The sequence below is a fragment of the Eucyclogobius newberryi genome, unplaced genomic scaffold, assembly GCF_026437365.1.
Source record: "Eucyclogobius newberryi isolate DKJ021-1_F unplaced genomic scaffold, fEucNew1.0.hap1 SCAF_6, whole genome shotgun sequence".
In the NCBI taxonomy this organism is placed as follows: domain Eukaryota; kingdom Metazoa; phylum Chordata; class Actinopteri; order Gobiiformes; family Gobiidae; genus Eucyclogobius; species Eucyclogobius newberryi.
Window position 1 is genome coordinate 15613223 of NW_027316278.1, and position 72089 is coordinate 15685311.

The following is a 72089-nucleotide window of genomic DNA, read 5'->3' on the forward strand; positions in this document are numbered from 1 at the left end:
AGAGCAAGCCACTCTATCAGTAAATGCTAATCTGCTAATTAACAAGCTAATTAGGCAATTACAGCTTTGCAGAAGGATGCCTAAATGAAATATGACAACACAGTCACTTTCTACAGCACCTGTGGGTCTTTTCAGATGTTACAACGAGAGGCATGATGACAGAGTGTCGCCTACTCGCTCCTAGGTGCTTATTCTTATGCCTTGCTTGGCTCATTTGTAAAAATATTGTCATTTGATTTATTCTAATGAACAACGCACATGGAAATAACTTGTCACATTATAAGCAATATTTTTTTCATTTCTTTGACTGCATTATTTCCGTGTCGTAATAGGTTGCATTCACGTGAAATCGCAACATTCTTGAATCTCTATGGTTTAAAATTGAGTTGGAGCAGGTCAGAACGTTATGGTAGAATTTGCTGTTTAACTGTCAGATTTGTTTTACGGTTGATGTTTCTGTTATTACTGGGCCAATCTACATGAAACAAAAACTGTCTAAAGGTTCAATGCTTTCTCTGTCAGCAAAAAATAAACCAAAGTAAAATTATTTTGTCACAATAGCTCCAGACTTTATGAGATTATTATGACAAATGTGTAATGCAAATCTCTAACTAACATTTGTGGATCATAAATTTGGATATTTTTTTTTTTTTTTTTTAAAGTTAATCTCCTATAAAGTTACGTCGGCCTCTGCCTTCCATCTGAAATCATGACAGGTAAAATCCTCTTTGTAAAGTCATTATTTTATTTAAAAAACTTTTTACTGTTTTTACTGTTTGAAAATTTTAGCTGATAGAAGACAGATTTATTGTAATGATAGGGATGTTTATTTGATTTTTTTTTTTTTTTTTATAACTCTTCTTCAGCTGGTCAAATGCATGTCTGTAACAAAAATAATCCTAACCCTTTACACAACAGGAAATTAATGATTAATCAAAATGAAGAATCTCACGCAAAACAAATTTTCCTCCTCTTCTTTAGTAATGTAAACTCCAGGCCCGGCGTATAACCAGATGTGGCGTATGGAAATGAATTATGTTGACACATGACTGAAAACAACAGTGAACGGGCCCGCCATGCCACACAATGAAGAATCATGCAGTGAAACAGAGGAGAGGAGCCCGTGCGGCACCTTTTGAGCCCCTTTTGACAGGAGTGTAGTGAGACTTGACAGCTCAGTATTTCCATGATAAATGCAGTAGTCCTGGGACTCCCATTCACTAAACTCACAACTGCGTCGCTCCTGTACTTCAAGGTCAAAGGAACGAGTACGGCCATGCAGCCCACCAAAGACCAGACTCCACTGTCAGACAGCCAAGCGCAGAATCAATAGGACTTCCGGATTTGTAAGTCTTTGCAATCAAACATTACTGTGTGAGGTGAATGAGCAAATGAACTACCTTATATGAAAGAAGAACCAAAACATGTCACTTTAATTATGTAAAACTATTTAAGAATTCAAAGTGTAGACTAATCTGCAGGATACGATGCTCATAAACATTTTAATTAGGTCATCTTAGGTCATCTGCATAATAATAATAAAAGTATATTTGTATGTGCAGTCATTCAGATAATTAAATAATAAAAGAGATTACTGTGGAACTCATTATACTATATGTGACATTGCATTGATGTCCACTTTCACATTAGGGTACTGTATGTGTTATAATTCCTAGTGCGTGTGACCTAATGACTTCCTAAGCCAAACGAGTCCCCAGAGAGATAGCGTCTACTATCTCAAGAGTTTTAATTATAACAGATAGCACCTAAATGGCATTGATAAACAGCAGTGTGATCTAAGATATCGTCCCTAATGAAGTTTACTGTTCACACTCCATCTTGCAAATAGCACAAGTGCAGGAAATACAACTGAGACATGGGACTGCTGCACTACCACATCTGGAAGTAAAGTTTTCTACATAAACACACATTGTTACGATACGTAATTGTATGAGAACATTTGTTTATTTATTTCAGTGTTTGACTCTCAGCTAAAACATAAAAAATAGCCTTTATGCTAAAATTGAAAAAAGAGCAAAATGAAAACAAATAAAACAACAACAAATAAAAACTAACCACAAGTTTAACACTAAGTATTCATAGGTTTCAGGTCATTCTTTCCTGATTTGAAGGATTTGACATGGCAAAGGTTCTCCATTGTCATAGCAATAGCACAATTCAAATGATAATATTATATAGGGCAAAGGTCCTCACTCAATCTTTAAAGCAGGCAGTAAAAACAGGCAGGAATTGACCTAAAACCCAGGAATATTTTAAAACTACTATATACGCCTTCTATGTAAACCATTGACAATATTTTTTAAAAACATAACATAACATAACACTGACAAAAAAGCAAAGCTAGAAAACTTTAAACCATCTTGCAGCTGCAAAAGTTGAAGATGATGAATCATTTACAACTGTGCAACACGCATGCTTGTAGCCACTCTCAGGACAACACTGAAAAGCGAAGATTTTGTTAATTTCTATTTACTTATGCCTCCGTGTAACTCTGACATCCTCGCATCCCGGCTCAACAACTAGTCTGCTACCATAGCAACTGCGGAGGAGCACAGAGCAGCGCCGCCTGCGTGCACTCTGCGTGTCACTCGGGGCAACGGCCAATGAGAAGTTGCCTTCCTTTTGTGCGGAGCCGCGTGAAGATGGAGGGATGGAGTAGGCGGGCCGCAGCCTCGTGCGTCTCCGCTCATAGGTCACCGGTGTCGTCAGTCTCCATCACGGCGCGCTGTGATTGGTGGAGGAGCCCGAGTTAGGGAATAATATAAACATGTCTTCGAGTTTGGCCGTTCCGAAGCGGGGCTTACGAGGGGACTATGCGGCTGGAACATCAAACTGTGTAAAAACTCTCATTATGTATTTGCCTGTGTTGTAGCAGGATACATCTTTATTAGCCGGTAGAACTAAGTAGCTGCAAGTGCACACGCGCGCGCGGAGAGACACGGGAGACACGGGACCGCGGGAGGAACGGAAACGAGCGCGAGAGGGACATCGTTCTAATCACCATCCGAAGCACTCGCGCTTAACATTTGGTTTTTTGGTGTTCAGGCGAGAAGTGACAAGAATATAGACCCCTCCTCTACAGGGCGGAGCGTGCGTCCTCGCAATTTGTATTCTTTATTTATTTCTTTTTTATTTTTTTTTCTCCCGTATTTTCTCCCAAGCTCTGTTCCCCGGCTCTGACACGTCTGCACTGACTGAGTGAGTGGCATTGGCACACTGTCAATCGCTCACTAGCGCTGCCATCAAACAACATAAAACACACACAAGGCTCAGGCTGCAGCTCATAAATTTGAGCAGGGCGAGAGATTTTTCCTGCGCGTCGCCTTTGCACCGCGCCGCAGCCTAATTATTAATTTCTTGTAGGGTATTTTTTTTTCTAAGCATTTTAAAAAAACCTCCAACTTTTTCTAATTTTATTTTAATTTTTAAAGCTACTCGCGCTTTGCAGAGTGCGTGTTTTTTTCTATTTTTTGTTGTTGTTGCAGGATTCATTTTGCAGTTGAACACCTGCTAAGACTATTTGCATTTACTTAACACAGTGGATATTTTTGTTGCCGCTGCCCAAAAAAACCACGAGGATTTTGGATTTTTCTTCTTTTTTTTTGTAATGTCAGAGGAGAACACGAAAGGGAATCCCGTGCAAAAGAAGAGCGTGAATAAATGAGCGATCATCAAGGAGCGTTTGTGTCTATATCAGCCGTCAACGCGCCGCGAAAAGACAGATTGGCACCGGGATACGACACGATGGACACCCACCTCATTCAGCTTTGACACTTTACTTTGAATCAAGACGCTTTTGTCTCCTTTTCCTTGCAATCCAACCACTCATTTTGGCACTTTGGACCGTGCGTAAAATTTGGACAAAATCTACATTTTTTGAAGTCGCGTCCGCAGCATCCGTCCCCCGCTTCTCCGCCTCTCCATCTCAGTCTGCGTATGTTGTTGTAGCCCGCTTCGTATATGAGTTTTTCAATTTGTGTGGCTCAGTGCACGGACTCTTTAGCGGCGAATATGGACGATCAAGCCCGGATCATGCAGTCGATCGGCGGCGTGAGTCTCGCCGGCCACTCGGTACAAGGTGGCATGGCATTGCCTCCACATGGACACGACGGGACGGACGGCGACGGCAGGAAGCAAGACATCGGCGACATCCTCCATCAGATCATGACCATAACCGATCAGAGTCTGGACGAGGCGCAAGCAAAGTTGGTTGATTTAAATATGTTTTATAAGTTGGCAGCGTTAACAGAGGCGCTTAACTTAACTCCCCAGTGCACCATAACAATAGACCGTTAATGTGCTGCTAATGTGTTAACGCGGTGGAACCTCTCACCAACTTGTCATTAAGGGGATTATGTAGCCTGTTATGTTTTATTTTCCTGTTGAAAGTCAGTGCGCACAAGTTTTTTCTTTTGTTTTTTTACAAGCACAAAGTATGGAGGAAATTATTAGCAGGAGTTTGCTGCACAGATACTGCTAATTTTCTGAATAATTCTAAAACAGTCTTAAGTAATTGTGTAAATGTACTTTAGCAGTGAACTTATTTCACTATTTGATTTTGTCTTATACTGAAACAGGAAACATGGACTGAACTGTCACAGAATGAAACCAGCACTCTTCAGCGTTCTCTGTGAAATCAAAGAAAAAACAGGTAAGACTCTTCAATGTAAACACATCTCTTATAGCTTTAAGTGAGGATGTCATAAGTGTGTGGATTCTACCTGCAGTCCTGCACTGGCAGCAGTCATCAGGGGTTACAAGGGGACCTCTGCCCAAACCAATCAATCAACTGTTTTTAACGCCACATCGTGTTGTTAGAGCACGCATCTTCTCCATCATTGCAAAATCACATGCTTGTGTTTATGAATGAAGAAAGGAAGTATCACAAACATAGATTAGATTAAACATTAAAGAGTTGTCATATTTATAATAGCGGCAGTTAAATGACCAAATGTATCTTAATGTTAATTCTAGTGTAGTGCAGTTCTTTTTGTTATCAAAGTATTTCTGGTTATATTTTAGAAGGATGCTGCATTATGGGTCAGGTCTGATTTCCTCCTTGTGCATACTTCAAAACGTGTGTGTACCACTTCATACTGTGCACAATAATATTCTGCATTTTGTATATTTTTTATTTAAAATATAGTCTATACAAAACTTATTTTATTTATGAAATCATATATTATTTTTATTATATGAATATACATTTTAATCCATCAAAACCATGCAAGTGTAAATCTGAAACTTTCAGTAGTAAATGATAAATTGTAATATTGTTTTATCTAAACATGACACTTTGTAGAATAGTTCAATATTGAGAATATTTGTGTAAATATAATGTATAAAATGGCTCTTTGTGCAGTAAACACCACAGTATAATTTGCAGAGGACGCTGGTCTGTCAGATTTGTGACCTTTTGTGCGTTTTATGAGTAAAGGGTTTAAAGGAGATCATAAAAGTTTATGAACTTCCCTAACGCACAGGTGCGGCGTCGGAGGGGCACAGGGTCTGCTGCTCCACTGTCTGTGTGACTGCAGATGAAACGATGCATAGAAGTATATTTAATGTGGAACCTGGCTGTTTTTATTTGTGCAGAAAATTGAGCATCAAAATCACTTTTACCCCCGATACATTTTGAACGTACTATAATATAACATATATAACGTATATAATATATACACAGCCACACAGGCGAGGCATGGCGTCCATAATAAAACATTTAATTTTCAATTATTGTTATATTGTCATATTTATCTGTAGCTTGTTGACTCACTCTGTAAATTGAATTAATTAAATTAAGTCATTTTTACCACATTGTAGAAAAGTTTAGCAATAACTTGTTGCCTTATGATGTAAAAGCAAAAAGAAAAAGACTTTGCAAAAATGTTCAACTAAACTAAACAACATATTATCTAGATTTAATATAATCTTACTTTTGGACTTGATGGTTCTGGGGTCATTGTAGAAGTTAAGAAGTGATCCTGTGGCCAAGTGTCGAGCCTGTTCTTGTAATTGCGTTGTGGTGCAAAGGTGTGTGTCCGAGATAAGTCCGTAGCAAGTTGTGATTGTGTGCGTTTGTGTATTTGTGTGTGTGCGTGGTTAACCTGTACTTGAGAGTCACTGCCTCCCCCTCTCAGCCGCTGACAGGGCTCAGCTGGTCCGGTGGCCTTGTTGACCGCGCTTTCCCCCAGCACACAGCCAGCCTTTCACTGCCTCAGCGTAGCATCATTCCCCGCGCTTCCTTCAACCTTTTAATGTCCCTTTTCATGTCTTCCACACACTGGAACTGCTTGTCTTTTTTCTGCTTTGGGATCCACCCATTTTCTCCAAATGACTTTTAATAATGAAATTGAACACGGTCCAAGAATCATGAGTGTAATTACCTCATGCATGTATCATATTATCAATGTGCGCAGATGAAAAGGCGTCATTATGTTCAAAGCCTTACACCATTTTGACGATGTTGAGATAGCACTGTTGCTTTTGTCCGTTGTTGAAAGTGCCACGTTATTAACACTTGGAGGACTTTTGAAGCTGTTAAGAAGTTTCTGGCACTCTTCAGACTGCTATTGTAGAGGCTCGGCATATTTCTGCATTGCTAATGCCCTAGAAGTATTAATTCACTTTGATATGCTAATTAGAGAGCATTATGCAAGAAATGAGATTAAGTGGCAGCATGAAGTCATTTGCCTGTCACTAAATTGAGTGTTTTTAGCAGGAGGTTTTTTCAACCCCAAATTTCCTTGCATTTTAATAAGACAAATGTGAGATTTGGTTGACAAGTGCTGGTCTTTGTCCTTGTGTGTTTCTCTCTCCTTTTAAAAAATCAACATTGTTTCATTATTTTTTCCCCGTTAGAAAAGTCGCCGAGATACACCTTTCGCCTTCATGCGAGGAGACAATGGATGCATTGAGTAGAAATGGTGTGCGATTCAGATGAGTTGTGCAGCTCTCCCTGCCCTGTGTGCTGAGTTTGTCTTCTCCTGCTGGCTACTCCCTTCTTGTCTGTGGAATAGCAGCAGCAGCAGCAGTGGGAGCGGCAAGAATAACAAAGGTGAAAGATTACCTCCATATGGTATTTCTGACCAGGAAAAGAGAGGTTCTGTGGCAAGACTCCTCTTTGATGTGAGCTTTAATCAATAGAAAGAGATTACAGAAAACTATTACAGGCTAAATCACGCAGTGCTACGGAGAAGCTTAGCTCGTCTCCGCTGCTCTCCCAGCTGCGTGGCGCTCCTTTTGGCTGCGTATTGACTTGTTGTTTTCATGACCTTTGGCTCGGCAGGTTCACAAGCGGGGGGGATGTCTGCGGAGGTAGAGACGTGTCTGCTCCGACTGTTTGAAGCAGTGGATTATGGGAAAACTCCTCTTATTACACAAATCAGTCGTTTTACAGATATTCTCGATGTGTTTAAAATACTTTGTAACGCGCCCGCATGTATGGCCAGTCTAATATTGAGCTGAGGACAGTGTGGTAACTAAATACAATGGTGGATGGGCTGTAATTAACCACATGCAAGGCTGACTAAAAGCATTACCTGCCGTAAATAGAGTTAGGACTGAGTAGGTAAGCATTTCTGAAATCTTCTGGGAGCATTCATTTCAATGTTCTCTGACATTCTTAATGAGTCTTCGGACTACTAATGACTTATTAGAGGTAAACGAATCAAATTATACTATTACTATTAACTATATAACTATTACTTTTTGTGTGTTAAACCAAGGCCACATATGCGTCTATATTTGGTCCTGCATTTATGTAAAGCTACAGTAACAAGCAGACAGAGCACAAAGCCACTGAGCTGCAGAGACAATTGACTTTCCTGGCTTTTTGTCTGCGAGACCCCAGTGATGCGGCTGCACAGACTAGATAGTGTTGTGGCGAATGGCGCGCACACAGCTGGGGTCCTGACTGTCGCTCTGGCTCTGATTCCTCCTCTAAAGCGCGGAGCGGGACCGTGGAGCGTGTGCCTTTTATCCGAGCACTTCCCCAATACCCATCAGCCCACATGAAATGACGGGACGGAGCCAGACAAAGACGAGCACAAAGAATCAACTCAACGCTTTTCTATTGGAGATAGATACTTCAGCTCCACTGCTGCTCCTCAAATCTGCTTTGTGTCCCGGCATGCGCTGACGTCCCCTTCATCTGCTCGCGTCTCTCTCCCTTCTGCCCCGCTCCGAGCCATTTCCGCGGGCTCCTGTGCGATCAACAGCTCATAATTGTTTCTTGCACATACGTTATGCAAATGAGGCTTTATGGCAACTGGCAATAACAATTAGCATCCTCCAACAATATTTTAGTAGGTTAATTGCGAAATTTCTGAATTGTACATCTGAGTTGTTAATTAGGCATGACAGAGGTGGTGAAATAGTTATCTCCAGGCAGTGGCAGCCAGCGAAAGCCTGCTTGGGATGCAAAAAGGAACGATTGATTGCAATGAGTGTGCAGCACAAGGAGCAGGGGGCTGCTGGAGACTGGTTGTTTAGACTGGGGCTGAATAAAAGTGTGGATAACAAGACCACTTCAAACTGTCTGCTACTTTGTATTTTAGAGTTAAGCTGATATGCTCTTTTATTGCTACTAAAGTTAATATCAGTGCATTTGCCTTTTACCTTTGATCACTACTCTCTGACAGAATATTTGTATCCGTTCAAATTAGGAAAAAATGAAATAACGAAGGAAAAGCACTGAAAGTAAAGTCTAAAAAAAGGTCAAAGTAATGATGCCATTTTTTTTTTTTTTTTTTTGCCATTGCACGTATTAATTAAGCTTGGGGTATGACACTCTGGCGTTTATTTATTTTCTCCTCTCTGGTGGAGTCTCTGGTGGAGTCACTGGTGGAGTCTCTGGTGTCACTGCGTTCATTACTGTGTCAGAGTATATGTAAAGCCATAGAGGCTGCTGTTATTAGTGTAAAAAGGGTTGAGAGTGAAAGACTGGTGCAAAAGCAAGTCCCCTCTCCCAGTAATGACGCAGCTATTTATAGGCCCCTATTTCATTAGCTCTAGTGTTTCAGGGAAGACTTTTTCTCATGGGACAATAGACAGCATGATGTTCATTTATTCTGTACACATTACGTACGGATAGATAACTGACCTATAGCCATCAAAACAGGTATTCTGTTTGCCAGTGGCGCTTCCTGAATAAGATGCACTCCTACAGGTGATATTGTCTGTAAAGGACATTATCAGTTTTCAGTAAATATTCAGGGGTATAAAATTAACATAGACCTTTTGACTCTAAACAATAGCTGTGCCATAATATTGTCTCCTTAAACAGAGCGCACGGAAATCTGCACTGTTTCTTCCTCATTTACAAGCCTTGAAAATGAAGTCCCTCTCCCCCATTGTTCCATATGCCATTGTTCCACATGTTTCATACATTACAATGATATATTGAAGGCAGAAATGGGAAAAAGACTGCAATGCAATGAAATTTTAATCAGCGTCTTCTGCTGCTTTAATAAGGCAAATAATTCTTATTGGCTGCTGCTGTGTTAAGATTTCTAATATTTAATTCATAACAAACCTTGCATTATTCTGCTTTTGCCCTAAGACAAGCTTCTCTCTCTGCCGCTGTTCCAGAAGTCAACCAGGGAACCGCACACTGAGCACTTTTCTTGATCTGTTATGGTGAGATGCATTTTTTATTGATGCCGTCCTTGTATGTATTTTTTATTATAATTTTAGTGGAGGACGTGAATAGATTGTTTGCTGAGGTGGATCGAAACGAAGATGTACTTATTAACTCTAGCTGAAGTTGAAAGTGGTTTTGTGAATAATTATTTAAGTACATGTAATTGAATACTTTGATTGACGGTACTTACTTTGATTTATGTTTTATTACTGATACAATTTGTTTGACCAAACTTTCCAAATTGTAACTCTTCGCGTACCGTCTGTGTGATAAGGTCAGTAACCCGCGCTAAGCATACCTTATATATTCCTAAATTGTTGTAGTTTATTTTAGAAGTCGTGGAAAGATGGCGAGGGGCCAGTGGTGAGGTGCTGTCTCATGTTACAGTGAACCATTGGACTTTGTTTTTGTCTCTCTCGCTGAAACGGCTTAATTGGTGTCAGAGCCCCAGGGAGAAAGGCCTGAAACGCAGCCATGCCGCTCCTGTCTTCCCTCAAAAACCAGGAGGAACGGCCGGCGTCTGCTGGTGAATGAGCACTAAGCTGTGGCATAACAATACCCAATGATGTTTGGGATGACAGAAATTAATATGCGCTTGCTCCCAGAAAGCTATGATTAATGATGCTGAGCAGGGGAATGCTGTCCCTCCTTTTACTGCTCTTTGATGGGGAGTGAAAAGCAAAAAAGCTGGTTCTCCTCTCTTTAGAAAGTGGAGGTCATCCAGAGTACATTACTGCTATTCTTCTCTTGGTTTTTCCTCCAGCACGTGTCAGGAGCGGACTGAGAGCTCGTAATGAATTTTGGAATGATTCACTAACACGGCGAGCGCTGGTCTATTGTCCGGTGGCGCGTAGCCCAGAGACACATTTGAGTATGTTTTAGTGAAAAAAAAAAACATTGTGCATTTTAAGTGTTGCATTCGCTCTCATTCTTCTCATGAAACGTGATATTTTCACATTGATCACGAGCCAAATTCGAACAAAATGGTGGTGTGCTGTTGCCATGATAGTGATCTGTATGTGTTGTGTCCTAGGAGGAGACGCATGAATATTTAATTGTGTCTGCTGGAGAGATCCCCAGACCCTTCTGTTCATTTCTTACTTTCTCTCTAATGCGTTTCCACACTTGCAGGTACTTCCTCTCTCAAGTAATGGAGAATTAAAGCGTGCATTAAAATCCTACGAGTAGCAATGTAAGGGATTTTCCTTATAAGGACATTTGTCTTGGCAACAACGCCAAATTTAAATGGCGAGTTTTGACAGGGGACATTCTGCTGACACAGTGCACCTCGCCTCACGTTTGCTCCTCAAATAAGCATTTCCTCTGTCAGGGTGATTGATATGTATTAGGCGTGCACTTTTTACATCACAGGGGCTCGGGAAGATGATGCGAGTGCACGGATATGAGTTTTAAACACTGAATACGTCCTCCCTCGATCCTCTCTCTCCTATATTGATCTATTTGTGTTGCTGGAGTGGCAGGTGCTATACGGAGACTGTGTCAGCTTTGATTGTTTGTGTCAGTGATCCAGGCCGACGCCGAGCTCTCTCACTGTTCATCACCGCTCCTGCTTTCTTCTGATGAATGGCAGCGAGCCGCACACGTCCGCTAAAACTCACCATGAATCAGCGATGGCCCCTTCGCTTTGTTTATATGTGTTTGTACCTGTTTGTATGTGTCGAGACCAGTTAAGGACAGGCTTTTCTCTCCGAAGTGTTTGGAAAAAGTAGTTGTGCAGAATTCAGTTATAATTCGTTGTCCTGATAAAATGTTCCCAAAAAGTTGGTACTGCAGCTCAGTCCGTGCAATGTATTCACACATTTTAAAATCTATTGTATTTATTGTTCAAATTTGTAGTCATTTGCAACCTTTTTCATTTCACATTTTAACTTACAGTGCCATTTCATTACGTGTTCTTTATATTGAAATGACAGAATAGCTATAAACACAAGTTGGACCAAATATTGAAGGCCAGTTGTATTGAAATAGTGCAGGGGCTTTCTTGTACTATAATATATTAGGCTGTGTTTGTGTGTTCTCTTGTATGGCTTCAAAGGTGAGCTGACTCGGAGCTCTGTATGCGGATCACGACGTCCTTCTCGCGGGTGTCGAACGGGAGCGTGGCGTGGCACAGTTTTATTGTTTATTTATTTAATGACTGAGCGTCTTCTATCTCTCCAGCCCTGATTAGGATCCATGCTTGATGAAGGGAGCGATATGGGAATGTACTCTGCCCCTAGGCGTCCGCCGCACATACAACCTCACTACTTATTATTGTAACTTAAAAATCTTTAGACAGGTCAACAGAGATTTGTAAATTATTGAGTGAAATTAAAAAAGGTGCTTACGATTGCAACACATTTCAAACAAGTTGAGACAGAAATAACAAATGGCAGGAAAACTATCGACAACCGCTACAGTTCATTACTTTTTCTGACTTTTATGTTTTGCATTTGTTAAATATAACTGTTTACTATCTCATTTTCACACAATATATCCTAACTTATTGATGAATAGAGCTGTCCAGATTATTCAATTAATTTATTCAGGTCAGAATATAATTGTAAGAACTAAAAACGAATAATTCTGACTATTTTAGATGCTAAATTTGTCATTTCAATTCACTCTGTACTCAACGTACAGTGCACACAATCACAATCCTTTTGCTTTTGCATTCAGCTTGTCACACACTATCGGAACAGTATACTAACAATTTCATTTTTGTTTTGTTGCCTGTCAATAACCGTGAATAATCTTTATATCGTAACCAAACAATCTGCTGTCGTGACATCCCATATTGCTGAACAAAGTAAACCACCGCCCTTTCCAGTCGTACTGCGGATACAAATGCTCTGATTAAAAGTGGGAGTGTGGCGTGATGGAGATGGAGCGCTGTGGATGTGTGTTAACGTGGGAAAGCCAAACAGAGTGTGTCCCTGTGCCAGCGCCGGCCTGTCAGCATCGGGGGGCTGCAGTTGTAAAAATCCTGACCTTCCTCTCTGCCAGCACATCTCCCTCTCTCTCCTCCTCTCCCTCTCCCGGAGCCAGAGCCAGAACCCCGTACATCCAGAGCCCGCTGTGGGAGGGAACACAAACACACCACCGAGAAGGACAGGCAGTGGAAAAAACGCCGTAATTGCGAGGGAGGTAGTTGTAGTACTTGGATGGGGTGTGGGGTTGGTTGAAGTAATGAAATACTTCTTGGAGCTATCATGACTGAGGAGCGGGAGAAAGAAAAGGAGGGAAAAAATTCTTCTCTTTGGCTTGTAACATTTCCACGAGCCATCATCAGTAATGCCGCCGCAGCCTCACAAACCAGAAATTATTTCTTCAGGCGTTCCTGTCAAGTGTTATTCAAATAACACCGGGCTCACATTTGAATAACAGCCGACATTTTGAATTAATTAATCAGACAAGATAGTCTGGGCCTTTTCTCATTAGTCTACAGGTCAGGCTGGAGAAGATATATGCGCCAGTGATGATATACTTGTCTTTAATAGTGATTTATGGAGATTTTGGATTGTACTCGATTTGTCAAAGGCTCCGCCAGCTGAAAAATAGGACAGTGCATATTTCATTACCTAATCTTTGATACACTCTGTGATGCTAAAAGATACAGCAGTGTTGTCGAGATGCAGAGGCTCCACTACTGAGCACGAACATTTAATCTCCTCTCATAGACCTCTTCCCATTTCACTTTTCCTACGCAATTAAGCCGGGGCTGTAAATTATAAGTGTGTCGTAGTTTAATTATCATGGTGTAAAAATAGAGTTCCTGTCTTTGAGAGGATTCCATTAACTCACTCAATATCCCATGTCACGGAGGAGACGGCACGCTTTGATTTGTTATTTACACACACTTACATTGGAGTGTACTTGTAAAAGGGATATTTTATTTTTAGGCGTTTGGTCATGCAGGTGTAAATAGGAGTCGGTGTAAACATTATCACGCTGTCACCTTTCCTCATTACAAACTCACACACTTTATTTGAATACATTAATTAATTATCCAAAACAGGCAGCTCACATATGTTTTTGCACCATTGTGAGTCGATGCAGATTCCGTGTGTCTTCTGTCAGAAAGCTGTTGCCATTCTGGTGAGCAGCCCACACAAAATGCACCAACACCGCTGTGACAAAACATTCAAATAAATTGCTGTCAGTGCTGCCGAAACACCAAGTGCAGCGATTTTTATCTGACATGTGGAAGACCCAGACATGCAGTCCTGACAAGTAACGCCGCGCGGCACCTGTGAGAGACGCGCGATAAAAATCAGGATCCGCCTGATCCCCGGCATAACAATACCTATCATTATTTGATATTATTACTCTTCTTTAAGAGAGAGCTCAAGATGAGGAGATAGTGTGCTGCGAGTGTGGAGGCTTTTAAAAAGGGCTGGATAATAAATGACCTGCTTTTGCATAGCCAGACTTTATTTATATATTTAATGATTATTCAGCCGCTCGCCATATCAACAAGTATGGGATTATATATGTACGCAATATGAAATGTTTGACTTATTCACAAACCTCACAGCTTACAGAATGAAATATCCCTGTTCACACAATTTAAATAAAATATGAAGTTGTATTTCAGTATATTAAGTTGAAGTGCAATTATTGTTTAGTTGTTGATGCGAATAGTTTATGCAAGTACCACTTTTTCATGTAATAATATATTCCAAGTTATACTTTTTTTTTTAGATGGTTCATCATTGTAATCACAAAAATAGATAAATCTTGAAATATATATATTTTTTCCATGTCCAGCCTGTGTAACTAAATTGCCTATCGTGCAGTTCTCTTGATGAATGGACCTTCCCATTATCATTATATGAATTTATATTTTATTTGAGCAAATATTCAAAGTAAAATGGACCAATCATAGGCACTTTATTTTCAAAGCTGCGTTCAAAAAACAACTAAGTGACTCCTATTTCACTTATTTTCATTCCAAAACATAATTGACTGAAAAATCCATTTAAGTGGTAAAAATGGCTTTTTAGAAAGACAAAAGGCTCGGATTGGGACACATCATCCATTCTGTGGCGCATTGTTTTTTCCTCCCTTATAGGTTACTAATGAGGAATCGGCCCTCATTATGATTTTAAGGATGAGAGAGGAAAGCTTTTAATTAATGATATGTAAATGGTTCTGAATTGATTATGTTAGAATATCAAGAGAGATGGGTAGAAGCTGTGGTGTAATATATTTTAATTAAGAATTAATTAAAAATGATGGCAATTTTAGAACCTCGCACAAAATGGAAGAATTTATTCTCTGTCACCAGTGAATCAACCTTAGACTAAGTAAACAGGTTGAATTTGTATGTATTTAGATTGTCAAAAAGAATTATCTTGGAAATAAAAAAAAATATAGAGACATGTTGTTGGTAGGCCACAAGCTGGGTACTGTGGGGTTAATGGTGATGTATCTCATTCTTAATTCATGAGTTGTTCCTGGCCTGTGTTAGGTGGATCAATAAGCTGTGTTTCCTTTTTGAATCCTGTGTCTACAATTAGATTTGTAACATAAAACACAATTATGACCAAGACATGAATGCTCCTTTTTATCACTTGTGGCAACTCTGCACATTCTCTCCAAAAATATGAGTTTGTTTATGAGTTAAAAAGATTTGTGTGAATAAAATGAGTTGTGACGAGACATGGACCCTAGTTAACCTTTTAATTGCTATCTGTTTTCTTTCATTTGTTCTTCAAGGCCAGAGGAAAGCCGGAGATGTTGGCTGCATTAACCGCGTGTGCTGCTATTAAAGCTGGAGAGGTCTTTGTTTTGTGCTAACGGTGGCATGCATGCTCGGTGCTAAACTCGACGATCAATGGCAGAGCGGCTGCTATCACACAGTCGGAGCAGGCATAGCTCAGGGGGGAGGGAGCCGGGGGTCCCTGGTGGTTCATTTTGATTGGAGCGCAGAGTTTTGTGTTGAAAGGCGAGGGAGAGACAGGCTGTTGGAAGTAAATCCCTGCGGATCAGTTAGAGCTTTGCTACCAAAACACCTTGATATTCCTGGGAACATTTGCTTAGGAAGAGAATGAATTTAAATAAATGTGCAACGAAAGCGTGCCATGATCTAAAGCGCTTCTGAAGGTTTGTGTGTTCACAGAAAGCACTGCATATCTAAGGCTGGGAATTAATTTACAGTACACACTTTGAGTTAAGGAAAATTGCTGCAGCATAAAACTGGAAAATCAATGTGGCTGTATTTTGTCAATAACTGGCTGCATATATCCTTGGATCGTTTTCTTTAGCAATGTGTTGTAGAAGAAACAGGGTAAGAGATTACACTAAAGAGTGTGGAGACAGGGCAGTCTAAGAGCTGTACAGGAGAGTTTTATATGCAAAGCAATGTGTTACAGCAGGGAGGATGTGCTGCTTAGATTGAGGGAGTGTTGAATGGGTTATTAGCCCAAGCCCCCCTCTCATACCAGGTCAATTCTAAAGGCCTGGGCTCACAATACAGTGTGCGACCTAGACACATACACAGGACACTCGGGGACAGGGATGTGTGCATGCATGCATATATATATAGTCAATGCACACCGATGGCTGGCAGTGGAGCGTCTTTTTGACACCTGCAACTAGTTGCAATACATCACTGTCAGGATCGCTTTCTCCACCTATCCGCATTTGCACGTTAGTTATCCATGGAGGCCTTCGTCAAAAAGTTGAGCAGACTTGACGTGAGCTCCCTCATGGGAACAGGAAAGGTGAAGTTGTGCTGGGAGGTGCTATGGCGGGTGTCACCACTGGCATCGTGCTCTACAACCAACAGCATCCTTAATGACAACTGAAGATAAATCATGCTTTAATATACAAATGTCATCTTTATTATGAATCCAGTAATGTAAATATGATGACTCTTAATTGTTGAACATTGCCATAGCGCCTCACATTGAGCATTGTCTTTAGATGTGAATGTGTTGTTGTAAGACTGTAATCACATGTTAATATTACTGTACGCCTGAACATAAACTAATCTATGACCCTTCCTGTGCGAGCTAACTACTAGCTGAGTGGACTTTGCCGGTGGCTGTGCTCCTGGTTAGCAGCGGCAGTACTATGGTGGTGTCCAGAGAGGAGCGAGGTGGAGGCAGGGTGGGGGTGGAGGGGTCAGCGTCTAAGCGGCTGATGGGAGCCAGAACATGAAACAATGCCGAGGGAACGTCTGGTGGGTTCGCTGCACAGAATTACAAGCGAGGGAGCAGGCCTGCTGAGGCAATTACAGCTTAATGGGGTCATTTGGAAGGCAATTGCCAGGGGTTAATGTAGTATGGAGAGATGAGGTGAGATTGAAGTGAAATTTTTGGCTAGAAAATGTGTTCAAATGAAAAGGGAGCAAGCAGAAGAGTTGCACTGTGATGCGGTGGGAGGTTGATTAGGGGAGCTGGAATGTGGGCTTTGGCTGCCACACGGACACAAGCGAAGCAGTACTTTGGACAGTACTGAGGCCAAACCAAAAATCTAAGCAGGAGGATTCCCCCCCCCTCTTTTCTCTATACCCATTTATTTTGGAACCTTTTTCTGAATTCCACAGACAAAATACAAAAAGACCTAAAATTTAGGTCTGAATTTACCCAGTAACACTTTCTTCCTCCTTAAATATTACAGAGGAAAGGGTATCGAAGAAACTGGAAGGCACCTCTGAGCATAGGGATCAAAAGGCTCATTATGTGCTGTTACGTTAGCCAGTTCATTACCTTAATTGCCCAACATAATCCTGTGATGGTGGGGGGTACTGTAGCTTTGGGAAAGAGCAGTTGCCAGGACCTGAGAGTGCAGGTCTCATCTCCCTGATCTGTAGCACACAGACTGATCGGGCCAACGCTAAACTTTGATCAAAGCCACATTTATTTCAGGTCAGCCGTGTGAGCTCCCCTGGCAGTTGTCCTGTGCGGCCAAGCGGACCGCCCGAGCTGCCATATGAAAAGATAGTAGTAGTGACCGCGCTGGATCAGTGGACAACAGTAGCGTCATCATTGGACTTTCTACGTCTTCAGCATTTTTACACGATTCTGCAGGAGAGCCTATGTGCTCAGAGCAGACTCACTGTGTTGCAGAAGTTCGCCCCTCCTCTCCTCTCCCCTCCACACAGGATTTTGGCCAGCAGCCGGCCACTTCAGCGAGGCACATTTTCCCAGGCTCCCTAAAGGCTATTTTAGCAGGATTCCCATTAGGTCTTTAGTCATTACCAATGTTCCAAATCATTTACAGAAGAATCTATTTACTTTATGTGGTAATGGATTCATTTGACAGGACTTGGTTGAAAGAAACTTGGTGTTTAACGTCTTCCCAATAGAATCTGAATATGTGTTAGCAAGATTAATTTCTAGTGATTTTAAACCAGCCCAACTTCATGTTCTACTCTGTTATTGCTCAGTGCGGGCGGAGTACAGCAGTGTGTCAGAGCTGCAGGAAAATCAAGTGTGATGCAAGCATGTTGTCATTTTGGAGTGACAAATAGACAGTGGCAGAGCGTTAGAGCGAGGGGAGAGAGCAGAATGGTGTCGCTGACAAACTGCTCCGACCTTTGGGTCCTTTGGCCTCTAGAGTGTCAGCTGCCAGTGTTTACCTCAGGTCAGCAGCAGTGTGAACAGGCTGGCCCCCCGTGGAGAGACGCTGCGCACCCATCCAAATCTCAACACAACAACACCTTATATAAATACGTGTTTGCGTTTATGTCCGCAGGTGAGCAGTAAATAATTATAACTATTCGCCTTTTGTTAACTTCCGCGTTGTATTGCTCGTGTTCCTGCCAGGTTGCGCTGAAGGATGGTTCAAATGGCGGGGGCATCATTAAAGTTGGGGTACTTGATTTTCTTGAGTAGCTATTTAAATCTGTCTAACTAATTCTTGGCTCTCACAAACCCTTTGGCACATTCATTTTAAGCATGTGCACAGTATTGGAACTGCTTTTTTCAGACATTGAAGTGCAACTGGGGTGGACCACTTAAGCTAATCAGAAGGCTGCGTTCAACTCTTACTTGACAAGAAAGAAAATACTTTATTATTACATATAGACAGTGTGCAGCGGACTCAGTTTGTCACAAAGTCTTGCTTTTACAGTATGCTACATTTACATTTACAACATCAGGTACCCCAGCTTTTAGAAGGCCATAAAGCCTCAGCTCTGGCAATGTGCAGTTTTCTTTTTTAAGGTATAGGAACTTTATATTTACCATATTTGTATACATTTATATTTGTGAATGTATGTAATGCACATGTCTTAAATTGTGGTTCATAAATATATGCAATGCAGTGTTGTATTGGGAGCCTGGTGCCTTCTCATTCCCCTATTTCATGTCACCAAAGCATCCCATCAAAGCCCTGCATCCTTCCTGATGTAAGGTAGAAAAAAAATCAATGGCGCAATCTTTTCTTTTTGCCTCCTCCAATCCGTAATTGAAATGGAAAATCAAATGAACGGCAAGCAGATAATTGTTTTATCAATATTCCCTGCTTGCCCTACAAGGGTCAGTGCAGAATGATCATGAGTCGGGGATATGACGAGGACAAAATGTGAAATTGAACAGCTCGGAGGCAATAAATCAGCCCTGACAACTAAGAGTGACCAGCATGTAGCGGCAGCAGGCAGCTCTCCCTTCACACCGCGTCCTAAAGCTGTCCACACTAAATAGGGAATATTCATCTCGTTATTGTTGCACTTAATATTGCTATCAAATATTTTTCAAAGAGTCCAGACGGGAAGTCAAGGTCATGGGGGCTATTATTGTTGTCATTGTTAGTCTGGGATATTGAGACTATGATAGAGGGCACAGTTTCTGGGCCAAGGAAACACAAGCAAGGCTTTTAACCATTTACAAGGGATTTTTCTTACCTTGATTACATACAGTTTAATATTACTTTAACGTTATTATAATACACCAGTTTTATAGTGACACTACACAACAAGAACAAAAAGCATACTTATGTTTTAAAGTTCATTTAATTTAATCCACATTTCATTTCATGGATGTGTTGTTGCTTTGCCTGGAATATTCCACAGTACAAACATATCCATCTAGCATTTATTTCATCACATTCTCAAAAATACCTTAAAAAAAGCATTGTAACTTGTGAGTGGGCTTGCCTCTCCGCAGAGCTAACCTGTAACCAGGCCTGGTAGCATCAACGGCTTGTGTCAAAGGAGAAACGGTGGGTAAGTTTAATGCCATACTGCGGTGCATTCCAGGCAAAGCTATAACATATCCATGGAGACGACACGGTGCGCCTTTAATTGAACCCAGTATTTCTTGTGATACCTGCAAATGGAACTGTTCCTTGACAATCAACAATCCAAACCACGTGGCGTCCCTCTCCATCTGCCTCATCTGGTCACAGATCATTGACAAAAATATGAAATTGATTTGGTTGAAGGGTGTTAAGGAGCCGACAGGAGAATGTCACAAACAATGAATGGTCAAAGCTTTGAGGAAAATCAATGACAGAGGTTGGAGCCGGTCTACAGTGATACTTGGCTGTGTTACACCGGCCCCGGAAAAAGAGCTGTCTCCAGGTGTTTCCGCTGTGTGACAATGCAGAGTTTAACACAAGTGAAATAGAAAAAATAAATACATTCAAGCGATAATTGTTAGAGTTTAGGGATGCCAAGATTATTTGGTTACTACATAATTATTATTCAAGTCACAGTGTAATCTTAAGAACAAAAAAATTGTAATTATGAAAGCAAAAATCAAGACATATCTATACAAACTACCCCTAGCCCTCTATACTCTAAGTTAACCTAGGCATAAATTGCTTCTTTTAAAAGCCACATACACCTGTACTTTATCATTCAGGAAGTTTGATTTCTTAAAGCTTCTTACTGGATTAATGTGGATCTATTCTACAATGGTCAAATGAAAGAAAATGAAGGATTTCAATGTTGTTCGGCCATGGTCTCTCAATAGCCGTGAGTAAATGTTGAATTGTGTTATTTCTTCTCACAATAATGTCAACACTAACATTTGATATCGTGACTATACTAGATGAGTTGGATGAGTAAGTGTTATTATTGAAGCAAATCTGTGCAAATAGATTAAATACATTTTGATCCCTCAACATTTGTCATTCACGGACACTAATCTGGCTTGATCTGTAATCAGTAAAATGAAAACACACAATTGGCAGTGTCTTTCAAGTGGACAACACAATGAAATCCCCTCTACTTTGTTGGGATTGCAGTTGTAGGCTTTGCACCATATGCTACTTTCCTCTTTAGCTGGGATTATGCCATCATTATTGCTGATAAAAGCTGTTTACTGCCTTGGCTCTAAATCGATGCTTGGGGCGCTCTGAAACTGGCATTCCCTCTCCAGAAGAGTTCACTCCATGCCAGCTGCTCAGGATTCAACCCCTTTGTTTAAGATTAGCCTCTGTTTTATTTCTGCTCCTCAGCTTTACTGCAGAGCTGCTCCACTACATCCCTCCCATTTCAACACATGTTCACAATTATTTTACGGTAACGTTTGCTTTACCTACTGTAAATGTTAAATATAAATGTTGTGCAATGTTACTCAGAAATGATATGACTTATTATTAGTCAGTGCAATCCTTCTTTTTTTTAAACAAATAGTACTAAAATAAAAATAAGGAATCTGCTATTTCTTATTGTAGTGATTATAGATAACTTCCTGGTTGGACATGAGCATCAGATGTGACAGATATAGAGCTAATTCCACAACCGCAACAAATAAACAAGGGCCAAAACCCATATATATATTGCACATATAGAACAGTTATGATTTGACAAATAAGAACTTCTGATAACACCTTTATTTTGTTAAATATTGTTTAAACTGTTAGAAAATTGTGCCAGTTATGTGTAAATTGTCTCTACATTTTCAATGGAATGTCGCTTATTGATGGCATAGACAGAGGGATTCTGTTTTACTCAGCTCTACTTGAGAACCTGTTCATATGCTCTTGAATTGCATTGCCTTTTGCATTGTTGTACTACTTGATCCCTTGTGCACATAAAATGGGTGCTGGTCAGGCCACAACCTTCATTCGGTGAGGCTGTGAATTCGGAGCGTTCTCCTATACCTTTCTACCAATCAATAGTATAATCACTCAGTGCGGATCGGGCTCGACAGCTGTGTTAAGATAACAACTGGTTCTCATGACTATAGAGGCCCCTGTGACCTTGTGTGCCTCAAATTAATAATGTAAAATCAACAGCAGACAAGCACCCCTCGGTTCCCATGCAGACAGTGATGAACAACCCTTTTGCCTCGACATCAAAAGCCACTCAGACTAAAGTCATGTTTCAAGGCATACTCCATAATGTGTTCTTTTTTTTGTTGTTGCTTGGGCTCCATGTCTCTTAAATAATGTCTCTCACTCTTCCACTACAGCTCCCCAGTACCCAGGGAAATCAGACTGATCAATATTTCCCATTTTAGAGGAGCACCAGCAAACATTTGCTCCAGATTTACTGTAGCTTTCCACTAGACTTTAATCAAGCCATAATTTAGACCCAAACAAAGAGTGAACACTTATTTTGTCAAGATTTGGTCCTGGGATGCATTTACTACTTCCCAGGGAGAGATCTAATTTTGACCTATCTATTTGTCTGTCTATCTTCTCATCTATATCACAAATGGTGTGTGTGTCGGCGTTCATGCAAGTGCGCACATGCATTCATAATGACTTCACAGGGCATAAATCAGAACATGCTATCTCAGTGCTTCTTTATATTGGTCAAGGGCCATTGAGCAAAACAGCTTAATGCACCCGTAACCATTTCGGTGGTGGCGGGAAGTGAGAGGAGTGCTGACGCAGGGACGCGCAGACCTCTACAGTGGGCTCCTTCACCTATGTCATGTTTTTGTGATACGCTAAAGGATTATTAGATGGATAGACTCAGAATGGCGCCTGCGTTTTGGTAATATCTGAAATGTAGTTTATGCTTGTTTCAGCACACATTTGATCTCATCCCTCACTTCCAATATACCAAAGTTACACAAGTTCAGAGTGTGGTGCACTGCTGAACATAAAAGCAGTGAAACAGTGTATTTTCCAGACAATATATACAACACTAAATACTGGACTAAAGCCGAGCGCTGCTGTGAATGTGCCATTTGAAGCGCGTGATAAGTGGGTGACCAGTGTGAGCTGCTGCTGCTCTTGACTGCTCCCGGTGGCAGGTGGTGACAGAGCATGTGCGGTCCCCATCACAGGTGTGTGCAATTAGCCTGACAGCCAGTCCACAATCGCCGTGAAATAAGAGCCTCACTGTTTATGTGTTTGGGGGCCCGGTCGAGTGCATGCGAAAACTAGTTAACAGTAATATAAACCACTGAGACGTGGCTGCATCAGTGACAATCACGGAGATGTACGTAGTGAGATCCAACTTGCGTCTGGCTGTGTGTCATTGACGCAGCCTTCTGTGATGGCTATGGAAGAGAAGAGAGGGTAATGTATTGGAAAATATCCCTTTCAGCACCTCGGCATTACTTGTCATAGGTCAGGCTTAAAATGTAGCTTGATACAGTTATTAACTCTAATCCGGGCATAAACACAAATCCTCAAGCACCAGCCCAATTAATAATTTGCATAATTAACATGCATTTTAAATAGCGGCTGCACTTGTCGTTGCCAAAGCGAGGCGGAGGGTAATTAGGGCTAACGGAGCAGCGCCTAGGGCCTTTACCCGCGGACGTGCTGCACTGTTTCCAGCCGAGGGATTGACAACTGCAAGACAGCCTCTCTCAGCTTAGAGCGAAAACCCCTTTGACAGAATTAATAGTTGACAAACTGCTCCTAAAGCCCTGGCATTGTTTCTGTCAGTTGTTTGGTTTGATGTCACTGTTAGACATTATAAATCAATAGTGTCAAGATTTACTAATGTTTAGAGCCAGCCATGCTTTATTATTTCATGTGACTGTCATGAACAAACAATATTTATCATTGCTGTCTATAAATTACAGCAGACAGACTGTTGGTTTACCCAAACCTACTCTGCTCTTATAGCCGCCATTCCGACGTCCAAATACATATTCAGGGTAATTTATTTTCCCAGCCGTAGGCCCACATTAAACCTATGCTTTCGTGCTGTCCTTGGAGACTTATTGTGACTTGATTGCTCCATCTTGGCAGACATACTATCACATCAAACAAACGGATCAAAGCTAGCATCTATGTTGAAAATGGATCATATTTTTTCAGCTATGAGTCAATTTGTTTCAGATGGTTGAAAACGTGGATAAAGCTCCTTTGACATGTTTGAAGACAGCTAGATGTAATCTAAGCAGATGGGGTTCAAAAGGCAGTGATCTTGTGCTGTTCCTAAGTCTGGCTAAATGTGCTGCCTTTGCAAGAGCATCAAATCACATGTATTTGAATGTAGCTGTGACAAGAAAGATGGGTTTTCTATGATGACCCAAGAATTGAATTGAAGAATTGGATTGAAACAAATCCATTGAACATATATTGTTGCTGTCCTCACACAGTACCAGCTTTCATCGTAACCAAATGGTCTTTACCTTTGCTTTAGTGCCACACTCATCAAAAACAATTAAAACCATAGCTTTTAATGAGATGATTGATTGTTCAGCTTCTGCAGCGCTTTGTCAACACGAGCAGCACAATAGCAGCCAGTGATTGATGCTATCTTGTAACATTACTTACATTAACACATTGTTGTGTCTTGTTTACATTGTCCATCATAATGAATACATAGTGTAACAATGAGATATTATTGACCAATTGGCTCTGCTTGCATATTTATGTGCACTGATGGTGGGAATGTCTGTTTTGGATAAATAATTAAAAAGGCTCACTGCAAGCCAAATTCAGTTTTAAATAAATTGTCTTGAATGTCTTTTCTAAGGCTGTTGCAGATTTAGAGAAAAGAAAGAGCAAGCAAGCTGAGGCAGTCTTATTGATCATCGGTGCCATCGACTATAAGGTCCACTTTCAGCAGGGAGGTCATTAGTTACTCCTGTGTGCTAATTCCTCCCTGGGTTGAGGCGTATCCGTTAGAATGCTAATTCACTACTATGATCTGACAGCTGGGGTAAAGAAAGGGGCACGCAGGCTGCAGCAGAGGCTTCAAGAGCAGAGGGAGGAGGGGCAGGGCGTCATGACGGCCCACGCTTGTGTTTGGGTAAAGGGGAGCTTTTCAGCACATGGAGGAGAGAGGGGAGCAGGACTGACCCCATGCTGTCTTTACCCCCCAGGAGTAATGATGTAAAAGAAAGATGACATTTGGTGTCCACATTTAACTTGCATTTGCAGTCCACTTGAGAGGTCCAGTATGCGTGACCTACCTTGATTAAGCCTGAGGCTGCCTGGACTGTAGCCTTTAGACTGAGACAAAAAGTGGACGCTCACAGGAGAAAGCCGAGCCTGTATAATTGGGCCAAGTAGAGCTGCGGGAGGCAGCCAGTCTGCACGCTGCCTTTTGTATATTCATGACCCCCTGACTTGATTGATGGAAGGATAGCATTTGGTGACACTGTCATTTGCAAGTTGAAAAGGTAGTGCAGTGGCTGGAGCGGCGCTGTGGCTGTGTCTTAGAAGGGCCATGGAGAGGAGCCTCATTTCTATGCTGATGATATCCAGCCCCTCTCATTTTCTTTGTCTCCTGGAGAAGGACATCTGCTGACAACACAGAGTTTAAAAAGAACCAAGTTGGAAATGAAAGAAAAGCCAAAAGAACATGCTTGTGTATTTGAATTGAAAGCAGCTTTAATCTCTACTACACGTTCTGGTTTTATTTAATTGTATGGTGCATCCCTGAGAGTGAGAGTAGAGGAAGCAGATGGAAGGGTTTGGACTTGGACGTTTTACTTTAATTGTCATCGCTGAACATTAAGTGGAGTCTGTCCTAAGTTTGACACATCACAATGATATGGTATTTTTAAAACGTTATAGAAAGATTTTTTGTTGATTAGGTTATAGATTGCTTCAAGAATAGTGGCGGTGTGGTTTGCAGGTTGTCTACATACACCTGATGAAACACTCTAAATATGTATGTATATAACACTTTCAAAACTGTTGAGAGATATCTCGACTTGTCCAAATATTTTTTAGCTCAACATGCAACGAAGAAAAGCTTTGATAGAAATACCCCCTATTACTTTCCCACAACACGTGTATCAATTTATAGCTGTGGTGTGATGCGTGTGCCTGCAACTCCCATCTTTGTATTTACACCAATTAGCACATAAAGTCTAATTACCGAGATCAAGGCAGCCGGCAGTCCATAAATGTGATGTGACATGCAGAACCGACTTAGCTAACAGAGGAGAGAAGGTGACAATAGATAGGGAAGTATCAATTAGGCATCAATAGCACGATGATACATGGACGCTCAGGGAGGTGGTGTGATGCGAGTGGGAGGTGAGTGGGAGGTGAGTGGGAGGGCAGGGCAGAAAAGCTAACTTTCCAAGGCTCAGGGTCTGGTGACAGGCAACATAGTAACACTTATAGATGATATCACTAGTAAGAAATGCCACATACTTGTGCGAAACTGTATCCAAAATCAAAACAAAAGCCCTTATTATTTCTTAACAGCAAATGGAAAAGTTATTTACTTATTACTTCAAAATTCTGCATCAAAAATAGCATTTAAGAAATGCACTAGAAAATACTTCATGGACTATATCAACCAACCAAACCGTCCATATCTCAACTTCTAGAGATGGACTACTTTCAATATCTCCAAAATCTCTCCAGCAACAAATATGCCAAAGCTAAAAGTATTGTGTTTACATGGTGAATAATATCTCCTGTTATTACTTGTTGTAAATGATGACTTAATCCTCAAATGTTGTTTTTTGGAACCATTTGACTTCATTAAGTATTACTGTCTGTTTTATGTTTTTCTCGCTCCTTATAATTGTATGTGAATGTACATATGCATTTATTTAGATTAAAAACAACAACAACAAAACACTGTATAGTCAATATAAAGTTATGTCTTCCACAGCTAATGCTATTTGCAGATATTTCTACATATATTACTACTTACTTCTACTACTACTAGTACATTTGCTTCTTCTGAAAAAAGTATTTGAAATTAACAGATCATAAATGAAGTATATGTCTGGTACCTACCACAGTTTTTCTGTTCAAAAAGGACGACATATAATTTCAAATGCTTAATAAAATTGGACAAAGATAAAGAGACTAATATCCTACTTTAACTGGGTTGTAATACTTCAAAAGACACTCTCTTTTGGAAAATATGGCACCGCTAGCATTGCCCATACTTGGACCTTAGATTAATCCCAGTAAATTGGACTTGATCAAAGACCGTAGCAGTAAAAAACTATGGCTGTGCACGTTAATCTGAGAAACACATAAAACAGAACTGGCTCAGCTCTATAAATTAAAGTGTGGTGCAGTAATGCTGATGAGAGGAATTCTGCCAGCGCTTGGCCCCAGCTTCTGTGTATGAGGCTTGTTATCCGCCCGTCTTCATGTGGGATGCTGTTTCCCTGTGATGTGGGGATTGTCGGGATTACACAGGACTTCTTATTGATGGATTTACAAAGAGGATGTTTATAAAGAATGTGGAGAAAGCACATTAACATAAATGTGTAAATCAGACACATGGTTTAAGTGGATTTGCTTTATCCACGTTTAACCTTTAACTCGGCTGTATTTTGCTGAACAAAGGTGCATTCAAAAAGTAGTTGTAGTAAAATTGTATAAAGTAGTGGTGTTTGGTTAAATTTAACTCCATGAAACACAATATTAGGTTGTAAGGTGTAAGGTAAGGGGAAAAAATCTCCAACACACAATATATCTGTAAAACTAAACCAACGTAAAAGGGGAAAAAAGTGATGTATACATTCCTTGTAAAGTATCTAAGTAAAGTGTGTAAAAGTATCCACCATTAACTTGCGGAACATTTCAGATACACTGCCAAAGATTTAAGGCCTAATAAAAGTGTCGGCTGGTTAAATACTGTTTGCATGCAACCTCATGGAAGGCAAGTCATACTCAGCGGATTTACATTACAGTCATTATTATGATTTTATGACGAGCAAGCTTGAACCATTTCCCTAAAAGCCTGGGAATCGTCAGCGATCGTCTGCAAATGTAAATGTTTGCTTATTCTGCAGTCGCACAGTCAGTCGGACCACTTCTGCAAAGAGATAAAAGCTTTGGCTAACTGGAGGCAAGGGTTTGTCCATATGACACTACAGTGAGTCGCTTTGCTGTTTTTTGCGACTCAGTGCTCATTTGTAATAGGATTTGTAATTTAGTCTCATTTTATTAGACGAGAAAGTATGCAATTTTAGTCATCTTCAATTTGTTTTAGTTCACAAAAATATGACGGCTATGATTATATATTTTGGTTCGACGAAATTGACTCTAGATTTAATTTCATAGTGTATTTACATCCCTCATTTTGTTATTTTGACACATGACATTGTGATTGGTTAAAACCACCTGTCACTCACTCAGAGCATGATGAAGGCTGGTCAATAGGGTGTGTGCGCGTGCGTGTGTTTGTGTGCGTGTGTGTGATTGATTGTCAGATCACTATTTAGTTTTATACCATTATTTTGAAGACATCAAATTAGTAGTCTTGCCTTATTTGAGCTGCAAAAAGTGCTGCGAATGGAACCAACCGTGAGTGCCAGAGACAAATAAGGCCTGAATTGATTCCTCCATCACCTGGATAGGGCTGTTGGTTTTGGGTTAGACTTATGGTTGTTTTCCTAAGTGTGGCGTGGAGATTTGCTGGAGGGCTGGGTGATCGATTCAGCCGCCTGGAGCATCCTAGTGTGTTTATACATGGCTTGTATGGCAGCTTTCATAAGACATTTACCCCATGATTTGCGATGAGCTTATGTGTGAATAATTAATGGCAATTAATCCTTAATTACAGTAATTAGGCAAGTCACAGGAAATTAGGCTGCAGCTGGAGAAGCCCGTGCTGCCTAGGAAAAAAGGGAGACTCGGGCTGAGAGGAACGTGCTATTTAGCGACAGTGGAGCTACAGTGATTGTTGCTAGAGCCGGTTGCCAGCAAAGATAAGGATGTGGTGAGGCACAGATGCTGCTGGCCATAGAGATTGGTTACAATGGTCTGGTAGCACTAAATAAAGCTTACCCAATAAAAGATATAAGGCAGCCTAGAAGTGTGGCAATACTGCTCCAATTTACAGGCTAAAAGGTGCTAACCCACTCTCAACAGGTCGTGACTGATGAGCTAATTGCATAATGCTTTGTTTTTCCTCCTTTTATAAAACTGGATTTTCCTTATTGCTGCCCCTCAGGGTGAGCACTTAAGCCACCCCTTTACTGTTAACTTTATAAGTCTCTAAAACACAGTGTAAGAAATATCCATTTGTACCTCTAATAAAACAATTAGGCTCCTTCGAATTATTAAAGGATGCTACACAGGGCACACTTGTTGGTTGCAGATTTTATTGTTTGGGTAATAGCCACGAAGAGATTAGGTAAAGAGCGCGCTGTAGAGAATAAAAAATGTCTCTTGGTGTCTGGTTGGGAGCTCATTTGTGCTTTTCCATGCTTGCCTTGATGAATTTCCGTTTCTTTCTGCTCCTGTTGCTTTCAATTACATTCTTATTCACAATCCTAATTGATATGCCAGTCTCAGCAGATGAACCATGGGCTTTTTACAGTCAATTTTTCTATTCTTAGATCAACGTTTCTTCATGTAGCCCTACATTTAATCCTAAAATAGTGAATACTGTGGTCCATTTATTTCAGTAGAAAAAAATAATATGTAAATTGTATGGCTTTAAATCACAAATATTTCCACTATTTTGATTCGAATGCATTTACATCTTACGACAGACTAATGATACTAATAATAGTCATAACAATTAAGTCATATTTGAAGCCTGAAATCCCTTATTTCCGACCGTCTTATTGTTCTTGCAGAAGATTTTTAAATTCCTATTGCCATTAATTTTCCACTTTTGCCGATACAAATAACAAAGAAGATCCCACAAAACCCACCTCCTTCATGCCCTCTTTTTTCCTTCCACTCGCAGAAGGACTTTTAAGCTAACAGGGAATGTAAGTGAGTTGAGGAGGCATCCAACTGTGATATTACATTAACCCATAGAGCCTGGCCATGTCTGTCAGTGACTGCCGAATAAAGAGAACATGCTCCGCTCTACTCTTTAGCCTTCGCAAGTGCTATTAGAAATAATGAGGATTTATAGTAAGATAAAAGACACTTTCTTTGCTGCTGAATGCGGAGTGCCTACTCATATTCCACGGCTAAAAGCTAAATAAGGATCATTGGCGATGCACACACAACTAGTAATATGATTGTGTGGATATTAAGTTACTCATGCTTTTCATCAGCGCTCGTGCAGGGGCATGTCGCATTGCTTTACTGTAGAACTGAACAATAAAAGGAAACCGTACTGTATGCATTATATATTTTTGAAACATTTGTTCAATTTAGAACAAAAAAATCTTAATAAAGTTACATCAAATGGGTCCAAATTTCATCTCACATCTCGGAAAATGGGAAATGAATTACCTCTTCGTGAAGCAACTCTCTGATTGTGCAGACTAAGAACACTTTCCAGTACTTTTAAACAGGATGAGAAGAAGCTGCAATACATCATTCACCCCTACATTACTTGCGTATCCTATATAGCAGCCCTTGGTTTCTCCTTCAGTCCAGGAGCAGGAAGCCGTGTGCACTGTGGTAACACTACCTGAGCACCCGCAGCTTTCTCAGTAGTGCGCGAGGATGCTGCTGCACAATGACAAGGTCAGCATGTTCTGCAGGCCTCGCACATACATTGCTCACTATAAGTAATATAAATGAGGGAGCGTTAGCTGTAAACTTGCAGCATGTCGTCTGTAAGCTAAAGGCTAAGAAGGCACAAGCAATGCCTCCTAATTTCTATCCGAGCACGTCCCACTATTGGGAGTGATGAAATATTTTGTTTGCTAGACTTTTTTGTTTTGTTAAAATGCAAGTCTCCCTGATGTTTTCCTGACAGGATTTCAAGCATTAGCACAAATCCTCAAACTCTGTGAATTGGTCTCCTGCCATAAGTGAGAGCGGCATGGATTTTTGCGTTGTTAGGGGCATTCTTGTATCTACACTGGTTTTTACTCACATTGCTAATTAATTATTAATGCAGAAGCAGTGAGAGGTTACAGCGATTCGCCTCTATCGGAGCTTTCCCTCTAGCAGTCAACACAGTGAGGGCTTCAAAGGCGCTCTGTGGAACGCTGCAGAGGCTCATGGAGAAAGCTTATTACTGTTGAAATGTTTTTCTTGGAGCCCCAGATATTCTTTGTAAATGCTATTGCCTCGAAAATATGGGGTATTTTTGTTTGTCTATATCAAGAGACATGCAAACAAAGAGGCAGTCAGCACTTGCAGCTCTCCTTGGCACAACTACTGCAGTTCACAAGTTTTGGTGTGAAAAACTGTGGAGATTTGTTTAAAAGCATTCCGAATTCTCTGCCACTCCCTAAATGCATGTTTGCTTCACATAGTCATTACTATTATCTGTTACTGAAACGATGTACTGTGGTAAAATATGAAGTACGTTTGTGTTATATACCATACGACAAAAAAGAATGCTTCTGAAGGTTCTGGTCTAGAAGTTCTTAGGCGGTTCTGACCTCTGTTTTCCTGATGTAAATGGTGATCGGCTCAGACCAAGACTCTGGGGCAAACCCTTGTCCCATCCAAGGGCAATATGTTGAACTGAACCGAATTGACAAGGATGTGTTTTAGTGAGTGTTAACTTTAGTCTTCATCCAACAATGAAAAAATAAATCAAGAAGAATGAAGTAGATTAAGCTTTATTGCTCCCGTTACCACATTTTGTTCACATTCGTACAGTACTGCATATGTCATCCAAAATGTTTGAGTGGAGAGGGGTTTCTTTGTTGCCCGCGGAGCCTGCCCATGACACATCTAATAGAGAGGGACCTGTAAGCCAATCCCCTGGCCTTTGTCTGACCCCTTTGTGGAGCCGAATTCTTCAGATGTTTGCAGGATCAAGTCACTTAATCTGTAGTGCAGACTAGCTCCGGAAAGAAAGAGAAAAGAAAGAATGCATGAGAGAAGAAGTGGCTGGGTAAAGGGGAGGGGGCAGAGAAGAGACAAGCGCCTTCCTCTGTCTGACGACGGAGCATTGAGCGCGCCGCGGTAAAGAACTGCAAATGTCTCCCTGTTCTGTTATGCACCATTGTTTCATACAGAGCTGGAAATAGACAGGAGCAGTGTAGCAGCTGAGCTCTGGCAGCCAGCACGTTTTATTACTCCTACACTGTGTCGACTTTAGACATTAGCGAATATGGCTCATTAAATGGCATGGAATGTTACCATTTTACATAATTCCCCCTGTATGCTTGTTGTAAATGAAATCCACGCGTCTGTCCCTGACTGCACCCCAGTCACTCAACAGCCATTACAGCTTTGGCAGTGGAGGCCCTTGAAAGCAGCTATCTATAATTTTAACTCTATCTACAACCCTAATGCTAGAGAGCAAATACGAAGAAATATCTGAGAATTAGCCAGTGATGTATTCAGATGGCATAGGCAACAAGGGTGGCCAACACATAAATAATGTATGCAGTGGGGTCTAAACATAAGCTCGAATTTGCTCCTGTATTTTTGTTCTCAATCACCCTGATGAAAGAATCGGGCAGCTCCAGACCCATGATGGCGATGTGAATGAGCCCAAACGACAAGCCGATTTTCCAGCCGCACCACTGAGGCTGCTTTCTCCACTTAATGTTGGTGGATAAAGTGTTGCACAGAAGTAAACCAGAAGAGGCTCCACTCCTGACACATGTGACAGTATTTACATCAATTATGCAGTCTGCGGCAGGAGGGAGCGAGGAGAGAGGAAGAGATAGGAGAAGAGAAGGGTTGTGACAAGAAGCAAAGGCATTTCTCTTTAAACGGCATTCTTTAGAAAATGACTTTCAAGATCATTTACATGAAAGCAAAAGTGGGAGGAGAAAGTGGGAGGCGGCCACAAAGTCTGCTGCATTTTGACACTAAGGACTCCAACAAACAGTATGGTGCAAAAGATTGTTCATTGTTGTCTCAGCACGACTTTACCCAGGTGTATTTAGAAATTATTATTATTATTATTATTTTTATTAATTATTGTGATTATTATTTTCAAAAATAATCATCCACATCTGAGTCTTAAGATTTTTTATTTCTCTTTTTTAAAATAATTGAGATGAATATATAATCTTTAATCAATAAAAGATAAAATATTTTTTTATCTTTTATCTCTTAGGTTTTACTATAAACAATATTATATATAAATATTTATAATATATTATATATATATTATATATTTTACATATTATATAATATCCATCAATAAGAAGTCCTGTGTAATCCCGACAATCCCCACATCACAGGGAAACAGCATCCCACATGAAGACTGGCGGATAACAAGCCTCATAGTATTTTATAACTAAATTTTGAATTAGCTGCAATAAAAAATGACCTCAATTTTATAATTTCCTGCTTCCTCTCTCTGAATCTACCACAAATGCACAAATGTGTCCTATTTCTTACACTACCGAGCACAGCAGTTTTTTTTTTTTTTTGAGCGTGTCCATGTCCATTCTTCATTCTCGTTAAGTCCACTTACAAACGTGCCATGCTACGGTTTGCAAACCTCTCATCTGACACACACACACACACACACACACACACAGAGCCACATCAGTCGACCTGTCAGTGCCTTTTATCCATCGTCTGCCTTCAGCTCCACGGTTTATCCGGAGTGACACTGTAGCAAAGTGCTTGACTGCTTTTTGCCAACAGACTGCAACACTTTAACTGTACTTAGTCATGCATCATTATGGCAGGCTCAGAGCAGCGGTGTGTCGGGGAGCGCCTGCAGATGGGGAAGGCTCGAACCATCTGAAATGAGAGAGCTGGGTGACAATGATGCTTAGTGTGTGAGTAAGTGCATCCATATATGGGCACGAGTGGATTTTTACAATATCAAAAGGAAAGGACATTTCAAGCAGAAATTAGATCAACTCAACATATCTTGTGGGCAGGTTAATTGATTATCACATTATAACCATAAGAACTAAAATGAATAATTCTGCCTATTTTAGAAGGAAAATTAAGTCATTTCAATTCAATCAACACTAAAAAAAATTTAACCTAAATTTGAAGAGCTTTTCTTGTGGCAGTTTTTATTACAATAACTTGACTTTTGCATTAAAAAAATGGATCACATTTATTCTACTGGAACAACATATGAGAATGAAATAAAATTAAGGATTGAACTTTTGTGTCGATAATTGTGAATAATCTTTAATCCATCTCTTCACAATAATCATAGCACAGCAAATATATGAATAAGTAGAAGAACAGGAACTGTTAATGATCATTCAAACAGAGATTATAGTACTTAAAGTCAAAAGCTTTTGTCTGTAGAGCGAACAAAACCAGGAGCAAAACATGTATAACAAAGCTTAAAGGAATGTTAAACTTTGCCCTGGATTCGCTTGTAAAGTTGGTTATACTCGGCTTCCTTTCTATATTCACCCGTCACTTTTGTCAGGAATGGAAAGTATCAGTAATTGGCGGTAATAAAAATCCTTCTAATTCAACAGGCCGCCTCCGCTGCGTGCGATATGATATATGAAATCTACATGCAAGTCTTTGCTGGAAGGCGCCTTTTATGTGCGTATTGATCAGTCATTGTTTACGCCAATCGATACAGCCTCCTCTGTGCGCAGACTTAACCCTCTTGTGTTGCTTTGTTCTCATCTTCAAAACCTTCTCGGGCTCAAATTGTGATAGCGTTACTGTCACTTGTCACTTGCGCTTTATTTCTGCAGATGACAAAGCCCTTTACATTCACACATGAGTATTTCCAGTAAGATCTCCCTCTTCTCTCTCCCCCATTGAAAGATAAATGTTAACTCCATTCAATTGAAACTCATTCAGGGGTTTTCATGAAGCTGCTCTCTTTTATTCTTAAAGGAAATGAAGGAACCATTAGCAAAATATTCTCTCTCCATGAAAAGGAGAATCTTATCTTTATTCCGCATGACCATCCAGAGCCATATTCCTTTTGACATCATTATGTAAAACCAATTTCTCTTTCATATCATTCCACCATGCTGCATTACTACGTCTACACTCTCCCTCTTCTTTATTACAAAGTAGGTGGCCTGGAGGAAAATATATGCATTTGTTCCCTACAGCATCAAATATGCATATAGGTGCCTCATTTCAACTCCAATCTGTGTTATTAGTTTAAAAATTCACCGCGAGCCCACAGTCCCTCTTAAATATTTAATTTGACAACTTTTTAATCTGTCATTATGCGGTGATGAAGTAATCGTCAGCTGTCAGAGGGGTGATGGAGGGTAACAATAGGAGAGAAATGACTCGGGAGGTGGTGGGTTGAATTTGTTTTGCTTCTGTCCCGATCTTTGTGGAAGTAAAAGGATTTGTCTAAATTATTTTTCATCTTTGTTCATTTTCTGAAATTAAAAACTGGATACAGAAAGTACTCAGTTCATGTATTCCTCATGCTTGGTATTCTTGAATTGTGGAGTATTACATCATTAAATCCATACAACATTTAATTTACTTTCTCGTGTCAATTGTATTTGATTATAAAAGTAAAACTTGTACAAAACACATTTTATACTGTTATTGACAAAACAAAATGAATTTTGAGAGTTTGTTTTAACCTTTATTTAACCAGGCTAAACCTCATTAATATACAAGGGTATATTTGTTTTACTATTTTACTACTTTTAAAATTTTCTTTACAAAGTAACTACAAGTTACTTTTTAAATGACTAGTAATTAGCATCACTGTCCGAGAAACACATGGCACAAGATTAACGCTGTGACCAGAAAAGACTAAAGCAAACAAACCGATAATGGGCTGAACTGGAGTGGACGGCTCAGATGAATGATCCGCCGCTGCTAACGGTGGAGCACGTCTCTTCTGAGGCCTCTCCACAATCTGGTCGTGCGGGCTCCCACTGAGGAGCAGCAGGCGCTGGGAGCTGTGGTGGCCAGTCCCCTGTAGCCGCGGGCTGCCTCTATCTTTGTGTGAGCTCAAGGTTAAAGCCATCCCAGCTGGGCATTGAACAGGCTCTGTCTCACTCTCACCGGTGCAGAACAGGGCTTTAAATTGTGTATGTACCACAGAGTAATTCTGGTACAGTTGCTGCAGTAAGTGATTTGAAATGTTTCACATTGAGGATCTCCTATTTGCTGTACACGAGCAGTATTTGCTGACACTCATTTTGAAAGCTGCCCAGTTCCTCACTGTAACAATGCTGAGGGAAAAGTGCCTGCCGAGCTCTACAGTGAATATACCTCTGACCCAGGCCGACGAAAGGGAGATTTATGAAATCCACATGTTTAATACATTTCATTTTGTCCAAGGGATTTGTATTGCTTACCACAGTATTTTAGCTCAGGAAACATTGTGTATAGTCACCGCTGGTATTGTCTGAGGAGAATAAACCCTGTCCACTTGTGGAGATTTGTTTTATAGCATCTCGCTCTCTCACAAACCTCAGCCATGTGCTGCTGAAGGGATTGCTTTTTCTAATGCTGAGGCGTTAGCTGCTCACACCTTTAATCTTTAATGCATAATCCCACAAAATCCGCTGCATAAATGAAAAAGATAACCCTGTATCAATGCTGTGACAGAATATGAGATAGCTGGGTAATTTACTAAAGGATTGATGCTGGTCCGTGTGATACACACTGTGACCTCTGTGTATTCATTGTGTTCCAGAGTGAAGTTCCTCCTGGTCGGTGACAAACAGAATGCACCATATGGATTAAAGTAAAGTGCAGGGCGGCTGGTCTCTGAAATATTTGCTTTGCCAAAGTGTTGACACAGAATGAAAAAAGCAGAAGCGCCGCTGTGCCTTCCCTGGCTCTAATCAGGCAGCAGTTATCACAGTCAAGTGTTTGCCTTCATAATGGTGTTTCCATTTTGTGCGACTCCATGTCATCAGCTTCACATTTAGAAGCAGGAAGGATCTGCCGTCTCTCGCAATAAGTGTGGGTCCACAGGGCTTAATGTATTTGTGTTTGTTCAGATGGGCCGGATCAACAAAGTGGCAGAAAAAAGGCTATTAAGTGTTTAGCTCTTTTAGCAGCTGACCACAGAAACTCATAAATAGTCCTGGCTTGTTTTACATCTGAAGCACACTTGAGGGTAATGTTGACAGATATGGCTTGCGACGAGTGATAGTCAGAATGTATGACTACCCATAATGCAGGGTCGACCCGCGGTGCCAGTGTGAGAATAAGCAGTTCACCTCTGTTTTCATTCAGGGGAGTGGTGCCTCGGCTTGTATTTATGGACTTGTTTTACTAGGCTCCAACAGGCTGCTTTTATACGGCTCTGCTCAGTCTTAAGACTTTCTAGACATTTACATTATTCCTCACTGAGTTACACACGTATAAAGCAGGCGCACCGAGTTGTATGCGTCTGCAACATTCACACTGTTCACACTACCGTTTAAGAGACTGTGACAGATGGAGAGGGACTGATATTATGTGTAATATAACTTTTAAATGAAAACTGTTCAAAAAGTATTACGCTATATTCTATATACACAGAATCAGAATTATTCATCTATTGTGTGTAGTACACAATCTAGCATGTATACATTGCCTTAGTATTATTATTTAGTCTACTACTTACTATTACTACTTATAATTATTACTTACTATTACTACATAATTACTACTTAATATTTCTATGATAATTTTTCTCTTTAAATGTGCACTACACAACTTTAACTGTAACTTGGCTCGGTGGCGTTACCTGCTCGTCTCCATGGAGATAGATGCGTTTAGTTTCATGCTATGGAACATTACTGGCAAAGCAATAACATCTCCATATAGACAAACCAGGGGCGGACACAGAAAAGTAGACCTTTAAATATAATATAACAGTGCTATACTAAAGTTGAGTGAAGGTAACGTTTCACCATTTATTTCCATTCCATTTCAAGGATATAACTCATAATTCTTAATACACACAGTATTTTATGCAATACAAAAACATTTTTTCAAGCTATGTGTTTTGTATTATAAAGTACTTATTTCAAGACGCCCCAGAAATGATCCTTTGCTGACTAATCTTCTCGACTGCAGTGGAAGATAATGAATCCAGCTCCAAAGTCACAGCCCTGATCCCTGCACCACTCTGGCCTAAGACATCCAGCTCTATTTACATGATTCTTCATTTTAGAATAAACCTCTTTTCTCTCCTACTGCGAACATATTGAACTCTTTCACACAGATGTCATCTTAACCAAAGCTTATTAAAAAGATGGACATCAAAGTTGGGGCTCCCCATTTATCTTATAGTCCTCTAATTGGCCACCACAGGCAGGAGAACAACTAACTCCAAAATAGGATCCGTGGAGTGGTTGGGCTGAGAGGAGCATGTCTAAAGACTCTCAGTGGATTCGGGGATAATAAATCCTTAGAAATGGAAGCACAGAATTTCCGAGGAAGGGAATGACGTTCTGATGCGACGAATTAACCAAACGCTTGTGGCTAAAACGGCATCCCTATTTTGACTGTTTTGTGGCTACATCGTCCCGTGCTTGACCTGCGCCTCCCTGTGTCGACATCATGAGCTGGCAACAGGAGGTATTACGCTCCATTCGGAAAAGGTCAACTTGTGAGGTAGCCGCAAGCAAGCTGAGATTACATTATATAAACATTTCTTATTTATTTAGCCTGATTTGCTTCTATATTTGCTGTGCATGCCTGAGGAGAAAATGTATTTACTCAAGTGGGCAATAAAACCACAAATACAAAGTCATTAATTGCGCACATACAGTAACCAAATGCCATCAAGCGCCGGTTCGTTCATTAACCTGGCACCTAATTATCTGCCTCCAGTCAGAGTCCTGACAAGCCCTGAACCCTCGGCTGGCTTCTGTTGTGTTGTTTGGTGTCAGCCTTCGCCAATGCCAGCCCAGGCACCGTCACGCACCGGGGAGACAAAAGGAAGGTTCCCCTCCGCATGCACCACCACAATGTTCCTCCTGTTAATGCCTTCCCTTCCAATTAAATCTGCGACTGTTAATTATTGTAATTATGAGAGCCTCACGCCCCCCTGATGATGGCGTGCCGGTGTGCGAAGACACTACGGGAGACACTGCGGCGCCTCGCCTGTGTCTCTGCTCCACTGAAGCCCTAGAAGGAGATAGGAAGTGTACGGGGACCACGGCTCCTGACGGGTGACGTGCGGGAGACTGCGCGTTCATCTCAAGTAAACTGGGAGAAGTCAGTGAGCCAAAAGCCACGCCTCCAGTCCAACTCATTAAATGGTGTGTGAAGTACATGCTGAGAATAATTAGCACCAAATAACCTTTTCTTGCTTACTTGTTCATTTTGAAATCACACTGGAAGAATGTATAGTCAGGAAAGTGACAAGTGCTGAAATGAGCGCTGTCCCCAGGCTCTGAGCAGTTACTGATGGTTTCATGGACATCAAGCACAAAATCTGAGGTTATCTAACAGTGTGAAGTATTGGTCCATTTTCTTTTCCCTTTAACCCCCCAATTCAGGAGAAATAGAGGAATAGTAGATGGTCTATTAGGGTGATTGAGTTAGAGCAAATTTATGACAACTTATTAAGATTATGGCATAGTTATTGACCTCTTAATTCTCTTTTCATTTGGCCACCACCAATGTTTATTTTGATTACGATTACTCAATGTAAGATCCGTAGTTATCTTTGAGGCTATGTTTCCATGTGTGGTTGCTTGCTGTTTTCTCTTCTGAATGTGAAGTGCTGTGTTGAGTCTAAGGCGAGCTGAAGAAGAGTGCATGTTGAGCCAGCTGCCTGTTAAGTCAGTGCGTGTCTCGACATCCTCTCTGGCCTGCTTCTGTCACAAGCAGTTGTTTGGCCAGGGCTGATCTGCCCAGCCTTTAGCTCTGCGCTGTGCAGACCCAGCACAAACCCTGGCCTTCCTCCACACTCTTTCAGGTGAATGGAGCTCTGAACTGGAGGTGGAGGTGTTTTAGTGTTGTTTCTGTGAGCTTTATCAGCGCTCACATAGGACGCAGTGAGAATGGGCATGTCAAGTGCACTCTATTCTGGTGTTATAACCTCAGTTGCCTCGTAGCAGAGTTTTACGCGCTGTAACACAGCGAGCAAAGATTGCGCCTTCACAATTTTGAGTTGAATTTGGTTCTCTAAAAGACACTGAAGGAAAGAGCAGCTCCTTCTGCTTGAGGCGATGCAGCCTTTTTGTAGATCCACTGCAAAATCTAAATGATGGACTGTCAACTCTGTTGCAGGAATGCCACTGTAAAACAAAAATCTATCTGGCATTGGATCATGGCTACGCACTCCCAATGCCTTTTCTTTGTTTACGTGAGCATGTAGCCATCACATGCACTCAAGCATGCACCAGTCTGTACACATTCACACTCGCTTCAAACCCCAAATCCTTTTCACAGAGCCATACAATCAAATATATGGGGTTCATAACATGAATAGCATTATGTCTTCACCTCTAGCCTTTGAAATAATGCATGCTTGGCTAGGTGTCTGGATGAAGTTTGGCCTGCATGTTCGCCTGGTTATCGGTGTGTACAAGACCTGCTGTGTGACCTGGTTTTATGCAATCTCCATCTTCTAATTAGGAGGCTGCAAAAAGGCTGCAATGAGAGGAGGAGTGATTAGTCGCCTTTGGGTATTTCGTAAGGGGCTTTCAGTGCCACATTTGCATTATTTGCTTGGGGTCTGAATAACAAATCAGCCTACCTTTGCAGGAAATTGAGGCTAAGAGCTAAAGACAATCAAAATATGAAAAATAAAATGAAAGCCTTGACAAATAATACAAACATGCACTAAAATGAAACAACAGGCGGGATCTTCTGCACTGAAGGATGATGGATTTATAATTGAACAATTGAAGCTCAGATGTTAATGAAAATGAGCGTTTAATTCGTACACATTAGTACACATCGGCGTATGGATTATTTTCATAATATGATTTCGTATTTATATCGATGTTTTAATCAACCCCTTTATTTTGCAGAACAGATGAATGCGTAATCAGATTTCATTCACAACTTAAACTTAACTCATATTGTCAGGACTTTTAGCGTCTCACAGCCGGCCGCCCTGTTTGTGCCTAACAGAGCCCGTGAACCATGCGAGCCCTCTGCCGGACCCCCATGCTGTAGTGTCCTGTCGGGTCAGTGTGAGAGCTGATCTGTAGCCGAGGTCCTGTCCACTCATTTGGCCAGACTCCCCGGCCGCTGCGTGGAGCCGACCGCCAGGCCCGGTCAGCCATCACCACACCACTTGGCCATTTGCCCACTCCGAGTCTTAGAAGGCAGGCACCACAGCATAAACACATATAGACACAGGCACATACGACACACATGATCAGAGCCGGTGACAGTGGCGCTTGTTTAGCCAGTGCTCCCGCCCCTGTCTGCCTCCCCCTTTCATCCTCAGCCTCCAGTCTGTCATGTTGTGTGTCACTTCCCACAAATGTCAGTGCCACCGTGGGACAGTGATTAATTTTGGTGTGCTTGGCAAAATGTCTTCAAGATGTTTGTTTGGGTTGTCTCGTTCCGTCCCCTCCTCTGCACGTCTTAAGAGCGGTGGGTTGAGAGTGGCACGCTGTCACGGGGAGACAGACAGGGACGCATCATCATCGTGGGACAAAGGCGATACCTGAAGTGACAGAGATCTGCTTTTATGACCAGCACCACTTTTTTGTCATGGGCTGTTGAGACCAGCACCACCTCCACATGCTGTCTGTTTGCAGTGCGCGGCCGGTCTATGATGAGAGAAGTCTTGACCCAGCACTGGGGGGCTGTAACACTTCACTGTCAGCGCGCCTGATTAGCTTATCACTCACCGCACTGGGAGGAAATACATCATCGTTGTAGACAGGGATTCCCTAGTTTAGAGCCCATTCCCTGCTTCCTCTTACACGGCATTTAATCACTCCACACACTGTCCCCTCCAGTCTCGCAACCTCAGAGGACACCACTCTGTAGTTTTTTTGTCTGTTTTCTGCCAAGTTATCTGCTCTACCTGCACTAAAGCTGAATTTAGAATAATCATTCATTGCAAGTTGCTAAAAAACATGAAATCAACAAAAATTTGCTTCTTTATTTAATGGCCATATACTTTGAAAATGTTGAAAATTCATGTTCATATTCTTATGCACATGAACAGTTTACACTTCATCATAGATGGAATTGAACTACAGAACATTTGAAAGTACTGGACCAGGAGCTGAATTTATAGCGTTCATAATGTACTGAAAACTTAGCCCTGAAGTCTCACACAATGCTCCCACTCTACAAAGAAAGCCAAACAAAAAGTGGCAAATGTGCCGTGCCTCCCCACAGTGCGCTATCAGGTATGGTAATTACTCTGCCATTAACATTAGGAATAGTTAATGTGTATTAATGTGTTAATGGCATGTTAATTACTGTACATGCGAGAAAGTGCAAGCCTGCGGGCAAGTCTCTGATTCTTTGTGCCAACGTGGATGTAGGCCAAGTCTAAAAAAGAGTTTAAGACCATCAATGAAAGAGGATCCTTATGTTTCATTTGTCAGAACAAAAGATTTTCAATGGTAATTTGATCCAGCTCCCAGCACCGTGGAGCTGAGAGTCAGTGATTCAAGCGCCATGACAAAGGAGATGATGTGAAGTCAAAGAAGTGGAGGAGCACTGCGCGGGTGACACTGGCCTCTTTGTGAAATGGATACTCTGAGCCCTCTGTAGTCTCCAGTGTGCGGCTCTGCCTGTGCTTTTAATAACACGCTGGATTAGGGGCTTTGGTTTCTGAGTGCCAGACTCTGGTTAAAACTCACCTTGGATCAGCCTCAGTAACAGGCGCGATGCCACACTCATCCTCTACCTCTTCCTCTTCCCAAATGTCTATTGCACGGCTTTAAGAGAGATGACCTTTGCAAATATTGACAGAAAATAAATTCTGTTTCGATTAGTTAGCTTTGGGAGACCTTTGCAGATCAATGCAATTAGATGGACTGTGTCAATATGTGGCTGGAGCTCGTTCACTTGAGGGACTGGCTGCAGAGGAAGCCGCGAGGTCAGGGTTATTTGTAATGAACCGGACCATTTGGAAAAGTGTAAACATTTAAGCACAGAAGGGAGGCGCGTCTAGTCCAGCTCTCCCTCTGAGGCTCATAATGAACCCTGCACAAGTTTATGGAGCAAGAGGTGAAGCATGACTGCCACTAGACATCAGACTGTAGCCTGTGTAACCAGTGACGCTTCAGCAAATGAAATGATTACCAGAACATTATAAAGGGCCTGGATTGTGTTTGGAACCATGCTCCATACACACCTTGTTTTGTGGTTTTCAATAGACCTACTGCTGCATAGAAAAGCATACATACCAGCAATATAATCACGTATTATATGTTTATTGTATTTGTGTATCCATAAAACTCAAGGTGATGTCATAATTGTGTAATGGACACGTCTTGCCCTCACAGCAAATAGGTTTTACACCATTCATTCTAGAGTACCATCATAAATATTGTCTATTTTGTCTAAAGCCTATTTCGTTCCATGGCTGATCTAAAAATAAAAGCACATTTGACATTCATTCATCCATATTTACACTCGCAGCTGCTGTCAACGGCATCTTTCAGTCAGGCCTGGACAGTGCAGAAGAAAAAGATAGAAACCTACGGCCACCGCTTCCTTGTTGAGCCGTCCACATTAACCCAGCAGGGCTCTGGCTTTATGACTCTCCTGCTCACACTTCAGTGATGAGAGTAAACAAGCACAGGGCCAGAGGTCAACTAAGACCACCGAATAAAAGAGGGCACAAGGGGAAAGAGGAGGTGGGAGAAGAGGAGAGAAAGGGGGACCAGCACTAGCATCACTGTCAAGACGTAAAGCAGCAAGTAATGTATGAGACCCGACACGGAAAATGATAATATACACAACTAAGGTAAAACTATTAACACTATAATGTATAAAATGGAAAAAAATTACACCTTAATAAAGTTGAAATAAGGTGAGTGAAGAATCCAATAACTTCTCTTGAGGTATCGTAGGGGAAAAGTAGTATTCAATAACCCATAGTACAAAAACTCAGAAACACGTGTATGAAGAATGTGTTTTTGTGTCAAATTTGTTACTTTTTTTGATCAGATATTGAAGCGGTAAAAAATGAAAAGGAGAGCCACCCTTGACTGATAGGAATGGATGGATCGCTGCTTGTCTCTGACGCACAGGACAAATGAGCAAAAGTTTTTCCCATAGAAATGAAGTAGATTGAACACATGCTGCATTACGATTATGAGTTCACATTTGTCATTATGCGTTCTGATAATTAAGTGAGCCAACATTATCACAATTGTATAAAGTCGCTAAACCTGTATGGATTTTCACCTTTATGTTCCATTACTTCAGGCTTTTCCAAGGTGACTGCTGCACCACAGAGATTAATTCTTCTTTGACTGTCGAGGTGGCTTAGCACCAACTCTGATTCTCAAACTTGTTTTAATACGTGCATCATCAGACACAAAAACAAGATAAAGATTTGAGAGGGCAAGCAGCATTGCGCCGAGCTAGAATACAGGCTGGTTTTTGCAAGTTACTATACAGATTTGTCAAGCGCACAGCAAATTAAAGATATTATCTGGTGCACAAGCCTATTTTATGGAGGTTGATGTGGAGCTTAGACAGCAAATCTACAGCTTCTCAAACAAAGGTATTGCAGACTGAGACGCATTGCTTTAAAATCCTCCAGGGCAGTGGTGGTTATACTGTGGCGCGAGTGCCACAGTGGTACACACAGCAATATGAAGCCCTAGTTTAGACCTATTCAACATTTGATTTATTCCAACGTGCCAATAAACTGGAGATGGTCTTGTAGGCTAAAATCGCACATATATTTTACATGTTAAATATTTATTAACAAATACAGTTGGCCATGATTAATTCAGAATACTCTTGCCCAAGAGATTTGCAATGTCGGTGTGCTGTTTTAATCTAGACCAGATTTGAACCTTAATTTTTGTGAATCTGGTTCTAATCTTCACTCATTTTGAGTTATTACAGACTACCTGCAAAGCCGAATCCTTTCTGCGGTAGTTCTCACTTTGAAAACTTTGGACTACCACTGCAGGCTATACATTGTAGTATTAAAAATTCTTTCTATTTTCTTTATATTTATTATAGTGTCATCTTCCTTCCTTACACATGTGTTATGAATGGTCATCCAGAGTAGTGGAGGCACAAATATGCCCTTGTGGACTCCTGCAGGGCTGCAGTTCCCGGGGCAGCCCAGTAATCATTTTTATCCCGCTGATTTCCCAAATAGAAATGGACACATATGATAAAAATGTCACGGCCACTCCACGTGTCAGTGGACTAACAGGATTACATGTCACTCTCTAATGCCTCTCTCTGTTTCCCTTTGCTGTGAATGGGCTGTGTTATTGCACACAGGAATTTGGTGGTAATATATGGTAAGAGACAAGTAGCTCTTTATGGCCTGTGATTATTTAGTTTGAATGAAACCAGTGATTTATGCCCATTTAGCTGAAAAGCCCTGTACATTCCCTCTGCTGCAGTTCCCCCAGATATAGAGTGAGTGGAGTGAAAGTGACAACTGGGTTTGGTGTGGAAATGTAGGCTGCATCCCAGAGTTATATTTAATATACCTGACATGAAAAACGTGCCTACATAGTTACCGCCACCCGCAGCACGGCCATAGAGCGGCCCGCTGAGCCGAGTAGGAGTAAATAGTGAATTAGGAAAATATGAAGTATAGTGGCAGACAAAGCACCAGCTATTAGAGCATGTAGAGATATGTAGCCGGGCATCTGGTCAGTCAGCGCTTTGAATCATGGGCAATTTTCCCCACACAAACTGGAATGGAAATGGTGGAGGCAGGCCAGAATGAGAGCTCTGGGTGGTGTTGCTGCAGATGAGGGTTAGTGGAGCAGTGGCATATTGTCCACATGGATGGTTTGGCTCTGTGCAGCCTGATGGAGCCTTGTCCAGCATCTCAATGTCTCCAACACAAATAGCCACATTCATCCACTCCTCTCACACCATTACACCTAAAAGACTCAAAGCCAGCCCATCCATAAATAGAGGCAAATTTGTTTTTTCTGTGCTCCTGCGGACTGAACAAAGAGCCAACAGAGATGAAAACGTCACAGGAGCAGTCTCAGTGTTAAGTACTCACACATGAAGACGAGTGTTTACTGCTGATGGAGTGGAGCAGGTCAGAGCCTGGTAAAAGGCCCACTCTGATTGCATGCCCACTGGCTGTCACAAAAGAGCCACTAATCTTCTTATTTAGAATCCAGAGGCTGCCCATATCTTAATGAAGCTGTAATGAGCTGTTGAAAATCTGAACTGCGTGAGGGATTATTGAATTGAAACAAGTCTGGTAATCATAACGTTCGAGTACCCACTCTGTATTTACTGCCCATTGAGCCGCACTTTCATCCACTCGTTAGACTCCATTTCTCTGGCTTGTTTTGGTGATTCTGACCACAGTGTGTGCTGGTTTGTTTTCTCTGGTGTAAGGCTGAGTTGTGGTTACAGTGCCAATGTGTCCAGGTGTGCACGTGGACTGTTTGACGATTGCTCAAAGATAACTGAGGCAGAAGGGCAGAGGAGATACACTGACAAGAGACTTATATTACTTATACTACTACACAATGAGACCTCAAGTCACAATTAAAATAGATATGAATGGAAATTTGTTTTTTGCATGAAAATTCAGTTCAGTAAAGCTACAGTTATTCTTTGAAATCCCTTTGATCCGTTGTGTCAACATGGGGACTCTTACTAGAGGTATACTTTTCTGTTTAGTATCCTTTCACAGAGTGGAAGTGCCACTTCACCATTGAGCATTTGTCAGTTTATGGATGTTGCTGTCATGTCAGCTTCCCCGTACACACAGTGTGCAGCGCAGTGTAAATAAAAGAGAACAGGCAAGACACGGGGACAGAAACATGGTGCATGAAGGCACCCACTCTATACCTGCAGGAAACAACACAACACAACTCCATGGCGGGCGGCTGTTTGTTACTCTACTGAGTTTTGACTGCATATGTTGGTATATTTCCTGAACAATATTCTCATGCTGTTGTTTTTTTTCTTTGTCTTCCCAGGTCTCAGCATCAGAGGGGCCCAAGAGGAAGACCCTCCAGACCCGCAGCTCATGCGCCTGGACAACATGCTGCTGGCAGAGGGTGTGGCCGGGCCTGAGAAGGGAGGAGGCTCAGCTGCTGCTGCTGCAGCTGCTGCAGCATCAGGAGGAGCCGCAGATAACTCCATCGAACACTCAGACTACAGAGCCAAACTCACCCAGATCAGACAGATCTACCACACAGAGCTAGAGAAATATGAGCAGGTACCAATCAGATCACAAAGTAACATGAACTACTGTGGTTATAATGTACAAATCTTTGTGGGGAAACAACCTGTAAATACTTTCACCTTCATTCCTAGTCGTTCATTATTTGGATATTTAGAAGTCTTTAACAAACTACTCTAAAAATGTATCATTACAGACCTGTATTTAGGATTAAAGGGAGTATAAAGTGGAGCATAAAATGTAAACCCTTCCACTCGACTGCTATATATATATATATATATATATATATATATATATATATATATATATATATATATATATATATATATATATATATATATATATATATATATATATATATACACATACAGAGAGAGAGAGAGAAATTGGCAGCACAGAGTTACAAGCTTTAAAGTAATTGTCTATTACTAACTGTGTTGTAGTTGATTATAGATCTAGAGTGCACTTTACTCATCTGTATTGGATCAAAGTATGATCAAGCTTAGCATTTCAAACCTTTTACTACTGATGCATTATGGGAGAAATAGAATGCGTTGCAGTGATGCCTCAGCAAAGCCGTGAGCTAAATTAGACTAATTTACTTCATGCTCTTAGCGGGCGGTGGGGATGTGGGGCACTACACTTCGCCTGGAGTAAATGCATCTTTCTTAAGGGTGTTTCCAGGTTTTAATTATCTAAATGTAAATACTTAACGAATTTTACTCAGAGTAATGAGCTAAAGTGTGCTCTACGTAAATGAGTTATTCTAATTAATCATGTATGAACTACTGATTCAGACTAAAACAAATACTGTTGGAATTTGATGTGCTGCATTAAGGCCAAGCCAAATTGCAATTGTACAATATTGTATGCATAAATTATATAATTTCATCATTACATCATAGTACAGTATACAGATCAAATTGGCATTTATAATGAACACAAGATACATAATATCAGTGTAAACAATTACCTATGTATAAGGAATAATTTATTACATTACTTTTTTTTTAATATACAAGAAATAATTGAAAGTCACTTCTGAATATGCTGTGGGTAGAATGACTATTGTGTAAAGTTTACTTATGGGGAATATGTTAATGGTACACTTCATTGTTTATAGTTTCAGCTTGTATTACTAATACAACATATTAGTATTGTATTATTATCTACGGTACTTTTCTTCTTTAAATCTTTATAATGACATTTGACGTTTTGACGTTTGTTATTACTGTAAAAAAAAAAATGGAGTCAAGTGTTCCTAAGTTTCCTCATGATACGAGGCTAATTTATTAAAGTCAAACGTTTGTCTCTTTTGTCTCCGTCAGGCGTGTAACGAGTTCACTACCCACGTGATGAACCTTCTGAGGGAACAGTCACGCACGCGGCCCATCTCGCCCAAAGAGATCGAGCGCATGGTGGGCATCATCCACCGCAAGTTCAGCTCCATCCAGATGCAGCTGAAGCAGAGCACCTGTGAGGCCGTCATGATCCTGCGCTCCAGATTCCTTGACGCCAGGTCAGTGCATCCCAGACAGAACAAGAAATACAGCTCTTATTACAAGTACGTGTTTAGCTATAGCTCTGAAAAAAACAGTTCAGTGTAATATGAATATAATCTTCATCTCTCTGGCAAATATTTAGGCCAGTTATAATTACCGGACCGGACAGCCCCTATCAAAGAGTAAACTCCCATGAACCCTCGAGCACCTGATGGAGAGTGCCCCTTAAACTTCCACCTTACGCATGTTGCCTGGGAGGGTCTACCATAGCAAATAGGCCCTAGGTTTAGTTGGCGCCCATTAGCTCCTGACATATCTATCAGTTGATATACTTCCTGGGGTCAAATTCATCACACACATTTTATATATACCCCACATATTTTTAGTTATACCCCAGGTGATCCAGAATCCCCTGAAGCCGGGCCTGGAGTTGGGGCTCAAATACATGTGTTGTATCTAAAGAAAAAAAATTGCTTCCACATTCCTTCAGTCGGACCATTTCAACATTTTGAGACCCACTGCTTTGAACCTAATGCTAATAAAAGAATTGCAAATATTGAAATGCATAATTATAATTGACCTAAATAAGTGTCAAAGAGATGCAGATTTTTTCATGTTGCTGTTTTTTCAGAGCTATTTCTAAATATATTTTTTCACTACTGCATGAAGCCAGCCAAGGTCACTTTTATTTTTTGTACTTTTTTCCTTCAGTTTTTCTGGCACAGTGCGCAGTATGAGCTCTGTAGAGATGCATGATTTTAATTATGTCCATGTCCCGCACATTATCCATTTTGAAGACAGTCATGCCCTCACACCCGAGAGCAGTTAAGTCCAAATGAAATGGGAGCGGCTCACGTGTAATCGATGGAGGGAGGTCATCAGCAGGTGTTGTGGATTACTCTAATAGCTAACAGTGGGCTGCTCCACGGAGAGACAGAGCGAGACTCAGTGCCACAAGTTTTAGGGGCCAAACAATTCAAGTGGAAGCACATTTGCTGCCCACTGCCTGTGTGCAAAAGGCAGTAAACAAGGCAAAATAAGCAAATGCTCCAACATGATAAGTAGTGCCCTTGGGAGGCAAGGAGACCCAGATCTAGTTAGAGTTTGCTTGTTTCCACTGGAGATCCCTGCGGCTGTGGCACTTGAGGAACAATGCTCAACTGTGCATGCCGTGATTTCTATAATTCACTGAGATGCACTGTGACCGGGCTCTCCACTCCATCCCAGCCCACCCATCCGCCACACTAAACTCTACACATTACACGCTTTCACTCGAGATAGCACAGAGCAAATTAACCAATGTGTATTTTTGTTTGTTTCCGTTGCGTATGCGTCAGTGTGTGTCGGGTTATTTGTCCAGTCACGTCGTCTCTTGGACACCACATCCTGTTTCCTGAGGAGCCCTTAGTGCCCATTGCTCATTATTTTCACCATTTATGTGTGAGATTGATTGTGCAATTTGTGCGATCCAAATGGATGAGTTAATGCTGGTCCCTGCTAATAGGCTCACTCGTCCGTTTCTCCCCTGCTTCTCTCCCCCTACTCAGGCGGAAAAGGCGAAACTTCAGCAAGCAAGCGACAGAGATTTTGAACGAATATTTCTACTCGCACCTCAGCAACCCATACCCGAGCGAGGAGGCTAAGGAGGAGCTGGCCAAGAAGTGCAGCATCACAGTATCCCAGGTGGGTAGTGTTCATCATCAACAGTAGCTGCTGGGCCAATCAAGAGTGAAGGGGGGGGGGGAAGCCTAGAGGAATAGTTACTGTAGGTCGCAGCATGGAGACACAATGTCCTCAGCTAACCTTGACATTGTGACTGGCTAATGATGCTTCAGTCAAGAGTGGCCCCAGTCAGTCTGAGCAGGGCCACAGGGAGAGAAGGAAGCCTATATCATCTTGGCCTCAATCAAACACTATGCTGTCCTTTCTTATACTCAGGCTCCCACCCCTTATGTAAGCTCCCTTGACATTTTACCCTCTCATTTCACCATGGTCTTTCAGTTAGAAGTAGAAGAAAAGTACTTTTTCAGTAAGTTTTTTTTTAAATGACGAGAATTTCCACATATACAATGTTGTCCATAAAGTTAGGATAATTTTATTCTTGTCATTATTCCACTACTAAATACATTGATTAAATATAACAACATGCAAAATCAAAATAGGTAAAGTGTCATTAAAAAAGTCAATAAAACAATAAATGAAGGCATGAAAGATGTAGGTGGTTCTTTGTCTCTCTCTCTCCTCGTCCCTTTCACTGTATTTATATGTATATACTGTACTAACAGCATAGAAAAAATAACAGTTGAAATGTTCTCTTCAAATTACTTGGACAAATTATTCCAACTTTATGGACAACAGTGTATTTATTGTTGTGTTAACCTGAAGGCAATACACCTATAGCAGCACGTCTCCAAAGCGTCACCATGTGCTCTCCTTTCCAGCTTGACTAGATTTTCGATTGTTTCAATAGCGAGACACACTATATACAAGATAATCTATACCATAATCTGCCGTGTCTGTGTTCTGTGTGGGGAGGGGGTATATTGAGTGTAGTGGTGCAGAGTCAGTCACTGTAAAAAGCCCATTCTTTTTTGCCTTCAGGGGGTGGGAAGCACCATCACAGTATCACAGGTATGTCATGACTTCTCCTGATCCACTGTTTTCATTTTTTTGTATCTTTGTATTTTTATGTACTAGACTCACAATGCACTGAAACCCCTCCCTCATATACCCTGGACCTAAGCTAATGATATTGCAGTTCACTGTCAATTGATTAATTCATTGTTGTAACATTCCACCTTCAAGCCACACAGACACACAGACACTGTAGATTATGTTGTTGTTATCACCATAGTATGTGTGTCACATAAATTTAACAGCTGTTGTTTATTACATTTTTGTTTGTTGCAGAGTTATTGTCTTTTGAATATCTTTTTGTTTTTCTGTTAACAGTCAGTGTTTTCAACGGGGTATGTTACAAACTTCCCATAAGAACAAATCAGGCTATAGAAGAAATTAGAGAGCCACTTGAACTCGTCTCAGGCCCCATTAGTGGCGTAGATCTAGACAAGGGCCAGCCACAGCAGACATTGTTATTGACTTATTCCTAGTGCTTTGGTTCATTTTAAGTAACACAGTCTAAACTGAGATGTGATGTTGAGTGCACAGTAAGTGTATTATCGCTCACAGTTTTGCCTTTAAGAGTCAGAAACCACTCTCCTGACTGCGGCCGCTACTAAGTCATTTTTCACACAGCCCCAACCAAACTGTTTTGTGAGGCTTTGTTGATTACAGAAGCAGTTCATTAAGTAAAAACCATCCGTCATGAGCGAAATGCCAATAACAGTCTCCAGTGATGGTAGATGGCTTATAGCTGATGAAACAGCAGGATCACTTTCACACAAATCATTTCAAATCCAAGCAATGTCCAGGGTTTTCAGCTCAGAGAGGAGTCTCTTAGTTAGCAATATTTCATTGCGTACTATATGTGTATAAAAGACCAAAGAACACTACTTTTTCTTTCTTTCTTTTTTTAGATTAATTGACCCTCACAAAATGTATAGACTCTTTCTAAGTGACACTTTTCAATATTTCAGATCACAGTCAATCTGGAGAAACTCTGACTTGAGTTCCTATACATTATTAATATGTCTTGTATAATTGATGGCTCTACAGTCAGTAGCACCTCCTTTGTATTTGTGCTAAGGCTCAGGGCTCTCTAACCTCACATGTATTGCCGATCATGGAAAGATCATGTATTGCATTTCATTGATTAGCATGCAGCTGAAATAAGGTGAAATAGTTGATTAACTTTAAGTTACACAGCGCTGCTCCCTTTTGAGGCTGTGCAAAGGCAGCACATGGGCCAGTCATTATACATGTGCTGCCTTTGAGGCTGCTGATGTCAGGTAATTCACTGCCTCTAAGACCTGCTTCTCTCCACACACAAGAGTCAATTGAATGCATGGCCTGCCACAAGATAAAAGGGAATTAGTTCAGTAGATTGGGTTGTGCTCCACACCTTCCAGCGGCTGCGTTTGTTCAATATTTAGCTGATCTCCAGAATCACTGAAGCCGGAGTTCAGTGGGCAGGGGAGAATACGGTATGTGTGGAAGAGTAGGAAGTTGTCCTAATGCTCAGAAAGGCAGAGTTAGACCAATCTTACAACACCATAATGTTTCACAAGCGAACTATAATGGAATCTGCCAAATGAGTGTTGACAGCAAAGTGATTTTATGCTTCGATTAGTGAGAAAATATTTACAATGAATCCTGCCATTGTGACAGGGATTCACTCAAAATCCAGAACACATTTTGACACTTTCAGCTCCCTTGACAGTCACAGTTTCCTTAAATAATGCATTAAAATGGTTGCTAGTGGCCACTCGAAGCTGTCTGAAAGAGCAAATGTATTGGATCATCTTTGGCCCTTAGAATCCACTATAAGCAGGTTAAGTAAAAATGATGATGGCCAGGGCTTTCATTGCTTCCAATTAAACCTTGCTTGTTAGTTTAACCTCTAGGTAAACCCATCAAACAATTGGTGTCAAGGAAACCATGCCAATGGTGGGCCTTGCCTGAATGGTCATTAATTTTAATTGCCTAGATATTAAAGATTTAGAGCACTGAGACGTGCAGGATAGAAATGATCTGATGTCCTGCGAATCCAGTCCGTTTTTATGCCACAGCATTGGTGAGCTGCTGGGGATATTAAAATTTAAGCACATGGGTGGAAATTAAATAAAGCGTCATTAGGGGCAGCTGCTCTTTGGCTGGTCCAGCCGTGGGCTGCATGGCCTGAGAGGGGGCAGCAGCACCGCGACAACACACTCTAATTTATAGGACCATTAAAAGCAAGCATCATCTCATTATTATTCCTCTGTTATTGCAGAGCCAGCATTCATACAGAGGTGCACAACTTTAAGCTCTGACTGATGTCACATACCACTACTTATATTCTGCAAAATTAGCCATTTGTATCTGCTGGACTATATTACACTATATACTTCATTTGTACTTTGAGTTTATGAACTGCATTACAGCTGTAACTCTGCTAAAACTGTGTTTGCCATGTTTTTTTTTTAAACCAAACACTGCTGTGAATTGTACCTCGTATGACCTCGTATGACCTCGTATGTGGATAATGATAATGCACATAAACCACAGTATAGCATGTTTTAAATACATGTGAAATATGAAGTATTATTCATACAATTCTATTCAGTTTTTTATGAGTGAGGGTTTTTATAACTAACATGTTTGGTTTGCACACATTTCACTGAGGCAGGTATAGTATCTATGGAGATAGTTGTGATAAGTCAGTATGTGCAGAAGAAGCCCCTGGTGCTTCCTGTTTGTCAGGAGACGGAGCTAAGAGCATGTCACGCTCCCCGCCATGAGGAGACACTAGTGGCTCCTGATTACGGCTTAATTAGCTTGTGTACCCGGCGGACATTACTGCAGGGGCTGGGAATTGGGTACTTGATGGACCCAAACATGACATCTTGAAACAATAACACTGCCATGTACGCTGCTGTGACTTCTTGACGTCTGACTCCCCTCTGCTCCTCCCCCTCTGCTCCTCCCCCTCTGCTCTCCCACGCAGGTATCCAACTGGTTCGGCAACAAAAGGATCCGGTACAAGAAAAATATCGGCAAGTTTCAGGAAGAAGCCAACCTGTATGCTGCCAAGACAGCTGTAAATGCGGCACACGCTGCAGCCGCTGCAGTGCAGAACAGCCAGGCCAACTCCCCTACCACACCTAACTCTGGTAGGCACTGCATATAGACAACAGCAAAACAACAGACCCAAATAAGAGTGTGCTCTCACGTCAGCCCTGAACCTGCTCCATACACCTGACTCGCATGCAGCTCTCACATACAGAGTGACAGGCCTGCTCCCAGCTCGGGGATCACAGAGCCTCCTGTCTATAAGACAGTTGATGCCAAGCAAACTCATGCATAAAGAGAGCGTTTCTGACATGTGAACCGAAAACACATGTATTTTTGGCAAAATAAAAAAAGGCTAGAATTCAGAATGGTGCCATGGGATTTGTTTTCCCCTGAATTTCTGTCAACTTCTGACATTTGTAATATAATGGTATGTAGTTCCCCTGAATGCCACTGCCTTATGCTAAGTAAAGGAGAACATAATGGCTGGGAGCATTTTACCTGCAGCGGTTTTAATCACATTTACATTGTATTATGAGCAATTCACCAAAGTAGGAAAAGGGCATACTTAGTGCACTATATAGAGTGCTCATTATATAGAGTAATATGATACTGAAGACTGTGACGTGCCGTGGGGATGTGGTAAGCTTATGCAGTGGTCCCTTTCTCTTGCACCCAGGATTCCAGATGAAAGACGAAGAGTTTCAGCTGGACTCTGCTGAGAGCAAAAACACTCTTTTAACCAACATGTTTACTGGTACTGGTCTTTTCATACGCTTCTTCTTGTTCTTTATTTGTCATTGCCCATCCGACCCTCCTCCACCAAATATTTAGTTCAGCTGTAGGCTGTGATGTGATATAATTTGGGGCTCAGGAGACCCACCTCATGTAGAACCTAGCACCCACACCCCTCGCACCGCTCCGTGTCCTGTGGTTTTCATTCATTTGTATTAGCAGGACTCTCCCCTTAAGTCTTCTTTAGCCTCTTTTTCATCCCCTTCTGTAGGCCTCTTGCTTGCTTTGTGGGTCTGTCCTAGTGTCTGACCTGATTTGTGTGGTGTGTATGTGTGTGTGCAGTGTCCTCCCTCCTTTAGGGTAGCTCCTTTCATGTGTTCAGACACTCACATCTTCCCTTTCCAGGTTCCTCGGGTTCTTTTAGCCTCCAACACTCGGGGGACATGTTCTTGAGCATGCATAGTCTAAACTTCTTACCCAGGGGCACAAGTTAGAGCCAATGTACAGGCCCAGGTACTGTAGGAGCTGCTGTTACAGGGGACAGGTGAATCAGTACAGATAACTGTCCCTTTGCCTGTATACAGAGCTATATATATTCTTTATCAAAATGTACAGCACCAAATATGTTCAAAATAGTAGTCCGTTCCCACCACAGTTACACAAAGAAATGCATTTGGCTTTGACTTGAGCTCTTGAGTTAGTGTTCTTGGTATTTCCCTTCTGCCTTCTTTCCTTTATACCTGTCTGTCTCTGACATCTAGTTATTGTCTGTTGTTGTCCTGTCCTCCATTTTGTAAGTTTGATCCTGCCACAAAATACACAATATTACGTGGTTAATGTATTTGTGCTAATCATAAGGTTAAAGGTGCACTATGTACATTTCAAGGGGAGGGCCCACCACCTGCTTGTCTCCATGGAGATGCCTTGAATGTTCTACAGTTTGACATTAAACAGAATCACGTTCTTATTGCTCAAAAATACCTTGAAAAACATGCCTTCTTACTGTGAGTAAGCTTGCCTCCCCGCAGACCTCACCTGTAGCTTGGCTTTGTGGCACCACCGGCTTATCTCCATGAAGTAAAATCTTTGAAGTAAAATGCCATACGCTGGAATCTTCCAGGAATATAATAATATATATATAGTAAATAACAGCTATATGGCTGCAGTGGGCCCTCCACCAGAAATGTTAAATGGCACCTCTAAACACCTTTAAATATTCCTCGTATTATTTATCCCATAGCCATATTGCAGATGGCTGTAAGCATGCTTATGAAATCAATCTGCAATTTTGTTTTGCAGTAAATGCCAAAAGTATTTAAATTTTATTTTTATAGTTTCCTTTTTTTGTCCCTCCACCAGTCAGTCTCTGTTGCCTCACTAAGCATGTTTACAGTTGGTCTCGGTCAGCATGTTGCAGGTTGAGCTGACCGCGGTGTCCACTCTCTCTGCCCCTGCAGGTGGATATCCAGCACCGTGTTATCAGTCAGACGGGAGGATACAATGATGCTCTGGGGATCACAATGTATAGTCCACATGGCTTAAATGTAAGTACACTTTAAACATTTGTAAAAAAAAAAAAAAAACTTGCATAACTGTAACTTTGTACTTCCTTAAACATGTTTCTAAAATCATATTGGTGCAATTTGTGACTTAAACACTGATGGTGACTGAACCTAAAATGAAGCTGTTGTATATATCTGGGGCATTTTAGCTGTTTTGAACGGTTCTGCCTGAGTGTTATCTGTGAACATGTGATGGCCCGCAGCTCTTTCCAGACATGAATTTCATCTTCCTTGATCAGGTTTGATATGGAGCCTTTTTGCAAAAGCAGCACATAATCTGCCGCTATCAGAGTAAAGATTAATTTAGCTGATGAGGAGCGGCTGAGAAGCAGACAGTTTCACAACACCAGTATGGCTATGTATGTTGTGATTCCTATTATACACGTTACAAATAATGTTACTTGAAAAATAAAAATGAAAATGGTGTAAACCAATGTTTTGCTAGGCTCCAGTTCAGTGTCTGTTAGTTGCGCTCCGGCCCTCTTGCTATAAGCTCTTGAGATGTCAGCTTGCAGTAGGATCAAACGGTTTGTACTTTCTCACCAGGTTTCTCACTTCCATGTGCAGTGTAAACCTGTGCCTAGTGGCTCCTCTGACTGCACTATGATCACAAGTCAAAGTGCCAGTGACACCATGTCTTTAACATATCATAAACCCAAAGACTGCCACACATGAGCTGCTGAGGCAGATGCACAACCTATATTTTGTCCCAGAAAGAGGTTTATAGATGCATTTGCATAGTCTAACCTTTAGCTCTGTGCTAGTGACGTAGAGGATCCAGTAAAGGCTAGGTGGCGCCTGGAGCGAGGCAACGCCAGGGCAACTAAGACTGGCTTCTCAGCGAGGCCCTGCCTTGTCACATCCACTCAGCTCTCCCACCTCAACCTCCCTCCCCTCCCCTCCCCCGCACCTCACCCTCTGCCCCTCTGACAGCAAAATATGGAGCGACAAGCTGTCGGACGCTGCAAGAATTTGCTTAGACACCCATTTAAAAAAAGCTCCCATTGGCTGATACAGTTTTGTTTCTCTTTGCTGATGCTACTGTAAAGAATGCTCCAGGTCGTGCAATGTTTAACATGAAGTGACACATTAACACAATCAATGTCTCTCCTTCTCATACCATATACAGAGCGTTCACAAATCCATGGGGTTCATATTGCACTGAATGTGATCGTAATCTCAATCTTTTTGTCCTAGACTAATGGGGGATGGCAGGATGCTATAGCGCCGTCTTCTGTGATATCTGCAGCAGAAAGACCTGGAAGTGTGCACTCTGATACCTCGGATTGATCCACCATTACTGTATCCTCAAGCCGGCAGTGGACTCTTAAACTGGCGACCAACTCACAGAGGACACTTAAAACGCCTTTTCATTACGACATTACTTTCTATACGTTTTTGTCACACATCAAAATCAACACAAGTATTGTCTCGACATAGTCTTATGATTTGTTTGTTGGAGGGGTAAGCACACATAAATGCGAGTTAACTTCTCAGACCAACATTTTCTCCTGATGTTAGATACTAAACGACCACGCTCCATTTGGATTGACGTTTAATGACATATTAAAAGGCTATTTGTTGGATTGTTGATTTAAATGCATACTTCCATTTTAATAATTGAGTTCCCCTTTACAATGCTTAGCAGATTAGCACGGCTCTTTCTTTGACTGTAATGCACAATGCAGTCTTGTCCGGCAAGTCAACAATGCTTGCGCTGACAGCTCAATGGCAGCTTTGTAGTTACTTTGAAGATTTATTAAGCCTTACAGCCATATACATTAGTACAAGGAAATCACTATTCATACTCTGCTACATAAAGAGGCATAATTGATTGCTTGACTATAACATGACACGTTTCCATATTTTATAATTTGATGTTGATGTTATGTACATATGTAAACATTTCTTTTGTACTACTTATTGGAAACTACAAGGCCCCCCTCGATTGATCATTTTCTGTTGAGCATGCAGGAGCAGCCCCAAGTTACACTTGAAAAGTTGTACATAGAATAAGAGTAATTATACATCCACCAATCGGAACACAGCATTTTTACCTCATTCCAGCTCACACAGACTAATCATTTCTGTAGCTTAGAGTGCTCACTTACTACCTCTAAACAAAATCAAACCATCACATTTTTATTTCATTTTATTCAATGTTTTGTACGTACTTTTGGACAACATCTTTAACACTGTAAACTCTCCATTCTCTATGTAATCTAATGTATATTTTAATCTTTTAATAAAATACTGTTGCTTATGTGCAACTTAAAATGACAAAAATAAAAAACAAAATAACAATATTAATAGATTAGATGGCTAAAGGTGTGGGGCTTGAATAAAAAATGATGGTGTGTGGCTTTTATGAAGGGTTGTTGATAAATTAACACCAAAACAGTAAAACTGTTGTAAATATCAAAGAAAACATTTTGAATGTTGCTCATCTTGTTACTAAACCATTGAAAAAGACTAAAAAACACTATAAAAAGTGTAATGCATACAGGTTTCAGTATTCAGAATTGTACATTTCCAGCTCTGTTCAACAGGGTGCTGAAATTCTTTTCTCTTTTTTCTATTGTGTGTGATTCTGAAACTGAAAGTCATGACAAATGATTTGTGGCAGTGATCTAATGTATTAAAGCTGTTTAGTGTTTCTTTCTAACCAGACTACGCCCTGGACTCAAGAGTCTTCCTTGTGGTACTTGTGTCATTTCAACATGAATAAACCTGTTTCTTTCATGGACTTTCAAGTTGTATCGTTTCCTGCATGTGATCAATTGACATCACAGTGCATAAAAACATGTTTATAAAGCATTATAAATGCATAAAATAGTTAAATGTAACATAAGTTGTACATATCTTACACATTTAAGGACCAGGGTGTCTTTCCTGGCCATTGTTCAGTGGACTGAAAAGGAAACCTACAAACACAGAGTCTCATACTAAACCAATTAATTGCATATTACAACCATTAACACATCACGTTTCTCAAAGTCAAAATCCATTCAAGGGTATACATAAGGTGTACATGCAGTAATGATAACACTTAAGCAGAGCACAGATAAGCACCCGGCTCTCGCAGGAGCCGTGGCAGGAGGTGAACACTAAACCTGCTTTGGGCCTAGTGCTGAGCTGACACGGTTAGTGCAATTAACTGAAATGTCAGGCACCTCTAATTCCCATTCTGTCTGTCTATTGTGGAGAGCCTGCATTAACGGATCATTGGTTACCTATCCCACATGGAAATTGACATCCATTTATTCTCATTTTCACCACACAGTTCCTTTCCCCTGTCTGTGGAGCCAAACCTTACAGGGCAGGAAGAGAGGAAGTGCTGAAGAGGGAAGCTGTAAATACAGCCAGATAGGAGTATTGTTTAGTAATAATCCTAATATAATCATCACATCAAGTAAAAAAATACATTCATTTTATGGAGCTTTAAAAACAAATGTGTGCGTGAACCTGGGTCAACAACTCATTTTTGGTGGGATAGTCCCTGTGATAATAATGTATCATAATTCATATATTCATAATATCATAATTTATTTTGTGAAGAACATTTTAAATGTACAAAATTACAGGAAATTGAACTGAGTTCTAAAAAAAGTATTCCTCTATTTGAGTCATTAATAAGTGGCATTTGGTCAAAAATGTATGGACAACTTACACACTACGGATGCAATTTTCTGACAGTTTGAACAATAACATAACAATCTAAAGATGTTATCAGGTAATGATTGTGTGTTTGTGTAAACCTCTAAATGTAGTAATGTTTATTCAAAGAGCTCCACACAGCAGGTGACGTCAGATGCTGAAGTCCTTCACGACTGGGAGTGTTTATGGAGCATTTTCAACTTGGAAAAACCTTTCCCAGTGTTTCCGAGGAGCAAATGAATGCAGCATATCTCCACATATGCCACATCTGCTGCTCATGTTAAACCAGGAGGTGCAATTATAAAGGTCACCAAAATAGTCAAGCTGAATAAACTGGGCAAAATTGTTAACCTCAAACATAAGCATGTTTACTATGTTCTGGTGAATGTGTTTGGTGTGATTGCGACGCACCCCTGTCAGAGTGTGGTGTGAACGACAAGGAAGTGGAGAGAGGGATGTTACTGTATGACTTAAATATAAAGTCGGCCTTCCTTGGGTAAGTCTTTGCCCAGTCAACCGATGCCCAACTTAATGGAGCACTTTTCTCCTGAAATCATATCTTCATCCTCACACCACAAACCAGCCAAGCCAAACACTTTTAAAGCAAAAATACAGCCAGCTAATCATGTGGGGTTGTACGGCTTGAAGCATGTTGTATAGCTAATAAATTGTAGGTCAGCACTACCTTAGCAATATGATCTATTTATTTGCTTATTTCAGTGTTTCATAAAAAACAATTGCCTTGCATTTGCTTCTCTCTCTTTTGCCCAAGAACCCTTAAATAAAGAAATTGCATTCAGTGGAATTATGCCTATTAGAGATTTTTCTAGGGTTCATTTAAGACGACATTTTCTAAGTAAAATATGGTATGCAATGGCATGCGTCATTAAATATGGAAATGCAGAATTTTATTAGCAATATGCACCAAGCTTGTGCCAATTAAATTACAGAAAGATATCATTTATATCATTAAGGCAGGGCTGTAGATTCAATATACCATGCTTTGATTTATTGTTAGCATGGATTTGTTTAAAGGCTTAATTTCCCAACATTATATTTACATCATGCTAATTGACCAGTTGAGAATAAAACATATACGTTTCAATGGAAGGGATTGCAGAATAGATTTGATTCATTAGATCAGCACAACAGGCAACACTTTATTTGTCGCAACTAACATTTTTGGAAGCGTTTGTAGCAGCAACAGTAAATGCGTACATACAGTAGCCTTTTAATGTTACACTGCATTTAAATCCAAGTTGTTTTCTTGTAAAACAACAACATAAATGTCCTTACTACAGACACTACTGCACACTAAAAATCTGATATAATGTTCCATATAAATAGGCTTGTCACGATAATTACTACATCGACTTATCGTTCAATAACTGAAAGCTGGAACAATATATTTAAGGGCTCAGTATTTATCATGTGTACATTTTCTTCGCTGCATAGTACCATAAGTTGTGAGCTGTAGAGAGTTGAATAAGTAACTTCTATGGGAAATGATTGGTTCATTCAGCTATTTCTATAACGCAGCGCATCCTTTTAATGGTTACGTATTTAAGGTTAAGTTAATTGTGTCAGTACTTTCAATATGATCATTTATCGCAGTAGCACTTTCAATCGTATTTCAAAACGTGTTATTGTGACAGGCCTGCGTTTAAATACGTTTAAGTCTGGCACTATTAAAAAGGAAAGGAAAAAAAAGAATTTGGACAAGCTTGACTAACAGTTTCAATCTCCAGTCATAATAATGATTGAGACCTGCGTCCGGAGCAGCAGAGAGACAGGCGGTGAGTGTACCGTGATTTAGTGAGCAGTGGATATACTAGAGCACACACTGCACCGCTTCTATTAAGAGATGAGTCCTGCAGTGGCCTTTGAGCTTAAAACAGTACAGTTAATTAACACTTGATCCCGGCTCTCTGTACATCTTCCCCTGGCTCGTTTCCCCCCGCCGCTCTCTTCCCGTCCACTCGTCTCGACTCGAGCAAGATGGCCGAGATGTACGCCGTCCTCATGTTGCTATACATTGACACATCATTTTTTTTCTCCTATGGGGCTTATGCGTGTCTTTATGATGGAGTAGACTTTTATGCAGAGTCAATAAGTTCAAGTGCTGAGAGATGAGGATAATTTACTTGACAGCGTTGAAATTCATATTGCTCCTTCGCTTTTGATTAAAAATTGCCCTCTTGTTAAATGTGTAAAAACACCGAAGCAGGTTCTTTTGATCAATTGTCATTAAACGTGAGGAATGACCCAAAGTCCTACTAAATAATTACTTACACATTACTTGAATCAAAAATAGTATTAATTTTACAGGTGAATATCCAATTTTTCAATGCTCTGAAGGGAGAAAAGTGTTTTGTAATTTAAATACACCCAAGGCATTTTTGCAGAGGAAAAATCACATTAATTTTGGCTTGTCATAACAGCAAACCCTATTACTATCTATTATATTAGTTATTTTTTAATTAACTGAGCTCTTGGTATCAGACATCATGCAGGGCAGCCTTCAATCTATAGAATCTTAAAACTGGCGTACCTAATTTTAAAACCGTGAAAGGAGGAAGAACATATTTAACATGTCAAACTTGTTCCCAGTTCTCACAAACTCTTTGCTGTACAATTTACTTTTGAGATATTTTGCACAGCTTTTTCTGACAGTGAAGCAAGGCAAAAGTGGGCTGCCATTGCAAACACGCTCTTGTCCTGTATAACATACCGTATCGTATCATCAGAAGTATCACAGTTGTTTATTCTGAGTTTGACAATGTGCAGTTTAATTTTGTGTTTTTAATGTATTCTCTGAATGGAGAGAAACAATAACCATGAAGTGGAGTGCTCCAGTTTAAAGTTCAAAGTTTAAATTACGGTAACTTAGATTTTCAGGAGGATATGGTTGGTTGATTGATTGATTGATTCATTCATTCATTCATTCATTCATTTTATTTTGAACATGACAGGCAACAAAACATTTTCAAAAATCATTAAAATCCAGAATATAAGAGAAGAAAAAGGCAAAAACCTTTGACATCTTCACAAAGGATTAATTTATGAATGAATGCTTTGTGAATAGAAGAAATGTTTCTATGTACACTTGGTTGGTTTGTATGGGGAAGCGTATGAATGGATGAAGTTTCAAAAATCTTCAGTTGCTAGTTTCATAAGTTGGCCACATCACAGCGTTGCATACACCCAAAGATGTGTGTAAGATGTGAGAATACAAATGTTCTTTCAAACTAAAGACTCATTTTCATAATAACGTTTCACTCGACGCACACAAATGTATCCATTTGACACTGAAAAACTTTGCTAATTTTCCCATCCAGCTGCTTTGTTTGTGTTAATTGCTGCAACTAACGTGTCATTTTTCCACCACATTGGCCTCCTCCATAGGTTGTTAGCATTCGTTGCGTGGCTATAGGCTACAACAGTGTGTAATGGGAAGTCGTTAGCTCGTGGTCTGATGCCGTTTGCTCCCAGTCCCTCCGCCTCTACATTTATATTTCATATCTTATGTTTTCACACTGTATTAACAGCTGTGGCTTGTTTTCGCCATCTGCAGACAATTACTCGAGTTTACTTGGCTTTGTGATAATAACATGTTTTCTGCTTGCAAACCTCTCCATAGACACCCGTGCTGCCGATTTCTTGACAGGTGCTGAGGCATTTGCTCTGGAGACGGCATGGAGGATTATTACTGCATTATTTAGTTCTCCTGAAAGTAAACAAACACGTTCCCTTCCCTGGCATCTTGTACGACTACGCCAGTCAGCATTGTGTTTCTGCATTGCACCAGCCTCCTCAGCAGCCAATTATGATTTACATTGACTATACCAGAACTACCTTTTCACCTCCAACACGAGCCACTTAGCGCTGAATATTTCTCCCACCTATACGCTCTCATTTGCAGGGTACCTCCTCCCTTTATGACCTTTTTACATTCACCTTGCCTTGTATCATCCGCTTGCTATCACCGCAGTGGCTCAGGGTTCCCTAGTTTTCGGTATAATAACTTGACACTTCACATTGCATTAGTCTTAGGCCCGACAACAAGGTTACGTGACCTATAGTGTCAGAGAGCATACACCATACTTGCCTGCAGTGGCTATTTATCAAGACAGCTTTGGGCCACCTATGATTCAGAGCAGAACAAATACAGATGTGAGCGCTCGGGCCGAGGACAGACTGGTCCAGATACACACATGAGAAGCAGCATCTAGGCTCCTTTATGAAGGATCTGAATCATACACATTACCTGTACATTTGCGACAGACATAACCTTGATTCCTGCATTGTAAAAGTGTAAGAAAGCCCAAGGAAGTCATTAGACTTGTGACCTCTCTGCGCCAAATGCTGCCCACTGGCATGATGTCATATTTTGCATGCCATCAGTCATCCTATCACCTCTGGCCATCACACCTCAACGCTCTGCACAGCTGGAACAGGTCAGTTTATCACTAGATTGGCTATAAAGAAGGTTGCGTTAACAATGCATACTCAATATACGAGCTAATACATTTGTTAAAACACTAAAATGTGTTAAAGGAAATGTATTGTGCTTTTTTCCCCCAGATACTTGGCATTTGACTATAACAGAATTAGATCATCATTTTACATTTTGTTCACCGTAAACCACAATATAGATCTAAAACAGCATACTAATAGAAACAGGTCAATGTCTTCCTCTCAAAATTGCAGCACTGATAAGCCCCGCCTCTTCACGGCGACATTTTACAGTGATGAGCAGTGGATTGTCATTTATATGTGTTTATTTTACAAAAGATGCTAAAAAAAATTCAACCAGTTGTACCTAAGTTCAGGGAAATGGGTGGGGATAGGGGGAAGGTGAAAACAGGAACTTTCTGAGCACTCGGGCCTCAGCTGACAGATAATACAGGATTAAGTCAAACATGCATGGATCAATGAAAATACAACTTTGATTAAGGTGATGACAAGAAAACACAGTTTAATTTAAATGTTTAAAGTTCATTAAAGTCGACTCTACATATTTTGTCCCCTTTAAATGTCCTCTTGGCCTTGGATAACCAACAACTGACCTCACCAGGTGTTTTTATCTTTAGACAGAGAGAATGTAGGACCTTTAAAGTGTGAAGAGAGCAAGATTGTGATAACATTTCACATTTGAACAGAGATACATTTACTAGATCTGATAATGATGTTGACATTACACAGAAAATTAATTTATATCAACAATATGATCTAAATGGCCCATAATAGATTAAATACAAAATAACAGTCACTTTCCTTCTACCACACCGTGCCTATAGTATTGCGTGTAGTCTTGTATGTTCTGTGTCCCTGTCCCTGGGGTCTGTGTGGCCCCTGTCTACTTCCTGGAGCTGTCTGAGAGCCCAGGTCCACAGGCTCCAGGATCATTTTCCCTCTTGTCACTGGCATGGACTGCGCTAATTCATCTTGCTAATGGCAGGTGGGTCAGTCGAGCTCTATAATTGAGATTTCCTTTTTTCTTCCCTCACTATTGCTTCATGGCTTGATCTGACAGAAAATATATACGGAAAATTAGCTTCAGAGCGCATAGTCATGTTTTAGCATAAGAATGGAAGAATACAAAATGGTTACAGATGTGGTCAAATGTTTTGATTATCTATTTCAGTTGTGTCCTCGGGCAAAACGCATGGCCCAACTCCAACAATTGTGTGTTTAGTAACGTAATGTTTGAGTCTTGGTCCCGCTGCTCAGAAACGTTGAATGTTGAAGAAACCTGCTATAGCACAGATACATTCTCTTTTTGTTAATAGTTCCACCTTCACTCGTCGTCATAATTTTCCTTTTTGCGTTGCATCAACCAGTGTCTGGCTTCTCGGGACAGACTTGATGGCGGCTGCTTTGAAAGAGCTGCAGTCGGCAGAGGCTGGGGCCACCGCGGTCTCCAGAGGAAAGCGGACCTGATTTGAGTCCAGAGGAAGGTCGTCAGCACACAAATGAAAAACATGAGAATGGTCCAAGGTTTAATCAAGTGCTCCGGCTGCACTCACTGGGAGCAATTAGGTTCCTCCTCTGCCTCCACTAACATAGGTAACCAGATCCTCCTATTGACATTCTCCCTGAAAGGTCATGCACTGTATGGATACAATCATCAGGCTCTGAGAACTAGAAAACTACTGACGCCAAATATAGAGTCAAACACACTGAAATACATCATTAAACCATCTTATAATGATTCCACAAGAAGTTTAGAATGAACAAGAAACTGCAAAGCTCAAACTCAGGGGTTGTTCTTAATTTATTCTCCAAATAATGTATAGAACTACCACTCTTTGATGCCACTGCTGAGCTGATTATAAGGCTATACAAAAGATAAAGTAATACCCCTGCTGGAATACATTGTTTCCTAAATCTAAATGTTAAAAGTAAAATGAACTTCCTTCTATTAAAGTATATCGGCCATTCAAAAGGTTGTAAATAAAGCATTTCAATGGAGCAATAAAGATAAACCTCAGAATATCACAAAATATGAACATCAAAGTGATTTTGGCAAATGAAAACCACTCAGAAACAGCCTTGTTTTAAAGACATTTACAGTTGTATTTTACATTGTTTGGTTATGTTATTGGATATTATGACAGACACACAAAAAAACATCCTGATCATAAGTTATACTGGACAAATACTTTTGAGCCCACAACAGTTTTTCATATTGTTTACAGATATTTCATAGCTTGATCACAAATTATACTTTTTGTCAAGAGCAATTACAGTTGAGGGAAAAAAGAATGTACTAGATGACATTTCTTCCATGGAAATTCAAAATTGTTGCCTTTTTTATTGCTCTAAAGAAGAAATATCCTTAATATTTAAAAGGGTTAATCATAGAAAGTGTGTTATTTTGTCTCTAGTTGCCTCCATTACTAAATTTAGACAATTCTGCAGATATAGCTTTTTAAAGGTTCTATATGCCAAATTAACTAAAGGAGGAAAATATAAGACATGGTATAAGATTTGGCCCTCCAAATACCACCAGATCAAATCAAATTAGATTATTACAGTTCTAATCTAGAGCTAAATCAGGTATAAAATTCAACTACAACTCTGTACGAGTCGAAGAACAACTCTGTGGCTAAAACTGACTCTAAATTAAACAAATAGAAGGAGAAACTGGTTTTACAAAATGACACGGCTTTACCCTCATATGAACAGACGTGATACTTAATGCACTCATTTCAGCCTTGGCACGGACTCGAAACTCGACCACAGGAATTCATTATCATCATTGGCTGATCTGACACAAATATAGTCCAGTGTACTTTATACCGTTGCGACCACAGGACCTCGTCATAAGTCATCCTTAATTTGTACGGCTGTCGTAGGCACTTGTTGTGAAGTCCGTCAACTCGGCTCCTTCGTCAAAGTCTGTCAGAGCAGAACAATGGAGTCAGAGAAGGGCTGCCCCTGCTTTACTCTCCGCTGAAACGTAAAGAATATAGTTCTTATGGTAACAGTTTATACAACTTAAACGTTCAGCTCAGTCTTATTTTGTAACGGGACTTGATTATTCTGGTGAGAACATATTTCACTCCTCCATTGCTCTGCCCACAAGGGGAAACACGTCTTCTGTTTCTTCTAAGAGCATCTGGCTTGTACAACCAACTCTGCTCAAATTCTCTACAGAAATAAATCTAGCAAAGCAAACCAGTAAGACAACCATTAATTGGGCAGAAAACACTTGTGCTATAATGATTGTGCAAAAAAACTATATGTTTGATGACACAAATCCTTTATTATTACTATCTGGACCAGAATATCGCTATAGTTAAATGAATTGGTGAGTTAGAGTGAATGGTTGTCAGCACATACTGTCTGTTCCCTGTATGGTTGTGAAGCCCAAATTAAACGTTATTTCAATATGGTCTGATATTGATTTTGTTTTTTGCAGTGATAGACAGTAACTGATATTTGCCGATATCAATATTAATGAAGTATTTAAGCTCACAAACGATACACTTTTCCCTTGTGTTTTTTGTGCACAGTTCTGTTCTCGCTGTTCTATTTCAGCCTATTTTATAGTACTGCATTTGATCATAGTTTATATATTTTGCTGTTAATATTATTCATTGTTTTATGTTGCACCTCACCGCTGAAGCAAGCTCCTGATTTGTGATTTTTGTTCTTTGACTATAGCAATAAAACTTTTCTTGGATACAATATCATTTGTTGAACGTTTTAATGATCATGTAAATACAGCCAGTATCTACTATTTCCATTAGAAATAGAAACATCGGTGCTGCCCGGTGACCGAGGCGGCAGCACATATGCCAGGCTCCATGTGAGGAGTTTGATTCCCGTACAATTAGCTTTTTTTTGGTGCTGTACGCTCCTGTCCAAGAAAGCCTATGTTGGAAAAAAACCTTTAAAAAGAATGAAAAGAAGAAGAACTTAAATTGATTAGTTGCGATTAATCGATTCACTTGTTGCAGCCCTAGTCAGTTTACTCTCTCAGAATACTTTCATGCTTTCACACGGAAACACCATCGTCCAATCTATGTTTTGATTATTTTGATATATTCACTTCTCTGGGACATTGTAACTTTCTCCCACAGAGACATAAAGATCGGCATTTAAAGTAGCTCTTACACACACCAGACTTTACAAACCTGTACTTAACAATATAGTGACAGAACTTACAGAAGGATGTGTAGATATTTAATTATTTTTGTGTCCCGTAGGCTTTATTAGACAGGACAGGACCGTGTGAAATGGGGGATGAGAGAGTAAGGCAGTAAATTGTTGGAGTCGGGATTCAAACAACAAAATACAAAACTCATCAAACAGAAAAAGGACCAGAAAGAACACACACACACACACACACACACACACACAAAAAAGACAAAAAAACGGCACACCATGAATCCATGAATCAAGTCCCATTTAGTCTAGCATCGGTCAAATTTGTCCTTTTCCAGATTAAGACCATATGGGATTTTTTCAGTTTTCCATGTCAATGAATATGTCAGTCCAGTCCCTGATCGTCAGCTCAGTTTGTGTCATCCATGTTTTTGTGATGGCCTTTTCCCTGCCGCCAGGAGAATTTGTGCCTTATTTCTATATGAAAAACATGCAATACAATTTGGATTTACATTTATTTGAGTAAACTAAAGGAGAAGCTTCAAATTCAAAGATGTTTTCCTACTCACCTGTAGTGTCTTGCCTTAACACAGCTAAACACTTCTTGACACACTGAATTTGAACAATATTAATAAATGAAACCATCCGGTATAACCATATTGCCAGCTTTAAGTTAATTGTTCACTTTTCCTCAAAAATCCTTGCAATACTATACCTAAAAAGAGTATTTCTAATCACTTATACATTTGTGTGCAGCAGTGAAGTGTGTAGAAGTCTCTTGCTGGTGGTGCATGTGCAGGTGAGAGAGGCTACATCATTATTGGGGTGTCACTCTGACAGTTGTTTCAGATAATCACAGGCTGAACTCGCCCTGTACCACTCCACTGTCTTCACAACACTTCAAACATGCTCCTCTTCAGACACAAAAGCAGCCGTCTCCTTTGATGTCATTGTCAAAAATGAGTTTTGTTCCATCACGCCTAAACTCCGCCCCCTCCTCCCTCTCTCTCTCTCTCTCTCTCTCTCTCTCTCTCTCTCTCTCTCTCTCTCTCTCTCTCTCTCTCTCTCTCTCTCTCTATCACTGTCTCTCTCTGTCTCTTTCTCCCCCTCTCTCTCTGTCATCTGCCGAAAACCTAAACGACTGAGCGAGGGACAGATTTTGAACAGAAAAAGAGCAGCTGTCTTAGACTAGACATCACCCTTTCTTGGGCTGCCACAAGGCCCCGCACGGCCCCGCACGGCCCCGCACGGCCCCGCACGGCCCCGCACGGCCCCGCACGGCCCAGCACGGCCCCGCACGGCCCCGCACGGCCCCGCACGGCCCCGCACGGCCCCGCACGGCCCCGCACGGCTCCACTGGCCCAACACAACCTGTGCAATGTACACTGTAAGAGGATAAAACAAACAAAAAACATAACATACACCCAAGTGCCCAATTATGGGCACTTGGGTGTATTCTTTATGAACATAATCATGTTTATTTATTAAATGCCAGAAATGTATTGAGTCTAATGTATAATAAATAAATTGATGAATTAGTGAAACATAAATAAAATGATTGATGAAAAAACAAAAACAAAAATACTTTTTTAGACTGAGGATGAGGAAGGGACGGGCATGCAGCAAATTGTTGGCGTCAGATTAAAACTACTGTCCGGCTCTCAAAAAATATTTTAATTAACTTTGATCAAATCCTTAATTATATTGTCTTCATTTTTTCAATAATTGTAAATACATATTTTTTTTGCCTTTAATGAGTATGTACCTCAATAACTTGCATGTTTTTAATCACGATAAATACTTCTCTACACTTTTTTGCAGAAACCTTAAGGCATTATATGTACACATAACAAAGAGTCAGCATGAGAGATACAAAATCATGTGAAGTAAATAAGCGTCCAAATGATAATCCACTGCCATATTTGTCATTGAACACCATCCACTTTTATGAATGCAAATCATGCTCATTGACTCTATGGCACTGCCTACACAACTAATATTTACTGCAGCTTGGACTTACAGTTCAAGTAGATGTTTTACTAAACGGGAGCTGGTTTGCGCAGGCAGATGGCTTGAGCATGTCGAACTCCAGATGAAATCGCACTATAGACGACACGAACACTTGATAATGACTATAATCACGGCAGATAAGCAACTACTGCATGTGGAAGAAGGGAGGAGATCAGCGAGAGGGGGAGAAGGGTAAAGAAAGAGAGGAAAAGTAATTGAATCTTTTGGAGGCACATTCAGATGAAAGCCATTGGCTGTGTGGGAGATGCTTTTCACTGAATGACATTTAGATTACAGAGGTGCCCTGTTCACCATCACGGTCAATACCTCCTTCTCTCACAATAGCAGCGCAAAGACTCAGGGAGGCGGCGTGTCGAATAAAGAAGCTATTTCAGGGTGGATTTTCAGGTTTGTATATGTGATATTTGAACGGTTTAAGGCAGAAAATACTCAAAACATCCACTCTTTGTGAAGATTTGTATTTATTTTGGTCACTGAAGTTACCACATCGGAATCATCAGTCACAGGGTTGTCACAAGAAGGTCAACTATGCTATGGTAGACAATGTTCAAGGTTTTATGAGAATGTTTGCATGTGTTATCTATGCGAGGTCCCTCTTAAGGCCCATAGTGTAAGCCTCAGTTTGCTATGAAAAATAGAACAGAGGAAGAATCACTTGACCCTCCTAAATCTATAAGATCTATCACGGTGACTGTTTGCATTAATCCAACTGTTATTCTAAAAGCTGTGTCCAGACTCATTTCATTCCTTTCAAATGTGCTATACTAACTAGTCAAGTTATTGGAGTGACTTCATTAACCTTTTGTTGGTAAATTATACATTACTGTAAAATGTAATACACATATATGTGTTAAAAGGTTAATGTTTTTAATTATACTGTCGCCCTGTGGAATATTCTTGGCAAAGCGGTAACGCCCACACACACAGAGAGAGTGGCAGACGTCCCACCAGAACAGTCACACAGGCCACGTTTAAGCACTGCACTGCACAGAGGTGAAATTATAGAATCTAAAGATACTATCTGAAATATTACCTCTGTCGTCTGATCAAAATGTACCCCACAGCAACACTTCCACAGCCCCTCTCCTCCGTATTGACACAAACCGGCATTTTCCTAATATTAGCGGGCTCACAGATTGCCCCGGTGACACACTTCAAATGTATCTCAGATTAATGATATATCGCGCTAAGGGATCTACAAAAACCATTAGTAAGCCTGACACTTTGACGTCAGGTTTTAAAAAATTCCCAAGTAATCTTTTTGATTTATGGAAGTGTGTCCAGGTTCATCGGGAGTGATTCCAGAT

General features: G+C 40.7%; 1 protein-coding gene across 7 annotated transcripts; it reads left to right on the forward strand.

Moving 5' to 3' along the window:
• Positions 1 to 3912: 3912 nt before the first annotated feature.
• Positions 3913 to 59224, forward strand: pbx3b (pre-B-cell leukemia homeobox 3b). 7 transcript variants are annotated; one of them, XM_072434183.1, is made up of 10 exons: positions 3913 to 4226; positions 4593 to 4672; positions 46804 to 47045; positions 48338 to 48528; positions 50059 to 50194; positions 51113 to 51142; positions 54117 to 54282; positions 54861 to 54938; positions 56374 to 56460; positions 57676 to 59224. In XM_072434183.1, the coding sequence occupies exons 1-9, from the start codon at positions 3982 to 3984 to the stop codon at positions 56418 to 56420; spliced, it is 1215 nt and encodes a 404-aa protein (XP_072290284.1). In that variant the 5' UTR covers positions 3913 to 3981; the 3' UTR covers positions 56421 to 56460; positions 57676 to 59224. The 7 variants fall into 7 exon arrangements, with proteins under 7 accessions (XP_072290284.1, XP_072290288.1, XP_072290286.1 ...); XM_072434184.1 differs by having other exon boundaries at positions 3914 to 4226; positions 4599 to 4672; XM_072434187.1 differs by lacking the exon at positions 54861 to 54938.
• The last annotated feature ends 12865 nt before the right edge of the window (positions 59225 to 72089 follow it).

Excerpts from the sequence above, each read along its gene's own strand:
- pbx3b (XM_072434183.1), top strand. The coding sequence starts at position 3,982 with ATGAGTTTTTCAATTTGTGTGGCTCAGTGCACGGACTCTTTAGCGGCG. Across the intron at positions 4,673-46,803 it reads TGAAATCAAAGAAAAAACAG|GTCTCAGCATCAGAGGGGCC; the intron begins GTAAGACTCTTC and ends TTGTCTTCCCAG. Across the intron at positions 54,283-54,860 it reads CCCTACCACACCTAACTCTG|GATTCCAGATGAAAGACGAA; the intron begins GTAGGCACTGCA and ends TCTTGCACCCAG.